At 34.0% G+C, this 72,089-nt stretch overlaps 1 protein-coding gene across 1 annotated transcript; it reads left to right on the top strand.

The window, feature by feature from the left end:
* Positions 1–25,733: 25,733 nt before the first annotated feature.
* Positions 25,734–54,050, top strand: LOC129233084 (uncharacterized). The gene is made up of 13 exons (XM_054867149.1): positions 25,734–25,751; positions 26,411–26,477; positions 28,764–28,841; positions 30,565–30,633; positions 31,683–31,724; positions 33,429–33,497; positions 34,899–34,967; positions 36,760–36,807; positions 39,659–39,751; positions 43,167–43,319; positions 46,850–46,903; positions 48,466–48,516; positions 53,650–54,050. The coding sequence occupies exons 1-13, from the start codon at positions 25,734–25,736 to the stop codon at positions 54,048–54,050; spliced, it is 1,212 nt and encodes a 403-aa protein (XP_054723124.1).
* Positions 54,051–72,089: the final 18,039 nt, after the last annotated feature.

Here is a 72,089-nt window from a genome sequence, read left to right as displayed (position 1 = left end):
ATGGCGTTTTCAAAACTATTCTATGTAATGTTAACAGTTATGTTGCTCGTAGAGCAAAGTTCTTTCTGTACAAACACAGTTTATGATGCAGGAAAGTGAAGTTTCAGTAGATATGTCTTTTTCTCTTTTTTTTTCCTTCATAAAAAAAAACAAGATTTTGAGGACAAGTGTTCATTACATTTGGTGCAAATAGTGAACACTTGTTACTTTTTGGCCGATTGGGGTCCGCTAGGGAATTTTTTCTCATCACTTCCTCTATCATTTATGTTAAAATTTATTTCAAGACCGGTTTGTTTTTTCCAATAACGATTTTAAGAAGGATGATACAAAAGAGCAGATTTCTGTCACTTCTCTTCCAGCAGAGGTGCGGCTTCTCTTTGTGGCTGGTTTGCAATTTCGTTAAAAAATGTCCCAACACATAAATTTGTGTGTATTGTTTTACATTACTGTTGTGTCCTTGGCTTGGATTCATTGAAGAGCAATTTGAATCTGGTGTCAAAATGAACCGCAACATAACGTAGTGCTCATGGCTTTTAATTGTTGAAGATTGCATCTCCAAATTTTGTCCAAGGGGCTTTTCCTGGCACAAGCATCAATATTGTCTGCAGATTTATCTAAACAATACTTTTATTTTTAATAACTTCAAACTGAATTTTCTACCATAGAAATATTGCTTGTAACCGCCATTTTGGTACATGTGTATAAGGATAGAGATTTATGAGATGCTGAATCATTTCAGCTAATTAAAATTATTTTTCTTATTCAGTTGAGAAGCTTTATGAAATAAGGCCAATAATGGAAAATGATTGCTATCTTTGAGCTAAGTATAGAACTTGGATCTGTAAAAACTGTTGCCGAGGAAATATCTTCCTTTTTTTGGTAATTTTTCGGTGGAATAGGGTCGGATAAGTTTAATAGCAACTAATTTTTAAAAATTTGCTCCAAATCCTTGTTACATTACACTTTTATAATGCATATTTGACTATTAACCACACAAAGCTGCTTTAAGTGCAACCTGTCTTTTCCTTTTTGACAAAAATAAAAATGATCGAAAATTCAGCAGCCGAATGGCCGAATATTCGGTATTCAGCCAAATCACTATTCGTTGCACCACTACCTCCTAGTCCATCCCATCTGGCATAACGGTTCCCCAATGATAACCCACAGCCTTAAGTTAAGTCGCGGAAAAATTTCAGGAGCAGCCCCAACTCCCTTGAGTCACCAAATTCACTTCAATTTTGAAAAAAAAAAAAGGAAAATTAAACATTTACAAGGGATCGCCCCTAAATTTCCGAAAGGTGCCTGAAAGTGTCATTTCTAATGTAAATTTTGAAAATTTCCTGAATCCTCCTGTCCCTATACACACTGCCCCTCTTCTCCTCGCTTCAACAAAGATTGATTACAACTGCGTTTTTAAGACTTCAATATAGTAAAATTTGGATTTAACACCCCCTCCATCTTTCCTTTGACGTCACTAAGGATTTTTTTTCCTTTAAAGCAAGAAATTGCACAAAAATTGCTCGTATTAAAATCATCTTATTTTTTATTAAGTTCACCTGATTTCTTTTTTTCTGTTGAAAACCTTGATAAAAAACTTGAGAAGATGGGAAACGGTGGCAGATTCAATGTTTACAAGTTTTAATCGTCCTATGAAACTTGCCACACACACGCACATTCGTTTCAGCTTTTAATTTTTAGTCCCCCCCCCCCCTTTTTTTTGGCTCGGGGCTTACCAGGCCTGTCATTTCAAAGGTTTCAGGGGGGAAGGGGTGGGGGTAATGGTACGTACTCAATACATATCACAAGAAAAAGGTACAAAATACATAAACGTATGTTCAACATGTTCTTGTAATCCGGGAGGGGGATAATTAGCTCCCTCTGATTCCTCCAATGAGGGAAGGCCCTGGGGCTAAGCCCCCCTAGAGACAAAAGTCTAACTCTGCCTATGACATGAAGGTTTGACGATCATTAAAAAAAAAAAAGGTAAACTTACCGGGAAACACTTTTTTGAAAAATGTTGCTTGAACTCGCAAAAAATACTTTTCTGTTTTTTTTTTTTTTGACTTAAGTTGTATGACCCAGAAAAAAATTCCACGAAACCCAAATGCAGTAGCCCCTCGTTATATCGCTCCTTGTTATATCGCTCGTTCGGATGTATCGCTCTTTTCTTCTGTCTACCGAAATATTTAAACTTAAAATAAGAAATAAACTTCACTTTAAGTTTGAAACTAGAGACGTACCGAGTAGCACTTTGACCGAGTACTCAGCCTTTCACTACTCGGCCGAGTTACCAAGTACCAATTATGTTTTAGGAAGAACCACCGACACACGTGTGATGAATTGTGAACTATTTGAACGCCTTGTTCAAATAATAGTTTTTAAAACTAAATTCCTACTGAAATTTAATTACGCATTATATAAACAATTTTGTTTGTATGAAAAATTTTACAAAAAAATTATTTTTAAAATTTAAAATAAATAAATAAAAGGTAAGGAATTAAAACAAAGTACAGTAAAATCCCTCTAATGCAGACACTAACAGAACATTTTTTTTTGTCTGCAGTAGAGAGGTGTCCGCAGGACAGGGGTTTAATAATGTTATTTGCATTGGAACTGGGGAATTAAAAATTGTCCGCATAAGAGGGGTGTCTGCATTTGAGGGGTGTCCATTAGGAGGAGTTTTACTGTATACCAATCAATTATAGTTCTAGTCCGCCAAACATAAATAATTCTTAAAAGCAGATAAAACAAATGTGCAGGAACGCTGCAGACACGTGTTTCTGCCCCCCCCCCCGTTACGAGGAACGTCTTTTTCAGTGCATAACATGTGAGCTAAAGAATGAAGACATTCGACAAAAAAATCCGACTTTTGTCCGATGCCTTTAAATCCACGAGCTCCCATTTTGTGCATTGAAAAAGGAATTCCTTGTAATGCCAAAACACGTGTCTGCAGTGTTCCTGCACTGTGCTTTTAACGTTGTTTTATTTCTTTTTATTTTTTAAGCAAAGGTATTTTTATGTTTTTTATAACTAATTTTTGTTTGTAGCAAAGATCCATTTTTAATATAAAAATTCCATTTTCTATACTTACCTTTTTTGCATAATTTTTAATAAATAAGTTTTATTAAATTTGGAGACATTAAAATAAAGATTTATTCCATTGAAGCATTACAAAATTCATTATTCTCAAAATTTAAATTTAACTTATAAATTTTAATTGTAAATGATTGCAGTATATAATGCTTGCTCTTCTGCTTTGGACAATATTCAATTTTTTGCAACTACTCGGTATTGACCGAATATCTGATTAGAATTTGGCCGAGTAGGCCGAATACCGAGATTTGATTATAAAAAAAATTCCATATTTTCTATACTTACCTTTTTTGCATAATTTTTAATAAATAAGTTTTACTAACTCTGAAGACATTAAAATAAAGATTTATTCCATTGAAGCATTACAAACTTCATTATTCTCAAAATTTAAGTTTGACTTATAAATTTTAATTGTAAATGATTGCAGAATATAATGCTTGCTCTTTTTTTTTTAAATAAATTTTAGTATCCGTCTTGGACATTATTCAATTTTTTGCAACTACTCGGTATTAGCCGAGTATCTGACCAGAATTTGGCCGAGTACCGAGTAGTTACCGAGTACTCGGTACTTCTGTATTTGAAACAAATTCTGAAAACATATGGTATTGCTCAGAGAAGGTATCTTTATTTTGCCAATGAACAAAAGGAAGCTATTCTTCTGAATTCGCTGGAAAAGCAGCAGTAATTCCTGTCATCCGAATGTACGTACCAGCGCAGTATATTTCACTTTCAAGTTCCTAAACTACTTACATCTTTTGTATTGATACATTGCCTTTACAATGGGTGACAGACATCAAGCAAGTGTCATAGTAGCCCATGTAGAAGAGAACATACGCCCTTCTTTTAGTACAGAAAAGATTTGTGCTTGGTTGCACAAACCGGGATTTGCATCGAAGAGAGGAAGAATGATCTGGACGGGCAAAATAGTTTTCTGTAAACAATGTGACAGCAAGTCAAACGGAGTAGAAAGTCTGTTGGGAATATGAGTGTATTGGAATGCTCATTCTTATCTCGCGGCAACTCAAAAAGATAGTCTTCATTCGCCATCTGATTTTAACTTTCTGACGGTGAAAATTTACTTAAATTTCAATCATGTTTAAATAGGGAACCGAACAAAACGTGCAGATCCATAACCAAAACATCCAACGGACATAACGTCCGACGGACAAAAGGTCCAAGGACAGAACGTCCACATTTTTGGACAGCTAGGACATAACGTCCAGTTTTCTGAGCAGGCTGGACAAAACGTCCGGATTTTAAAGTTTTTTCTTTGTCTCAACCAATTTTGTTGAATACATTTGTGTTTGTGAGATATGTGATGCAATACGTGATGCAATCACCAGAAAAAAAATACTAGTTTTTAATACAGAATGAGTCTGTATAGCCCCCCCCCCTTCCCCACACACTGACATGATGGAAAAACGAAGTTTATGTATTAGGTTCCCCCTTTTTTCGTGAACTACATAGAGACCATTAGAAAACCATTTCAAAAAGAACGAATGTTAATTTACTTGTGTATTGGACTTATGACTATTTTTAATGACCTCCGTTACATCGCGCTTTCGGATATATCGCTCTTTGTCTTTGTCCTCCGAAAAGCCCAAAATAACGAGGGGTTACTGTACGTGCAAAACCAATCACTGTGAGGAACTATGACTTGATCAGTGTAAAAAAAAGTATAAAAACCATATGCATATTTCCGTTTTAGGGGGATGACCCACTTCCCCTAACCAACTCTATTAAAAATTAAAAAAATAAATGTAATTTGGAAAGTATCAAATTATTATTACTTGTCTAAATTGGTTTAATTTCATCTTTAAAAGCTAGGGGGGGGGAGCACACCCCCTTGCAACCCATTGCCGGCACTCAAGTTTATAAACGTGAGATTAATATTTTCAGAGGTTGTATTTTCTAAATTTCAAGTATTTTGTAGTTGATCGTTGTCAAATTTTATTTTTAAAAACCAAAGAGGTTTAAGCCACATCATTGCAACCCCTTACCGGCGCTCGTCAATATAAGCATGGGATTAATAATTTCAGGGATGTATATTGCGAATGTCGGACCTAACGTCCAAAATGTGGTTCGAAATCCCGATCCCGCAGGATTCCCAATCCCGCGCATTTTTTTTTTTTTTTTTCATTCAAGCATTTTCCAGCTCTTACTGCTCATAAAACGATTACTTTCACAAGCATCATCTGAAGTTTGAACCTTCTTCCTCGAATATCTGCATGAAGAGCAAGTGAACACATTCTTAAACCCGCTGAGTAACCTAAATGCAATGTAGGAGCACTTTTGTAAGCTTTAATACAGCACTCAAAACATTTAAGTTACAAAAAGTTAAGTTGCCAAGGATGAAAGCAATGAAAATTCTGAGATTATTATTATATTCAGCACGACTTAAAAAGGGGCGACAGAAACTTGTATGAAGCACAGGATTGACTCTCATGACAGTGCACTAAGCTAAGCTGCTCATGTTTTTGAATTCCTGTTTTAAGTGAGCGGCAAAATTAGCGAAGTTATACAAACAACTTTTACTGTCTGACCACGGATTGTAAGGAAAGACAAACATCCGTTTTACAGCCGGAAATAGACGAATCTATTATTTTTAGCGATGTCAGCTTTTGCAGAAGCAGTCTCATTCAAATGTGCAGAATACGCACCTCAAATTTTTAAATTTCCCCCTCATTCAGGTAGATGTGTCTTATCTGGACGTTTGAAAATTCCATGCAATCCGTGGTTGGACAGCACTGAGACAAAGAACAACATTAATGAAGCAATAAAGGCATTACCAATGCAAGTTAAATTGGATACAGCAAAACACATATCCAACAGTCATCGTTTTGGTCCGAAATTTGCAGTTCTTGAGCAAAAACCCAGCATAAAAATAAAAAAAAATATATTTATTTCAGAAGGTGGTGAAGTTAATGCGGATCTTTGTCTAAATCTCCACAATTATATTTAATTTTAGTAATATCAATTGCAGTGGAGCCACAGCACGTGTTTTCATCGTGCACATTATTTTTAGAGTAAAAATCCATTACCATCCCATACGAACGGCACACTTATGCTTACCAAACGATAATTTTAAATCAGAATCTGACTTGTAGTGCTTTACAGTTGCTGTACGGAACTCAAGAAACTATTAATTCAAGTAATAGAAACTGTCCTTCTTAAAAAGCACAACTTTTTCTCTCAGTCATAAAAAAATAATTTTTAGAAGAATCTCGTCGATCCCTGCATCCCGCGGGATTGATTGGAAACCCTAGTCCAAAACGTCCACGGACAGAACGCCCACGTCCGAAAGGTCCAACGGACATAAGATCCGAGTGGCAGAAGGTCCGGCGGACATAACGTCCAGCCAAGGCCCGATTAAGATAACAGGGGGCCCTAGGCCATATCCTTTTTCGGGACCCCTGTGTAGTCAACCCTTACAATTTTAGCCATTGGCGAAAACATTTTTAGCTCTTGGTTTACAAAAATAGCCACTTGAAGGGCACTAAAAAGTGGGGGGGGGGGGGGGGGAGCTAGGCCATGGCCTAGTAGACCTATTCTGTAATCAGGCCATGCGTGCAGCAGACATAAGGTCCGACGGACAAGAGGTCCACGGACAAAAAGTCCACATTTTTAGACGGCTAGGACATAACGTCCAGTTTTGGAAGTTTATTTCTTAAACTCTTCGTGCTCAATTAATTACATGGTTTACCACTGAACAAAATGTTTTGCTGAAATAATATTCTTAGCGCAGGGGCGGACGCGGGCCAATGCACCCTCCCGCCTAAGCGCCCTCACGAGCCCGAACACCTTTTTTTTATTCAAAAAAAGTTTTTTTTTAAATTTATTTATTGTTTTAGTATTTTGGTGTAATTTCCTTTTTTTTCCGCTAACAAATTTGTGCGACTTGCCTTCGCTTTTTTCCTTTTCTTTAAACTCGTAAACCTGTGTACCATCGTTTTTTCTTTTTGTACCTTTTGTTGACGCCTTCTTGCGGATCCTAGTCGTGTGTGTGTGCGATGTGGGGAGCTGCTCCTAATCTTAAAGTGAGCTGATTAAAAATTGTCTAATAAAATCATAGCTTTGAAATAACTTTTCATTACATATCGGATGGTTATGATCTATATGAGTAGTTTATAAGCATCCTCCCCCCTCTTTTTTTTTTTTTTTTCAAATCGTCGAATTAACCTTGTACTACTTGTTTCGGTGTCTCAAACTCTCATTTCAACTTGCAGTTCTTGCAGCATTTTTAAGTTAGTCCTTTCTTAATTAACTAAATTTTATTTTAAAGGCCTGGACGTGAGAGCGCACCCTCATTCGTCTGTCATTGCTTAAAATAAAATAATTTTTCCGTTTATTTTTAAAAATTTATTTTTAATCTTTATTTTTTTATAGGTTTTTTTTTCAAAGCAAGGGGGTGCAAGTGCACCCACCATGGCAACTGATCCTTCCAACCACGGCTGTCTGCGATTGGGCTGCCCTACGCAGATAGCCATGTTCCAACAATCTCAAAAAACACGTTTAGCGGTAATTCTGGAGTTGCGACTTCAAATTAGGATTTGACACTTGTCAATGTCATACTAGTTCAGCTCAACGCTGGCATTGTCTGCGGAACTGGGTCACCAGTCCATCGAATCCAGCAAAATGCCCTCTAGAGAATGTGTGGGACCCTTTGCTGATTAACGTTTACTTTTTACAACCCAAAAAGCATAGAATCGCGCTTTCTCCCTTTCATTTACAGGCTGCCCTCTGGGATTTTCCGAAGAGCTCCCAGTGTGAGCTCATTCAAGCTGACCGTCTCTGGATTTCCGGCGCCAGCATTTGAAAAAGGAAAATCTCATTTACAATCCATCCCATTCAACCTATGATCAGCATGTCATGGAAGCGGTTGCATTTGTAGAGGACGGCGGTTTTGGCAACCACCTTGTTAGCACCGACTGACCAAGAAGGTGGCTTATTTTTTTTGTTATAGATTTGTTTTATGAAAGGAAAGAAAATTCTGTTTGGGGCAAATCTGTGGAGGAGTGAAATGTAAGGTGGTTTGGAATTGGAAAAGTAGTAATAATTTTCTGAGGATGAAATGGGATACGGAAGAGAAAGAAGAAATATTACTATTTTGTTTTCTTGTGTTTGAAATAATGTTTTTAAGAAAATAATAAAGGGGATCCAGATAGAAGGTCCAAACTTTTGTTTCGCAAAGTGCTAGGCGCATAAATACATCTGCTTAAGTTTCTTGGGGCGTATTTCCGATTCCCAATGCCTAAACTACACTGCTCACCAAAAGGAAAATGCCCCGTGTCACCCAACTCAAAACATCAGCATAGGCAGAAATGGAGGTGTGAAGCTTGCTTCAGAATCCTGACCTTTTGTCCGACCTGCAGAGATCTGCCTGTGGACCTCTTGACTATGGAATGAATGTCGGACATAACGTCCAGGGTCCTCCCCTAAAAACGTAGTCGCTTGCTGCCCGTTTTACCGACTTCTTTTGTAAAATATGCAGCTATTTTGAAAAAAAAAATGATTCTATAAGTCAATTTCAATCGTCAGCAAAATAAACGAGAAGGCATGAAATCCCACCTACACAATTTTAGTGGTATCTGTTAAGTTACATTTTCTTAGTTTACTTTTGCATTTCTTTCTGTTTTTCTAGTTTCATGTTTTCAATATTTAACACTTAGAGTACTTTCTAGAAAATTTCTCAGAATTCACTTTTTTTTCCTGCCGGGAAGCATCACGCGAATCTGCCGCAGTCCCCAAATTGCCGCCCAAGGCAAGAACCCCGGCTTGCCCCCCCCCCCCCCCCCCCCCCGCCGTAGATCCGGCTCTGGGTAAAAGGCAGTGATGTTCCCGTCCATTTTTCTGAGTGTATACTCTCAGTAATCCATCGTACACAATGTGTCCAGAAATTCTTGAGGATAGTTTCGGCTTTTCCAGGGAGAGGGAAAAAAAATGGAAAATGAAAGCTTCATATTTTCCTTATGTTTCGAAAATTAACTTAAGTACCGCTGTAACGACTCATAACAGTGCAGCCGTAAGGGTCCTCTGGTAAAAATTGTTATCGGTAGCTAAATCATTTCGTTGCTTCAAGAATTTTTTTTAAATGCGATGATAGAATCTGAAAATTTGTGAAGCTTGAGAATATACGCTACATGTCTTGTTGGGAATTCCAAATAATATTATCAATTATTCACGTTTATTTTGATATACTTGGGTTTAACTAAATCCCTATTTTCTTTTATCTTGCAAAGTCACAAATGCTAATTTCAATGTTTGTAACGTATTTCCCGATCTTAGACACGTGCGTGCCTTACGTCATGAAATGACGAAGTTCCTTTTCCATTTGATTGGCCGCCGTACTAACATCGGGAAATGCGCATTTCAAATGCATAACTTGAAATCCATGCAAATGACTCTGGTGACTATATATGTTGCTTCGGTAGCTCAGTTGCTCTCTTTTAAGGCGCCGTATTTTAGTTTCATGGTCAGCCAAGTCGGCTGTTTGCCGTCATGCTCTCGATAATCATTTTGTAGTTGTAAACTATGTCTGCAAACCTTGAGTTCAAATTACTGAAACCTGGATAACATAAATGATTCTATATTAGTCATATTAAATTTATCAATAATGGTTTTGCATGTTTCCCTAAATTATCTATGCTTCGAGAGAACTTATTTTGCAATTTCATATTTCATATGTAAATAGCTCGCCAAGGATATCACTGTATTATATCACCATGGAGGAAATAAAAAGAAATAATTTCTACAACAGGTACTGTTTTCTGAAAAGGACTCCAATTACACTCTGCAATTCAAAAGGGCACTAATTGAATGAGTCATCTGTGCGATAACTTTGTTGATAAAACCTCATCGCACAATATGTCTAAAGAATATTTGAGAGTATACGGCGCATGTGGAGGCAGAAAATGCGGGGACCCCCTTTGTGTTTACTTCATCTGCCGGCAATCGCTGATTGGATTTAGCAACCTTTTCCCGTACAACCCCCCAGTCAACATGTGTGGCATTCATTGCTTTCTTGTTTACAAGTCTGACAACTCAGAGCTATAACAAAAGATAAAAGCCATGCTGATGATTTGTGTTTGGTTATTCATCTTTCTTCTTTCGATCTCCGTTCTCGCAGTCACAGAAAGAGCGGCTCTTGAAAAGGAATTAGCTGTCCCATCAGCTAATGGCTGCACAGTTCCGCAAAACAGCGCTTTTAAAATGTTTTTTTAAACCTCTCTCGTTTATTGTTTGACTGCACAGGCACGCAATTAGCGAATTTTTTGGGCTCAGGGTCTTTAGTTCGCAAGTTCACGCAGCAATGGGGTTGTTACCTTCAGTCAAAAGTACTACTTTTTGTCACTGAAATTGATAGAACAAGCAAAAAAAAAAAATAAATAACATGGACCCAGAAAATACTTTCATTTTCCCAACAGTCATTTTATTAATTTTTTAATATGTCCGATTTTTCGAACAAGGCGTGGTCTCGATGGCGTCCCAAATGATGCATTTTGGCGCATCTCTCTGCAGCGATTCCACGTTACGATAATCAAGAAGCGAATTAAAATGGCGCTCTACGCTTGCAATCAACCCTATCGTTGCCAATACACGTGAGTAAAGATACGAATTAAATATTTTGCTCCGTGTATGGCAACACTCAATGGCATTTCATCATTTGTGATGTCACTGGCAGAAGCGTAAACAATGAAAGCGCACCGATTTAAGTAATTTTTTTAAAAAATATTAAACTCAAATGATTTGAAAAATGGTCAGATCCTATCTTTTTTAAGCATGCTCTTTCAGAGAAAAAAATAGTTTTAAAATTTTGAAACGACCCCCTTCTCTTTCAGGGTTAGGTACAAACCATTGATGAGCAAGTTCAAAACATGAGATCAGCTATGAGCATGTGGAATCATCAGTGCATCACGCGCTTGAACGCGTACTAGCATTTTCTACATATATTAATGAACTGAACAATCATCATAATACAAATTAAAACACAAGCAATGAATCTGTTTCTAATGTTTGTGAAACATGAATAACCCAAACACTTTTCGAAGAATAGAAATGTTAAAAATCAAAATATTTATCCGTAAAATGCCGAATGAGTTACTCATATGTATCAAACTAAGAACACGAACAAATAATTTGCTGATTATGAGTAGAAAACGTATTTATCAAAGTAAATGACATAAAAATTGAATGTACAAAAAATACATATGTTAAAAATCAAAATATTTATCCGTAAAATGCCGAATTAGTTACTCATATGTATCAAACTAAGAACACGAATGAATAATTTGCCGATTATGAGTAGAAAACGTATTTATCAAAGTAAATGACATAAAAATTGAATGTACAAAAAATCCATCGGGTGTCATTACAATTCTCTAGTAATCCAAAAAGTAATAGATTTGTACTAGTAATGAAATATGTAATAAAATTTGGCATTATTTGTAGCTTGAATTTTGTAATTTTTTAACTTAAATTTTTGGCTGCTAGGATAATCCAGTGATGGATAATGGGAAGTACGGTGTGCGGAAATGAGCCCTTTTTGAAATGCAATCGTTGGAGTGGCTTCGAGAAGGGACACTTCCGACTCGTTTTGCAAAATACATTTTTTAAATTATTATTTGGCTGTCTTATGTGAATATTGCACTTGTGACGGAATTTAGTTTTATGAAATGAGTTGATAATTTGATTTTATTCAAATAGATTCCAAGAAAGGGAAAGGCAAAGCTGATAAGAAGGAAGAGGTGAAAGTGAGTGCATCTTTTTTTAATACTAGTTAGTGTTGGTTGGGGGAACCCCCATAAAACTGAAATACGGATATTGTGCTTTCCAACCGCTTTTACAGTGATCACGTTAAATTTCATCACAGTCATTCATTTTGGTGAAACGTGGGTTTTTCTTTGTAGGTCATAGCATATATGCGTACAGTAAAACCTGTAAAGTTGACCACCTTTGTAAGTTGACCACCTGTCTATGTTGACCGCTTTTGTCAGGAACGGAATTTGTCCTATCTCATATAATGAAGGAAAACCTCTGTAACTTGACCACCTCTCTACCTTGACCACCTGTCTATCTTGACCACGAATGAACACCAAATTTGGTGTGGAGTATTGTAAAAAACCCTTTGTAAGTTGACCACTTGGTTTATTTTTTAAGTTTTATTTAGCAAATTTTTTTATTATTATTATTATTTTTTTATAGCTTTCCAAGAATATTTTTGATGTCAGACCAGCATTTTACCAACTAAATGAAACAGCACCATAACTAAACCTCCTTTTGAGTTTGAGTAGATCATCATGGGGTTATAAATGTATATGAGAAAAAAATAAAGCGGAAAATTTGTAATTTTTGATTAGGTATGAATTTTTAGGAACTATTAATATCAAATGAGTAACTTTTTATAAACAATGATTTTTTTTTAAAAGTCAATTTACTGAAATTTTAAATTTGCATGACACATTTATGTCATTCTGTGAAAATAATCTCTAAAAACATTTGAATAACATTTTAAATTATTGTTTCAAAGTAATATTAAGCAATGAAAGTGAGTTGAACAGAAAGAGTAAGTGTCAGTCAGTCAAAAAATGAATACATAGAGCAAGAAATGGCAAAAAAAAAAAAAAAAACAATACCCCCTTTATAAGTTGACCACCTGTCTAAGTTGACCACCAAAGTACTGCACCGCGAGTGGTCAACTTACACAGGTTTCACTGTATATGTATGTCGCATAACTCAAGAACGGTATGTCCTAGAAAGTTGAAATTTGGTACTTATACTCCTAGTGGGGTTTAGTTGTGCACCTCCCTTTTTGGTTACATTCGGATGCTCCAAAGGGGATCTTTTGCCCCTTTTTGGCGGGAAATCATTGTTCATTTCGATGTAAACTCAAGTGGTGTTATAATTTGGCGATATATTGCCAGTCTTTTAGTCGCCAACTTGACGACAAATTTGGCGATTTTTTTTTTAAACAGGGTGGCGACAGATCAGGGAAAAATCAGGGAACTTTATTAATCAGGGAAAAGTCAGGGAAATATCAGGGAATTTTGAAAAAATTACAAAAAATCAGGGAAAATTAATTTTAAGAAGAAAAAAAAATTTTTTTTTTGCTTTACAAAATTAAGTACTCTAATTCCCTACGTATTTCCCGCCAATTATATGTTCAAAAAAAAAAAAAAAAAGGTAAAATTAATGAGGAGCGATTATACACTGCCGCATATTTGTGCATCTTTTTTCCTCAACGTCAAAGTATTGAATCTTACTTATTAACCACAGGATGAACTTCCTAAGATTGCTTCTGTGTCTGTTAGGTTGTTTATTTTACCTAGCTTGAAATTTCCTTTTACGCTTTCAATGCTACATAAAATAAACAACCATACAGGCAAAGAGGAAGCCTTCATTAATGCCTGAGCTCCTTTGCCTTTATTCCATTCTCTCGAAGTAATTAGCGTATTGTAATCACGATTTCAAGAAGAAATCTTTGGTTTTTGAATTAATACTATAAAAGCTTAAAAGTTATTACTTCTTCGTGTTTTTAATTTAATTGCTAAAATTGAACTTTCAATATAAAAAAAAAAACTTTGTATTTTTGCTGTTATACTATTTGTTGTCACCGCAGATTATAAAGGTTTTTTTTTCTTCAGACTTAAGTGATTCTTTAATTTTATAACCGAGTTGTATTCTTCTTTTATATATTTTGAAATTAACTAATTGCTTTTTTTCTTTTATCCCCCCTGCATTTCAAAGTTGTTTGTTACAAAAGCTATCTAAGATTTTTTTTCCGTTTCATACTGAAATCATTTGAAATAGAGTTAACTTGTGAACTTAAATATTTTAATATTTTTATTGTTAAAATGCTGTATTCATTCATTAAAACCTATATTCTTGATTAGAGAAAAGCTCCCTATGAATGGATGTCAAATGGTTTCATCTATTTTGCATAAATATGTCAATTAGTTATATAAGAATAACTACATTATTTCTATTCTTTCACTATTACTTGTTATTCTTGCAACAATTATTATACTGTTTGAAAACTTCAAAATAATTTCAATTACTTTTTAGTTCTATCATAAATACGCATATGTTTTTAAGATTAATTTTAATAGTTTCTTAAAATTCTTATGCTAAGTGGTTTCTGGAAGTAAAGTTTTTTTTTTAAATTTTCTCTAATCTTTTCATATAGAAAAACTTAATATACTGTTTTGTAGGGATTTTTTCCCAAAAAAATTGACTTGATATGTTTTTTTAACCATTTTATTAAAAAAGTAGCATCTTTTTAAAATATATCTTTAGTTCAACAACTTTACACAACTTAAAACGTTTAAAATACTGCATTTTATACAAACATACAATGGATTTAAAGTGGAGCTAAGAAAGAAAACCATTATCATTGGTAACGTAAATCAGGGAAATTTGAACTTAATCAGGGAAAAGTCAGGGAACTTTTTTTCACAATTCCTGTCGCCACCCTGGTTAATTTTTAAATCTGGTTTTAATTTGTCTACTGTTGGTGATATTTGGAAAGTAAACTATTGAAGCACATTAAAAGTGATAATAATGAGAAAATGACATTAAATTGGAGTAAAATTAAGTCATGTGAACTCGTTTCCTATAGATGTGCACTAGCAAATAACTTTGTTTTCCTGGACGTAATCTTTTTTTCCTACTTTGAAGTTTAATTTCTTGTCAAAACTGGTTCTTGTCAAATGTGCATGGTTAGATAGATATTTTTACTTTGTAACAACTACGCAAATAACTTGAAAATGCTAAAATCGCTTTTACCCCAAGAGCTATGGGATTTTTCTAGCTCGAGTATTCGAACATAGATGGCAGTACTACGAAACAGCTCCTCTGCCGAGTCTCGTGATAATCACTTCACTCATGTTACGGTGCCTAGTAGCAGAGCCGTGTCCAAGGGGAGGGTTTTAGGGGTTAAACCCCTCCCATTGAAAAAAATAAGTATGTCAAATGAAGAAAACGATCGACTTAAATTAACTTTAATGTGAAAGCTTGGTTTAACGTTGACCCCCTCTCCCTTTCTCTCTGAAGTTTTTCTGTAATTTTAACTCAGTAATTCTGTATTTTCTTCCCTCTAATTCAACTCAGTTGGACCTAAACGCTTGCATTTCTTTCTCTTATAACTTAAAAATTTTTTGCATAACATTCAAATGTTATGTAATTTACAACTGTTAAAGCTTTGCCGACTGAAATAATATTTTGGAAAAACTGTGGTGGTAGAACTGTTGAATTATCTACCGATACAAAGCATTAATATTGCTTATTGTAAGGAGGTAATGATGAATTTGGCATGTGTTGCAGCTATGAAGGTGTATTAGTGATGGTGTTTAGTAATGTATTTTGCATCTACAATAAGCTTGTTCTGCGCATTATTTCAGAACATAAAATCTGATATGCATTCTCTTAAATAAAAAGAATTCGTGGAGAGTTTTAAACACTTGTTGCAATAAACCGCATAGTTAACAGATTTAATTAAAAAGAAACAAGCAAGGTTTGATAAAAGTGAACCTGTAAAATGAAGGAATACTTTGGTCACGTGAGCAGCCAGAATTATTCTTCTAGGGGAAGAGAGGGGGTACAGCAGTACTTACAGGTGCATAGCCATACTGGGATCTATAATTTGTAGTAAAACTATAAAGGTTGAGAGGGATTGAATCCCCCCCCCCCCAGGTAAGATTAAAACCCCTCCCTTTCTGAAAATCTGAACATGGGCCTGCCTAGTAGTAATTATCACGATTATCACATCTCGAAAATCACTTTCCGAGTCCTCGGACGATCAACTGCTCCAGTTTTCGCTTCTAATGATGTTGAGTTCTCGATGTCTATCACTCGAGTGGTGTATTTCCCTGGGGCCTGGGGTTCTCACCTGGGGGGGGGGGACATGGAGAAAACATGTTTGGGGAGGGGGGGTTGATGAGCACTTTCCCATTTTTAGCAGGGCTCTTTTGTTTTTTCTGGGGGGGGGGGGGTGTCTTCGCGATATTGAGACATGTTTTCACCCTTGCTCTTAGGGGGTGGGTGGGCAGTTCTGTATTTCTCGATCGATTTCATAATCGAATAAATGTTTCAATACTTGACTTCTGAAGCAGAGTTTGTTGATTTAAATAAGCTTGATTAAAGTCATGATTTAAATCAAGTGATTTTTTAAAAAAATCATTGATTTAAATCAATTGTCTTGAAGTAAGTGATTTATTTAACAAAATCATTAGTTAAAATCAGTTGATTATTTCTTTTATAAATTAATTGGCATTTTTAGCATGTGTTGCTCCAAAATTAATTTAGAACAAAATAAAAATTTGGAGTTTTATACACCCCCTTATGAAAATGGTCTATAGAATTCTATAAAAAAATTCTTTAGAAATACCTATATAGAGTCTTATAGAATTATGGCCCAATTTTCTATAGGCCGCTTTCTATAGAATTCTATAGTGAAAAATTCTATAGGTTTCTATAAAATTAGTGTTATAGAATTTCTATATACTTATAGAATTCTATAGTTATTTTTATAGAATCCTATAGAAATGTCCTATATAAAATTGGGCCATAATTCTATAAAACTCTATACAGGTATTTCTTATAGATCCTCTATAGATCTTCCTATACAGCCTCTAGATCTTATTAAGAGTCTCATAAAACACAATAACAATGCTTTACATAATTAATATACGTTTGACAAAACCAAATCATGCCTAAAAATATTAGGTGCAGCAATTTATTACAACGATTACACATTATTGTTAGATAAAGACACTTTATAACACTGAACAGCGGTACCATTTGGGAGTGCTAATTAAATATTAAAACCCCTATCAGTATAAAAAACAATGTTAACGCGTCCAAACTTTTGGTTATTGTTAATTACATATAAATTTACAATGCAAAAATCACTAGTAAATTAATGACATCACTCAGTCATGAGTTTTATTTATTTAGTAAAATCAAATGCTATTTCCGATGCATAATAAAGTTCATTTTGGATTTAAAATTCAAGTTTTGTTTTATAACTATACTCTTGGAATTTTGATTATTTTATTTACTAAACAATGACAAATATTTATACGATCTCTCACTCACTTAGAATTAATTTCAATGTTTAGAAGTTTTATCTTTACTATGAAATAACTTAAACATTGTAAATAATTTTTATCTTTTATGAGTATATTTTTTTATTTAATTAAATTTACTACATACTACAATCCGCCATTGTAATAAAAAATATGACCTTAACAAATAATTAATTGTTTAAATAATTATTCTTAAAATTAAATAGATTAATTAGGAAACCTCATCTTTAAGCAAAGCATGAAACAAAATCAGATCTTATCTCAGCATTATAATGAATTTATAAATCTTAAAGTATTATTGTGAATAGTTAAGAGAACTTATCTTAATTTTAAAAGTAAGTTGAATGGATTCATCTATTGTATGAAATATATTATGTTTATAAATGTAAAGTAATTTATATCAACAAAATGTTTGAACATTTTAATAAAGTCAAAAATCTGATTTAAATTAAAAAAAATCAGACTTATTTGATTAAAAAAAAATTAAAAAAAAAAATCACCAACCCTATTCTGAAGTGGATTAGTTGCAGGGGCCGGTCTGTCGATTTAGGGGGTTACAGCACTCGCTTTGAAAAAAAAATGTTTTTACATACGAATGGGCGTGGTTTTTGTTGTCCCCCCCCGAAAAAATTTGCATTCTTCGACTCCTCCCTCAGAAAAATTTGAACTGACAGGCTGCGATGAGGGCCCACAGGGAAAGGGGGTCATGATGCAGCGTAAAATTAAGAATTTCTACCCCTTTCACGTAAACTAAGCAGGGTTGCCAGGGGTTGAAAGATGCCTGAAAATAAGTAATTTGCCTTCATCTAGTTTCCAAAAATTGATATCATAATTGAAGAGTAAAAAAAATGAAACGCTCGGGTAAGGTTACCTACCTTTTTCGATCAGAGTTGTCGGGGGCTAAAAGGTGCCCAAAGAGGGAAGTAATTCACCCTTCTTCGAGTTTCGGGAGATTGTTGCCATAAATGAAGAGTAAGAACTAGAAATAAAAACGCTAAAGCTAGGTTGTCTACCTTTTTCTGGTTCCTACTGCCTAATAAAGTTTGCCAGAGGCTAAAGAGTGACCAAAAATGAGTCATTTAACAATTTTGTAAATTTAATGAAGGTATCTTTATGAAGGTGACGGTGTTTCTTTCTTTGTTTCACTGTACCTGACAGACAGTAGGCCCCATAGCTCCTACAGCCCTGAAACTTAGCATAAAATTCAATCGTGCCCCGGGGTCTGCACCCCAAAGCCCAAATTCTAAGTTTCGAACCAGTTTTTATTCAATCAACTAATTAAGTTAAAATTTAACATATTTTCCTTGATTGTGAGGGGGGATCCTCCCACCCCCTAGCATTCGACGTCAAACATGTTCATTAACTAATTCGAGGTAATAGTAAAGCGGGAATTGAAATTGAATGGTTCTAAAGACGCGTCGGGTTAAAAATCAATCAACTGGTTACTGATTAATGTACCGCCTCGGGCAGCAGGAAGGGGGGTGGGGAAGTACATTGCCATAGGCGGGTTGCACTAGCCGTTGTAGGTGGCTAGACTCAAATTAATAAATATTGCAGTGTATGACTATCTCTGTCATGGCTAGTCCTGATGAACGACAGAAAATTGAGCATCGAACTAGGCATCCATAGATTCGTTATTTTCCTGGCTACATGTCTAGTTATGTGGCATATCTGTTAATTAGCGGTGATATCAATTAAAAACCTAACATTCTCTATCAGTTCTATGTTCGGAAGTTTCCATTTCTTTTCCTCATGGCCACGACATTCTGAGCTCATAGTTATGCTCATAGTTAATCGATCAGAATGGAATGATTCTAGAGCTCCGCGAAAACAAAATAACACAAAAAAATAACAATTAACACAGCAGTATCAATTGGTGTACTGACCCTGGCAATGTGTCTGGCATACTTTTTACATTAATATTGTAATGACTTATAAAAATGTCGAACGAACTACAGCCAGAAAATTTTATTGATTTCAAAAGAAGTCCTCCTCCCGTCGTTGAAAAAAAAAAGAAAATGTAAAAGTTTTCTTCCCTTATTGACCACTTTTGGGTTAGGAATGAGACTCATAGACTCTCCAATCCATTTTTTGAAAAACAGATAGAAATATGAACCCCCTCCCCTCCCCACCTCTAACTTCTCATAATTGAAGTTTCAAAAATGCTACGGAGGACAATTTTTGATGCTAGTACCGGACGGGGTGATCTGGAGCTCTCCCCTGGAAAATTTTCGAAATTGAAGGCATAGGCGGATTTACGGGGGTGCCAGGGGGTGCGCCGCACCCCCAAAATTATTGGCGGTGTTTTGAAAAAAATTAGTTTAGTATATTTCACTCAGAAACGCAGTTGAGGAAAAAAAATCATAGCTGATTATACTAGTAAATTTACTTGAATCCACTGTATCACCACACGTCGCTAGTGCAAGAAAAACATAACTGTGCTCATGTTAAGAATTAAAATAATTTTATCCTTTTGCAAAAAAAACCTAATAAATAATTTCATGCAAATAAAGAAACTTCTCAAACAATTTATTGTTCAGTGCTGTGTTATTTATAAACTAATTACTGTACATTCGTGATTAATTACTGTACATTCGTATAGTAATTGCATGTTCTGTAATTGGGTATTTATTCGTATACCAATACCAATTCTTCAATTTTAAAACAACAATGGCTAATAAAGTGAAAAAAAAAAAAAAAAAACATGGCTATTGCGAGAAACTTTATCAATAAAATCTACACCGAAATCAACCGAAAACCAACATTTTTAAGATGAATTTTCAAAAATTTTTGAAGGAGGACTCCCGGACATTTTGCTGCAGTGGTGCATCCAGGGGGAAGGGGACACAAGACTGGTGACCCTCCCCACAAAATGCTGAGTAGATGTTTGAAAAATATATTCTTTATTTTTGAAGAGAAGAAAAGATCTCATTTTGGGAAAACGCTGTTATTTTACGAAAAAAAAAGAATGTTGGGAAAAAATCTTAATTTATCTTTCAAAAAGAAATATTGACATTTAAATTTTTCAACAGCTTCAGATTATTGGCGGCGAATCGTGTGCCTCCCCCCCCTCCTGGTACAATCCTCTTTCTTTCATATCTCCCCCCTCCCTTTTTTTTCATTTTTTCTATCTCGTTTTCATTTTTCTATTAGTCCTAAAAAATTTTCTTCTCCAAAGCCCTTTCTTCAGCCAAAATTGTTACAAAGTACCTCAAATTTCGTTTCTTGGGCTTCACTTTCGCAAAATTTCCAAGAAAGATCTTCTAACCACCTAAATGCATCGAAAATCGTTTAAAATTGCGTTTTTGGAGCTTCAGTTTTGAAAAACTGCAGTGGGCCCTAACGTTACCAAATATGGTCTCACACTCATGTGTTTAAGACTTCAATTTTGGAAAATATTCGAACAAGGGCCTCCGACCCCCTTTCTCTAATATCATTGAAGAGTGTTAATACTTTGGTTTTGAAAACTACTATTTCGAAATATTTAAGTGGAAGAATCCTTTTTCTTTAATACCATGGAGTATTGCAGAAGGACTTCATTTTTAGGACTTCAATTTCGAAAATTTTACAGGGGAGAGCTCCAGAACACCCCGTCCGGTAACAGCAGCAAAAATTGTCCTCCGTAGTATTTTTGGAACTTCAATTATGAAAAGTTAAAGAGGTAGCGTGGGGAAGGGGTTACGTATTTCTATCTGCTTTTCAAAAAATCGATTGGAGACAATCTGTGAGTCTCATTCCTAACCCAAACTATAAATATGGACTATAATCACATTTATAAGACTAAAATTTCTAAAAATAGCTTTAGAGCCACACGTACCTTTCTTGCCCTTAAAATATCACCAAGAACTGTAAAACTGCGTTTCCAAAACTACTATTTCAAATTTTTTCTGGGGGCGTGAATCCCATTCCAAACCAGTAGCCTGATTCATCCATTGCTTCTAATATCAACTTTCGTTTAAGACTTTTTCTGCAGTTTGAAATGTTAAGAATTGCCCATCCCCTAATCTTACCAAATATGGTTTACATTGCGTTTTTTAGATTTAAAAGTGTGTCCCGCCCTAAAATTATTTCCTGATTTCGCCACTGCCTTGTTATTCCGGGAATACCCCCCCCCTTCCCCAGATCCTTGTTATTGTTGCACCCCCAAATATTTCGACCTAAATCCGCCTATGATTGAAGGCCTAAAAATGAAGTTCTTCTGCAATAATCCATGGTATTAAAAAAAAGGATTCTCCGGCTTAAATATTTCGAAGAAGATGGTTTGCCTTGTACATGGCCATCTCCAAAAACAGAACTTATGTTTTATGAATTTCAATTATAGCGTTGGCAAACTTTTTTCAGCATTTAATCATGGGTAAGGATGATGTTTATAGTTCTGAATTCTTGTACACGTGTCAAGTTATTAGATAAGTCTTCCAGGCAGCTAATCTAACCGCCTTGGAGACTAGTAAATGAGTGTTAAGTATTTAATTCTGTTTATTTAAATCAAAAGTTCTTAAAAATTTGAGAAAACTAAAACGGGAGAAACAATGGGGTTTTTGAATGGCTTTTTTTGTAAAAACCCATTGGGTTAAAAAGAGTCAACATTTCTCTTGTTCGCTCAAATTCTGATCATTCATGCATTTTACTTTCAGGATTTATTTGACGATGGCTGGAGAAAAAAGAGAGAGGATCAATGGAAAAGGTTTTTTGCCAAGGTAAGATGTTTTTATTTTCATCTGAAATTCTTTGATAAAACTTGGGGCTGTGGTGTCAATCCAATCCGCAGACTCATAGCAGGGTATTGTTGATCTAAGGTCTTGACTTCCATGGCAGGTCACTCCCAAAAATTTTCACGGGGAAGTGGCTAGTAGCCTACTCAGGGGTCTGTCCAGGATTTTTCACAGGGTCCGTTTTTTGTGAAAAATCAAATAATTTTGTGAAAAATCAAATAATTTTGTGAAAAATCAAATAATTTTGTGAAAAATCAAATAATTTTGTGAAAAATCGAATAATTTTGTGAAAAATCGAATAATTTTGCAAAAAAAAATTTTTTTTTTGTTGCAAAAATGAAAGTTTAGACTCTTGAGATGGTGGAAACTGCATCATTGACACTTAAAGTTGAGTGTTTTCCCTCTTTTCTGCTGAGAATATCATTCTTTAGTGCTTTTCTAGTATTTGGGGGGGGGGGGAGGCATCGCTCACTGGGGGAGATGGGCACCCCTCAAGTATCAATATTTATCTACCATTCTACATCATGTTAAATTATACTAGAAATGTTATTTGTATAGTATTTAAAACAACTGTAAGAAAAAAAAATCAGTCAGGGGTTCAGCATTTAAATTTTTAACCCAAGACACTGTTTAAGAGCACAAAGTTTCGTTTAAAACTTATAAATTCTGTGATTTTTACAAAAATAAAAAAATATTTTTTATTTGATTACTTCTTAACATCAGATTCCCATAGCGGATGCAAAGAGATTGCAATCCTCAAAGTGAAGGCATCAAAAGTATAAAAACGGCTTTTAAAATAAATATTTTGGATAAAATTATTTTAGAATTGCATTTTAGAGCCCTATGATAAACATATCATTAATATCTGGACACAGTTGAAGCAAAAAAAAAAAAAATAAATAAATAAAATAAAAAATAAACGATCGATTCAGCATTTTAATTATTGACTCATAAAAGAAAATGGAATTCTGCTTTAAAAACCTGAAATAAGCTTTGTTACAAAAATAAAGAACCCTTTTCATTTACTTGCTTCCTAATAAAGCGAAGTTAGCTTGAAAAAAGAATGAAATATGATTCTCATATTGGATGTAAAAGATTTCGTTTTTCAAAATGTAGGCATCTATAGAAAAAAAAGGTAAATAAAAGAGTTTATTTTAAGTTAATAATCCTTTTTAGCATCGAAAAATCAAACCCAAAATAAGTTAAACATCGCACTGCCAGACGCTGACGCTAAGTGGTGATTAATTTGAATTTGGTAACTCTATCTGAAGCGATCACATCCCCCCCCTACTACCCTTTGCAGTTCTTCATTTCGCTGTTTATTATTGACTAGACCCCACTAGAAGTCTACGTACCAAATTTCAACTTTCTAGGACATTTCGTTCTTGAGTTATGCGACATACATACGCACATACATACGTACATACAGACGTCACGAAAAAAGTCCTTGTAATTAACTCTGGGATCGTCAAAATGGATATTTCGGGTATCTGTACGTTCCTAGGCACATATCCACGTGTGTTCGGGTTGAAAAATAAACTCAACATTCATTCCGGGGTGAGCAAAGTGGAAATGAAGGCCGATTTTTGAGCGAAATTTTTTTCGCGAATATAATACTTTTTTTTTTGTAAAAGGAAGCTAAAAAAAAAAAACATGGAGCGAAAAAAACTTTTATTTTCCTAACGCTTACTTTTAAATTAATTTTTGAAGCGTCCGATTTTGAAAATAAGGCGTGGTCCTTATGACATCACAAATGATGTACTTCAGCGCATCCGTGTACCACGTTTCAAATTATTTAAAAAATGGTCAGATCCTAAGTTTTTAAGCGTGCTCTTTCAGAAAGAAATACTTTTAAAGTTTCAGAAACACGACCCCATCCTTCACTTTTTATAAAAAAGACTAGATTTTACATATTTGCACAAAAAAATGTACACTATATAATTCGCAACCATTGGGGCGAAAAGAACATTCGCTATTCTCTTCATTTTCATTGAACTATTCAAAAAAGAAAAAAATCATGATTTTTTTTGTTATAAGATTTTGGAAGATAAGTTGTTACTATATGGATTCCTCTCAAAATGGGGAGCATTGCACTTTTTGCCTCCCCCCTATAAATCCACCCATGCTCTTCTGAACTATTCAAAAACAAAAAAATAATGATTTTTTTAAAAAAATTTTTGGAAGATGTGTTGTTACTACATTAAGTCCTCCCAAAACTGGGGGGGGGGGCATTGCCCCCCCTCTGCCCCCCATAAATCCGCCCATGATAAGTCCATCTGGGTGATACCCCCCTCCTCCCCTCCCAGTGAAGTTTCATGAATTAAATATAATGAAAAACATTGCGGGGGGGGGGGGGTTGGAATTGAACTATTAATAATTTTTTATCAACTCTTAGATCCATATCATCATCAAAAGAGTGTCGCCCGGCACTAACACTCCGTAGTGATGTTACTGCGTTTGTTAAGTTAAATATTGTTAAAAATAATAGAAATTTTTCAAAAGTGAAGTATGTGTACTTTCCATTAAAACTCGAAAATTCATTTTGTGTGTCACCCTAGAAGTGCGCTGTCTCCCCCAGGGCCAATTTTGATACATTAATTTTTAAGGAAAATTGCAAAAATAATTTTTTTCATCAACTTTTAAATACATTTTGGGTGTCACCCAGGGCGAACTGCCCCCCCCCCCCCATTAGCGGATGCCACTGCTGTAAAGATATTATTTATATAATCTCATTTTTAAAATTCTACTTACAAAGCTTTCTCGGGGGGGGGGGGTGCACAAGTTTTTCAGTTAATGTCTTTAGTGTAAAACGATTAGATACCAATTTATATGGGTTACATAGAAACCTTTATACGCCTTACTACGCCTAACTGTATTCAGGGGCAAATCCAGGATTTTTTTCTCGCTATCTATTTTTGTGAAAGTATTGTATCAATATTCTATTTTTGTGAAAGTTTTTTTTTATCAGCATTGATTTTGTGATCTTTTAAAGGCGCATTCTAATTTTTGTCTCAGAAAATTAGAGCAGTTTAAACGTTAGTTTGAAAAGTGCAAATGTCATTAACTAATATTTCGAACTTTTTTTTTTTGGGGGGGGGGGGGGGGGGGGGCGTAAGAGATAGGAAAAATATCATTGTATCTTAGCTCAATAAGCTTTGTACTGTGTACAATTCAGGAGATCACCATCCCCTAAAACTGATGCTAAATTGCTTAAAAGCAATTGGGCGAAAAACAGTGAAACTTGAGTTTAATACTATGAAAAAGTTGTTACCTAAGCGATTGTTCATATAAACCATCTTAGCATTTTACTTTATGAGTAAACTATGTTTTAAATGGAAAAAACATGTTTTCTATTTTAAAACACCGGTTTTTGTGAAACTTTCGTTTTTTTTAATTATTGTTTCTAGAATGTGTCGATTTTCAAAGTTAGTTTTGTAAAGCTGCTGATTTTATAACTTGATTTTTGTGAAAGTACTGATCTTAAAATAAGATTTTTGTGAAAGTACCGAAAAGGTGTAGTAAAATCAATCTGTATTGGGCCCTGGTATTAATCTCCTAATGCTGAAAACGTGTAGAGCAGGGATTCTCAAACTTTTAGATATTGTGACCCCCCTTTTCAGACTTGAGTATTTTGGCACCCCCGAAGTTTTAATTCTGTCTAAATTCTAAAACAATAACTAAAAACTAAACAAACGGTTAAGTTTTATCCTTAGAAACACAAGAAGCTAGTATAAGTTTGGATTTAAATAAGATTTTTAGGATGGTGAAACGGATGTTGCCGTAGTCCATGAATACCGTGCAACCAACTAGTGTTATCAGAGTGAATTTCATGAGCCAACTGATATTCATGAGGCAGTGGTGGAAGGTTATGAACAGCCACCACAAGGTCAGCCGGTGTTGCATGTCCATAAGGGTTCAGATGCCAAAATAAAGAACGTTTGCATACTTTGAAGAGAAAAAGGGAATTTTGTCATCCTTCCCTCACCCTACCTGTTGCTGGATGTCATCAGAATTGTCGGTGTCTGTTACTGGGGTCGGACCTTTTTTCGAAATTGAACAACTAAAAATCAAATTAACTCATTCAGAGGATCCAGAAGCAGCCAAATGTTAGATGAGATGTAGTTGCATGAGACCCCGAGTTAGATCGATGTCTTAAGCATGTCTGTTACCTTAGCAGACTTAACTAATTTTAAAATGTTGCAGTAGTTTTATGAGAGTTATTGACCTTGAGCTCCTTCAAGTTCTATCATTGCAGGCAGGTACGAAAAACACAGAAACATATTAATTTTCTTTAAACTTTTCTTCCACATCTCGCAACCCCCCTGAACATCTCCCCCCCCGGGGTTGCAACCCACCATTTAAGAAGCCCTGATGTGGAGGAATGAAATACATTTTGTGTGTGTGTGTTTGTATGAGGCAGCTGTACTGTACTATCAATTGTTGATGCTAGATATATTTTTTCTAGCATCAACAATTGATCTAATAAACAACAACCTAAAAATGGTTGTATTTTTCATGTTCTAGTATGGCCGCAAGTTCAAGAAGGACGATGTCATTGACCTTGAGACCATGACCATCGTCGAGGACCATGGTGAGAAAATTTTCCTTTTCATTACTTAAAATATTTAAAAATGTACATTACTTAAAAAGCTCAATGCCTTATTTGAAAGTACAAATTTCTCATTTTTAAAAGTACCTTCTGTTTTTTTTTTTACTTTTCTGAAAGTAGATTTAGAAGCGTCTTTTTAGCACTTATACTCAGATTAATTTAGGGATACTTTATTTATACAAATGTGACGACCAGCAAATGGGTCTGGGCCCAGCTAGGCTGGTCCTAGTCAAGTTATTAGTCCCCAATGGTCAACAATGCCCGCCACCTACTGGAGTAAGGGTTAAAATTTTTGACCATCAAAATATCACCTAACAGGTAATTGATTCGTTAAAATGTGGAAGAATAGAAGCAATTTTCACCTGTCAAATCGAACCTTGATGGGCGACTTCCTAGTCCAATAATAGTCCATATTTCACAAATATTTTTTATTATAAATTAAGAATAATTATTGGTGTAAAAATATAAAGTAATATTTTTTGCCGACAACATTCATATTTCATCAAAACGTTTCCACTATTCTTTAGTTTCTTTTATCTTTGCCATTACAAAAAAAATAGCGCAGTCGGTAATTGAATTAACACAAAGAAATATACACATTTTAAACGATAAGTTGATAAATATTTATTGTAAAACACAGCAGACGAGGAGGGGGGGGGGCAGAAATATATTCCGAAAAGAACTTGAGCAAGCAACCCACTGTAATAGAATTTTTCAAAAAATAATATGCTGAAGAAAGGTGCTAAAACTAAGATTTCATAACTCAAGTTGAAAGTTACTTATTATGATTTTATACACACTTGTAATATATATATTAATTATAAACTATCTTGTTGACTTAGCTTATTTTAGGAACTTTTTGCCAATAACATTAATTCATTTATATAGCTATTGCTTTATTATTATTACGAAGATAAATGTTGTCATTTTAGAAAGGTGAAGAAAATTTCCCCGCTTAATTGAATAATATTTCTTGGAACAGACAATATTCGATTAAAATGGAGGCGGACAGTATTTTCAAGGATTTAGAGCACTTGAAAAATAAAATTGTTTTCAAGCGTGTTTTTTTTTTATTCAAAGGAGGGAATCATGCATTTTTTTGGGAGTTGATGGCCCTTAACAAAGCTAGGACCATTGCTTGTTTAGCTTTTAGGTAAATCCAACACTAAACATCTCATAAGGAAATTCAATTTTTATTAAAAAAAAAGTGCCTTTTAATAGCAGGGTTGGCAAGAGTTTTTACACTACGGTAAGAACCACGGTAATTACCATGGTTTTTACCACCCTGTCCGAAAGTGTAAAAAGCTACATTTTCAGAGGAACTGTATTTTTTGAGAAAATATCAAAAACAGAACAAATTGTGTATGTGTTATGTTAAATATTGGTGAACATTCAAGAATAAATATATATGACTCATTTGTACAGGTGATTCTAATCTAGTTACATAGAAGTTGAATTCTTCCTTAAAAATTTCAATTGTATGCATGAATTTTTTTTTCTATAGTAGTAGTAATTTTTCTATAAAATTTTCGACTTTTATGCATGTGTGCAAATGAAAGTGTTTAAAATATAGTGCAATCATTGACTTAAATGTAATAAATGACAGTTTTTGAACTGAAGGAAAAAATACAAATGAGGCAAAATTAAATATGCTTAAAAATATTAGTATTTGAGACACTTGTGAAAGGAATAATAAATATATACTTTTAATTAAACAAGTTATTAAGCAGCATACAGTCACACAAGGTGTGTGACATGCCATGGAGGTGAGAATTCACATGTTGTCAACCAAAAGTGTACTAAAATAAAAATTATTATTAAAAAACTGTTGGCATTTTTAATAGATATATTTTTGATGAAATTAAAAAGCATTGTTATCCGATATATATATCAAAATATCGGATATTTTCGACATTTTCAAAAATATATCATAGTTTTGAACCCTGTGTAGCATTGAGAGGACACAAATTTGATTTTTAAAAACACGAATAATGCAATGATTGTGGGGAAAGGTAATGCCCATTAAGACGAAGTATTGTTGAACTTAATGATACATTAATCTTGTCGGCCAAGATTTATAAAAAGATGAAGCTCCGTACCGCCATGCTTGCTTTCTCTCTCTCGGATAGTGCATGTTTTCTTTTTTGAGCGTAAAAGTGCAAATGCCTTGCTTGATTTTCGTAATTTAGATGTTTACCAGAAATGTGACTGTAGCAGAAACTATGTATTTCAAACTGTTTGTCACTCAACCTTACATCTTTCTTTTAGGCCATATTCGAAGTAAGAAGCCGCGGGCCTTTGGAGCAGACCCGCCATCCTCACGAAGAGGAAAAAGGCCATCTTCTGGTAAGTTTTTTAATGATCTTTTTTTTTTTTTTTTTGGAGAAAAAATATCCAATGAAATGATAAATACTGACGTCCCTAGTATAACACGGTTAATTTGTTTCATGTATTATCGAAACCGTGATACATGAGCCTTTCTTAAAAATGGTTTAACTTATTTTGAACACTAATTAATCATTTGTATGGTAAAAATCTTGTCGATATGTATCGTTTTGTATCGAAACGGTGTTATACGAAATAATGTAAATCAAGGAATGTGTACCGTGTGATATTGAAACTGAGTTTCATAAAAACAAAGTAAAAACTTACTCGAGTTATAAAACATTAACAGAATGTTTTAAACAAATAAAATTCCATCTTTTTCAGAGATAACATTTGTGTTATATCAAAGGCATGAAGTATTAAATTCAAGTTTCGTACCGTGAAAAAGTGAAAATGTGCTGTAATAATCGCGTATTTGGTACTGTGTAATATCAAAACCATTTTGTACGAGAACCGTGTTATGCAAGGGACGCCTGTATAACAATGGTATGAAGTTGTCTAAGCAAAACTGGGCAAATCATACAGTTTTCACCATTGTTTCAGTTTCAATAATTGTGTGAAAGCTTGTGGTGTTAGTGTAATGAAAATGCCTATGTTCGTTTCTCTTTTGTCTAAAGTCATAAGCTATTCCTGAGGGGGGGGGGGGTAATATTGAATTTATTTCTTTGAGAGGGAGGGGGGATGGGTCGCGTCTCAGTCCTTAAGTACGCCCTTGACCAATCTCCAAACGCTTAAAGTGCCCTGTCTCCTTAAAAATGCCCTTGCCCCCTCAAACTTTTAAAGTGCCCCCCCTTCCCTGAGCAAAAAGCTTGAAAGAAACACTGCCTTTTAGCCCCTGACAACCCTGATTAGGAAGGCAAAACAGGTAGAGACCCCTGCTTTGGTGTTTTATTTGCAACTCTTACTCTTCATTAATGATGGCAATTTTTGAAAACTCAATGAAGATCAAGTTGGATCTTAGACTACTAGTTGAATTGGTTAATGATCTCTGCTTATGGACTACCATTGAGTGTGGTTCTCTCATTTACAACAAACATTTAATGACAATCATTATCTAGGAGCATAACTAACTAGCATCGTACCTAACAAAGTTTTTAAAACTATTGTTCATTACTTTTGTGCATTAACTTCAACATTATTAAAAATATTTGAAATTTGCTCTTTAAATTTTCATTTGTAGTAATTAATATGAAAACATACATTAATTTTTTTTCTTTATCTCCTTTCTCATTAAAATCTATTTTATATCAATAGTGCACCTTACAGAAGAAAAATTAAGCAATGTTTTAGTAGTGCAAAGCCTGTCTTTTAAAAACTAATTGCTAATGTTAATCATGTGTTCTCCTTTGTAAATCAACACTTGTTTTTTTCTTTTTCTTGGATTCTCTTTCTTTTTTGTTAATAAAAGTAGATTAATTGCTGGTTAAGTTTTGAGAATATTGTAATGCTTGAAATTGTAATGGTTTGTTGTATGTTAGTTTAAATAGTACAGCTACGGCATGCATTATGAAATTTTCAAAGTTTACATGCCGGCAGGTATAGTTTTGCCATAACCTATAATGCACGAGAGCTTGTACTTTGACATGGAAAAGCTTTCATCTCGAATTTGCCAATATGCATTGCTTAATTTCTGAACAACTGTCCCTGCTGTGACTTACAATTCTTTTCTTTTATTTGCTTTCAGCTGCTGGCTCGAAGAAGCCAAAAACTGGTGGAAAAAGGAAGGCATCGGGGAGCAATGCGGGCGTATCAGGTATGTAAATAGCTAATTTGTTTAGCTATTGAGCACACTGTATGTGTACACATACTGCATAGCTAAGAATTGGTAGTGTTGTGAAAAGGAATTCACCTAATTAAAGGAATCATTTAAGGCCCTGAAACTGTACTGCATGTAATGTACAATCATGGAGGTGGACGTTTTTAAGTTTGGCGTGAAACGTCTTCAAAGTGCAGATAATATTGTAGGCTTTCACCAGCGTTCAAAAATATCATGATATTTTCGAAAATATTCGATATTTTGATATGTATGATGTTTTCAATCAAAGCACTGTAATGATATATCATATTATTCTTATAATATAATGTCATCTCAGAGCAACATTTGGTCATCTTAGTGTTATTTCTGGGATTAGATATCTTACTGTTCTGAGGCGACGATGTATGATAATTTCTTTCATTTTTTATATCTAAATTTATGTTTCATGTAAAAATTTGTGTACTTTAAATAGTATTTTTATTTAAATGATATTAGCAATTTTTTGCAAAATCCGATAGTTTAATGTTAAAAAATAGATTTTTAAGTATAACTTATATTAGTTTTTGATGTTGGGATTTTTATTCATATGCCCTGTAAAACTAATTGCACAAGTACTATATCAATAGTGCACCTTAGAGGGAGAATGTTAACAATGTTTTAGCAGTGCACAGCCTGTCTTTTAAACACTTATTGCAATCTTATGTTTTTCTTTTGTAAATCAACACTGCTATTGTTTTTTTTTCTTTTTCATTTTCTTCGACTCTCTTTCCGATAAAAAGTAGATTAATGGCAGGTTAAAGTTTGAGAATATTATGATGCTTTTAATTTTAACGGTTTGTCGTGTGTTGGTTTAAAACGTACAGCCACGGAATGCATTGTGAAATTTTCAATGGTCGGCAGATGTTGTTTTGCGATAACCTATAATGGTCGGGAGCTTGTATTTTGACACGGTGAAGCTTAAAACTCTAATTTGCCAATGTACGTTGCTTAATTTCTAAACAACTCTAATAAAATATTTATATGTTATAATTCTTTTTTTCTTTCAGGCCCTGCCCCCAAAAGAAGGCAGATGGAGGAGGAAGCTCCAGGTATGTAAATATTTTCTTTTTTAAATGTATAGCCATTAGACGAGGTCTGCCAGTGTTTCATGTTAATTTGAATTAGATTGAAATTGAATTGAAATTGAATTAGAATTGAATTAGAACCTTATTAAAGGTTCTAGATCTACAAAAAAAGAACTTTTGCATACCGTAAAAGCGAGGGACTTTGGTACAGTTTACATCCTGTTTGTAACAGTTTTCTCTGCATTTTTGCATGTTACTTTCACCTTCATATATAGATATAGATGCAGTATTCCAATGAGGGAAAATTATTTATTTTTATGCGCCATTCAACCCCTGGCAATCCAGGTTAAGGTATATTCTGAAAAAGGAACACCTTTACTATACCGTTTTATGTATGACTTTTACTCTTAATTTGACATTATTTATGGAAAATTTGATGGGGATAAATTACTCATTTTTGGGCACCTTTTACAACCTGGCAACCTTGATTAGGAATGCGAAACAGTTAGACACTCCTGCCTAACTGTTTTATTTGCAACTTTTGCACGATGCTTGTCCGTTCAACTTTGGTTTGTTTTAAACTGCGACAGAGAACATCTTAAATAAAATAATTCTTTTATTTACATTATTTACAATGCTGCTTCTTGGCCAGCAAACAACTGAAGAGAATAATTGAATCTTTGACTAAATATATAATTGCCTGAAGTTAAAGTTTAAATACAGAAGCATAGTCCTTTGATATTATCAACAATGAAAAGTTACTTTCCTGGTGTCTTCCCAGTCCATTGAACGAAGTATTATGTTGACTCGCTCCTAAACTAGACGTAGAATGGGCAATTGTGATCCAGCTAAAGGAATTGTGTGCTTGTAGCAGCTAAAATGGAATTCCTCGAAGCAGTCGACTCCACTTAGATTAGACTGATGCATGAACGAACTGGCAACAACCTTACTCATAGCGAAACTCGTGCTTTTAACCAGTCTTTCCATTAATGATAGCAATTTTTAAAAACTTGATGCGGATCGAGTTAGACTACTAGTTTAATAGGTTAACCATCTCTGCTTATGGACAATGATTAAGTAATTCTCTCATGTACAACATTAAATGACAATCATATTATCTAGGAGCATAACTAATTAACTAGCATTATACCTAGCGAAGTTGACCGATTGATTGACTTGCTGTCGGCAAAAAGATGTTTAGACACTTAGGGGATTTTCGCTCGCCGAATACCTGTTACATTTAAAACGGGAATCCATTTCTAGGATAGTTTGAATCAACAAGTAAGTTTAAACATTTTGAAAACTTTCTAGCTTTTTATGAAATTGCTCCAAGAAAATGAAAAAAATAGTCTTATGCTAACAATTTTTTATTCTTTATTTCTCACTCAGACCATGTAAAATCATAGCCTACTTACTTCTTTAGCGTATGCTTCAAAGGGATGGACTAAAATCGGGAAAATGTCTACGCTTTCGAGTGTTTTTTCCAAGAAAAGTATCGGCGAAATTTTTCAGAAATTCTGATCCGCTTTTAAGTCGACCCCCTAACTTTAAACATCATTTTTTGTAATAAACTGCTCTACTTATATGTGAGTATATAGGGTAATGGACAGGAGCTTGTATTTTGAAATGGCAAAAGCTTTAAACTCGAATTTGCCAATGTACGTTGCTTAACTTTTGAATTAATCTACCTGTTATGACTTATTCTTATTTTCTTTTATTTGCTTTCAGCCCCTGGCTCCAAGAAGCCAAAATCTGGTGGGAATAGGAAGGTATCAGAGAGCAATGGAGGTGCACCAGGTATGTAAATAGCAGATTTTTTTTTTCAATGTGCAGCACATAGTTATTGGACACACTGTGTGTGTACTCATACTGCATAGCTAAGAATTTGTAGCGTTGTGAAATGGAATTCACCTAACTAAAGGAATCAATTAAGGCCCTGAAACTGTACTGTATGTAATGTACAGATATGGAAGTCTATGTTTTTTTAAGTTTGGCATAAAACATCTTCAGAGTGCAGATCCAATGGTGGGCTTTCAACAGGGTTCAAAAAAATCATATTTTCGAAAATATCCGATATTTTGATGTATTAGATATTAAGGTTAGAATTAGAAATTATTTTGACACATGCTATATCAGAATAGCAAGGTTACCAACTGCTCCGCATTTTGCGGAGTTGCTCCTCAAAAATAGCAAAACTCCGCAGCTCCACAAAGGAGTTATTTTGCACTGCATTTCCCGTTTGGTCTTAATTCTGACCAGGCTAACCACATAATTTTAATAAAATTAATTTTTTTTAAATTATATTTTGCTAGTTTATTTTGACAGGCATGCAAACATAAAAAATTAAAAATTCTAATATTCAAAGCGTGTCAGTGCTTAAAGCTGTTTTATTAATTTAAAAATAATTATTTTTATTCCCTTATGCCAGCGCTTAAAATGATTATTAAAGCTCAAAAACAATTTCGGATAAAAGGTTAAAATTTTTAATATCAATATGCAAATTACTGAACTGGTCCGCAAAATTTCACAATGCTCCTCAAAATCACCACAAATGCTCCTCAAGTAGTTCCTAGAAGGTTGGCGACGATGGAATAGCTTGTTTGATATTATTTTTTTAATAACTAAAAATTTAATTACTTTTGCTTTGTTTAATTACATTATGCTTAATTTTGCAGTTTTGATTTTAATTATAATTTGCTAATTTTCAGTTATTAGATATTTTTTGAAAAGAAATTAAATTCAAGCAATTGAGCATCTAACATTTTAACTTAAAGTTTGTATTTTAAAAGTTGAATTACATATATTTATAAGGTTTAATTTATAAGTGCATAATTTCCTTTCCTGCTGAAATAATTAAGGATGATTATGTTTTTGTTTTTCACTGGAAATCCAGTACTATTTATTATGCTTTCACTAGAATCGGGAAAATGTTTGAACGTTTTCGAGTGTTTTTGCTAAGCAAAATTTGGGCAAAAATTTTCGGAAATTCTGCCCCGTTTTTAAGTCCACCCTGTAATTTTAAACATTTTTTGTAATAAATTTCGTGACTTATATGCGTTTATATAGGATAATGGTCGGGAGATAGTATTTCGACATGGCAAAGCTTTAAACTCAGAATTTGCCAATAATGTTGCTTAATTTCTGAGCATCTCTACCTGCTATGCCTTACAATTCTTATTTTCTTTTATCTGCTTTCAGCTCCTGGCCCCAGAAAGCCCAAGTCTGGTGGGAAGAGGAAGACAGTGGAGAGCAGTGGGGGTGCACAAGGTATGTAAATAGCTGATTTTTTTTTTTCAATGTGCAGCGCATAGTTATTGGACACACTGTAGGTGTACAGGTACTGCATAGCTAAGAATGGGTATTGTTTCAAAGTCCTAGGGTAGGCTTTCATCAGGGTTCAAAAAGATATTTTCGAAAGGCGACGATATATAATAATTCCTTTATTTATGTCTATATTTCATGTAAAAATTTATTAATGTTAAAAAATAGATTGTAATGCATAACTTATATTGGCATTAGATGTTGGGATTTTTATTCATATGCTCTGTAAAACTAATTACATACTACTAACATTTATATTAAAAATATCTATTTACAAAGAAATACGGAAAATTTAAGGATATCATGGTGTTTTCAAAATAAGTATTGGATATATACTGTGATATATATCAGCGAACCGCATCATCAGCAGTGTTAGTAGCACAAAATATAGCCCAGAAACAGAAGTTCTCTTAAAAGTATAGTTATCTCCCATTTTTTAATTTTAGCATTTCCATCCCTTTGCCACTGACTATCACCAAAGTTGATCGTACCGTTTTGGGCATTTACTAATGTGGTAGAACCTCAAAAATCCAAGGAAAGTAAAATACAGTGAAGCACCGTTTATACGTCACTTTTATACGTTTTTATCAATTATACGTTTTTAAAAATTGGTCCCTGCAAAGTCTAATACACATTAACCTATACCTGTTATACGTTTTTTCGCTTTTTTCATACAGTCTCTTCAAAAACGTATAAACGATGCTTCACTGTACTTGTTTTGAAAGATGGTTTCAGCATAAGCATATCGCTATATTAATTTGCAAAATAAGAAATAGGGGTACAACAAGCTAGTAGGTTCCCCCAAAAAGATATTAATGATGTTTTACATCAATTGTGCACCATTGAGAAAAATATTAAACAATGTTTTAGCAGTGCACAGCCTGTCTTTTTAAAACTTATTGCTAATTGTAATTCTATGTTTTTCTTTATTAAATCAACACGGCTAGTGTTTTTTTTTTCATTTTTCTTGGACAATCTTTCTTTTGCTGATAAAATTAGATTAATGGCAGGTTAAGGTTTGAGAATATTGTAATGCTTTAAACTTTAATGATTTGTTGTGTGTTGGTTTAAAAAGTACAGCCACGGAATGCATTGTGAAATTTTCAATGTTCGAGTGTCGGCAGATGTGGTTTTGCGATAACCTGTAATGAATGGGAGCTTGTATTTTGACATGGCAAAGCTGTAAACTCTAATTTGCCAATATAAGTTGCTTGATTTCTAAACAATTCTAATCTTTACTAATAATAAAGCAGTAAGTCTCTCTGTCCGGAGGATGTCTGGAGGATGTCTGGAGGATGTCTGTAGGATGTCTGTAGGATGTCCGTAGGATGTCCGTAGGATGTCTGTGACGCGCATAGCGCTTAAACCGTTCGGCCGATTTTCATGAAATTTGGCACAAAGTTAGTATGTAGCATGGGGGTGTGCACCTCGAAGCGATTTTTCGAAAATTCGATGTGGTTCTTTTTTTATTCCAATTTTAAGAAAAAAAAACTATCATAAATTACGAAATTATCGTAACGTGGAACCGTAACATGGACACAAGCCAATTGGCGAGATACGAAATTATCATAACGTGGAACTGTAACGTCGGTACAAGCCAATTGGCGAGAAAATTCACCATACATTATTTGTAAATATACAAGCGAACCAAAAGACCTTTAATTTTTGTATTACGGGCGAAGTCGTGCGGGTGCCACTAGTATAATATAATCCCATAATTCTGATTTTCTTCTTTCAGGCCCCGCCCCCAAAAGGAGGCATGTGGATGCGGAGGAGAACGCTCCAGGTATGTAAACAGTTATTTTATTTTTTAATGTGCAGCCATTAGATGAGGTCTGCTAGTGTTTCCTGCTCGCTTGAGTTTAATGAGGCTTTAGATCTAAAAATAAAGGCTCAGAAAATAGAGCTAATCTGAGAGCGATATCTCAAGCATGTCTGTTACTGGTGACAAAACCAGCTTTAAATTTTATTTTTAGTTAAGAGGCATAGAAGCACTTTGTCATGTTTCCAAACCAGAGCAAAACTTTACCCTCACACATACTGGGGGGAACAAAAGATGTAATAGTTAATAATTTAGTAGCCAATAACAAAGCCAACACTTTCACACTGCGATTCCGTTTATGAAAATTTTCGTGTTGCGGGCGAGGAGTTAGTGTTAGGTCTAAAATTATTTATTGGGAGGAAAATAGCGTTATGGCCTTTTCCAGTAAGTCGGATCGCGCTTTTGCTCATGTTGACTGTAGTAGGGATCTTGTTACTTCATTTAAGAGAGCAAAGTGGCTGATTAGTTCTTAAAAGAAAATGAGACTGCAGTTTCCTTCTCAGTTAGGACATTTGCCGCCAGCTTGGTTTTCCACTATTCACAAGTTCGAAAATATCCAATATTTTGATATCTCTCCGATATTTTCAATCAGCACAAACTAAAGTCTTTCAAAGTAGTAAATGCATCCTCAAATCACACTTTATTTTCTTATATTATTATTACAATTTGCAGACTTAAAATTGAGGTTTCTTTCATTATTTATATCTAATATACTTCATTTTACATTTGTATCAATTTTAAAGGAGTTAAATTTAGCATTAGCTGTTTTACTCATTTTTCTTACGTTAAGTACTTTTTACAGAGTCATATGATTCAGAAATAAAAAATATACATGATGCAGCCATAAAACATTTTCTTTTATTCTGACCGACGTTTAATATTTAATGAGGCACTTTTAATATGAATCAAATTCAAAGTTGTTACATTACTAATAGTTTTATAAAGATAAAATAAAAGAGAAACATTACATAACTTTGTTATATTAATGGTGTATTAATTTACATCACAAAAAGAAAGTACATAGCTTTTTGGCTAATTTTCATAATAAACAAACAATATCACTATGATTGATATAATTTTTATATTGAAAATACCGTAGAAAGAATAAATATGGAAAGTATTGTGATATTTTCAAAATAAATATCGGATATATATCGGCGAACTCTGGCTATTCGTGACATGGAAGCTCTAATAAGAAGGAAACTGCAGTCTCAGGATTTAATAACCGGTCTGTCTGGTATATTGTATGTAGTTCTAGGGGCCTTAGCACTGGTTTAGGGGTGGTAACTTACTACTAAAAATACCCAATCTTTGCCTTCAACGTAAAAGTCGAAGCAGTTTCAAGCTTCTCTTCAAGCGACGAAGTTGAATTTGGTGGTCTAATCCACTTGATTTTTTTTTTTAATTTCAAGGTAAACAATTTAAATTTAAAAACACCCTACCCATGCAACTAGAAAAAAATAACACACAGCATTAATCAAGCTACTGTTACACTCTTGATAAATTGTGAATTAAAAAATTTTTTTTTTGTGAAAAATCAAATCGTTTTGTGAAATTTCAAAATGTTGCGTACTCATTAACGATTTAGTTCATGAAAAGTCCGATTTGGTCAATCGAAATTTTGTGAGGGGTCCTTTTGGTTAATCAGAATTTGCGAAGGGTCCCTTTGGTTAATCAGAATTTTGTGAAGGGTCCCTTTGGTTAATCAGAATTTTGTAAAGGGTCCTTTTTAACCAATCAGAATTTTGTGAAGGGTCCTTAAAAGGGCCTACACTTCTTCTGACCTGACCCTTGGTTGATCACGCAGCAGCATTCATTTTGATTAGCCATGCTTCCTTGCATCGGATTACGAAATTGGCAACAATGTTTTTTTTCTCGAAACGTAAACAGTTTCCTTAATTGCCAGTACACTCCTCTTCTTCAAAATTACAAAATAAAGTATAAAATCTTACAAAATTGAGATGTTTATGACTTTTCAAGTACCTAGCTGGGAATGCAATATGTTATCAATTTTTCTCCCAGTAGCTTGGGAAAAAAAAAAAAATTATTTCATACTTAAAAATGTTAGCATGATTTTTTTTTGTTCTTGCTTCAGAAATTGAGGTTACCAAAAAATAAATGTATTTGAAGGAGAAAAGAACGTTTTATGTAATTTGTTTTTTAACTATTATTTCTGGCCCTATATAGGTCTCGTTTGTACTGAACCAATTGTAAATTTGGATGGTAATTTTTATTTAGGTATTAGCAATTTCGTATAATTACTTATGAATGATTAATAACTATCCTAATTTTTTCCTGTTTATATTTATCTTTAACTATTTACCATTTGAGATTCATGTAGATGTAACTAATAGCATAAATTGTATCAACTATTTTTTGCATAAATACAAAGTTATAGCACCATAAAGCGTAATCCATTAATTGCCATAGTAAAAAAAAGCTTCCAAAATACGAGGAAAAAAAATTGTGGAAAATTTCTTTAATTGTTTAAAGGGATCTTATTTTTTATGAGGTAACTTCTTTTTTATGTCTGAATCATAGAGCGGCGGCGGCGTTTAAGGGATTAAAACTGCATGGGACTCCATTTGGACTTTTAATTGTTTAAATGGATGTCTATTAATCTTAGTTTTATGAGGTGACTTCTTTTATGTCTGAATCATAGAGCGGCGTTTAAAGGATTAAAACTGCATGGGACTCCATTCAGACTTTAGGTGCTTTGGATTTTTCGCGTTCAGATCTACTGTGTGTAGATCTGACACCACCCTATTTGGTGGTTGTTTGGAAATGTTTTGAATCCTTTCCTTTTGACTTTCAGTGGAGGAGGAAACGCTCCTACCCAGGAGCAAACTGGAGGCAATCAGGGCTGAACTGAAACAGCTCCAGCGAGGCATAGCCTCCAACGACCAAGGTAAGTTGATCTCTCTCTCTCTCAAAGGCTAAATGCTTCATCTTCCTTTCTTTTTGGATCAACTGATGCATTAAACCTCGTTTATACGTCTCTTATTTGTGTCTTTTTCATAGTCCTGAATCATTCATTCATTTTAATGCATAGAACAGGCAGGCTGGTAACACAACCTGGAAATTCTCAGGGAAATTTTAATTTTTGGAGAAAATCAGGGAATTATCAGGGTATTTTAAGTTTTCTTAAAATATCAGGGGAAAATATAATTTTTGACCGCCAAACCTCTGAAGTTTTCCTCCCTGATGTTTCTTTACATTTTGATACGGAACACTTTTTTTTTTCGCCGCACTCGAAAGTTCTGATGGTAGTGTCTGTCATTTTTAGTACTATTTTGATATTTTGTTTCATATACCTGATCTCAATATTTTTTCATCTGTATTTGGAGTTTTTTTTTTTATTAATTTCCGATTATTAAGTTTTGTTAGAAGGCTTGTAAATAAAATGAGTTTATAACCTTTTGCTGAACCTCAATTCGGAAGTGTTTAATTGAAATTCTCTAACCATTTTGAGTGCGCGTTTTCAAATATCGCAAGTTAAGTGTTAAACTGGACAAAATTGAATTGAAAAAGCTTAGGTTCAGGTATTTTAATGTTAATCTTACAGTTTTCTGATTTAAAAATCTTGTTTTCCCTCATATTTTTCAAACTAAAATCTACTGCTTGCCACGATTGTAAAATCAGGGAAAATCGGAGAATTTTTTTCCAGGATTTTGTTGCCACCATGACAAATGCTCCAAAACTTTTTCGATAATTTTCTCGTGATTAAAGAAAAAGAAATTGATGATAAACACTAACATTATAAAACTTGTGCTATTCTTTTTTTGATTTTTTTAAAAAAAATTTATTACATTCTGTAACTAAAAAAAAAATTGTAATTTATTGCAATAAGTCAATTATTGCACTGTGTTTTGAACACTTTCTTTTGCACACATGCATAAACGTCGAAAAATTTAGTTAATGGAAAAAAAAAAACTCGTGCATGCAAATTTAAATTTGTAATGAAGGATTTCATTTTTATGTAACGAATTAACATCAGCCACATAAATTAATTACATAATATGATTTATACTTGAATGTTCACATTGAATAAATATATAAAAAAAAATTGACCGATTTGTTCTGTTTTCGATATTTTCTCACAAAATATAGTTTCTCAAAAAATAGTTTTGGACACTTTCGAACACGAGAGTTTTGAACAGGATGGTAAAAACCTTGCCATCCCTGCTACTATTATCAAAGAATAAAAAATAAATTAAACTCATGCAAGTTGCATACAAGTTAAAATTTTAATCAAGAATTCAACTTCTATGTAAATAAATTAAAATCAGCTGCATAAATAAGTTGAATGTTCTCATTAAATAAATGTTTAATATAAAACAGTACTTTGATACATTTTATTCTGTTTTTAATGTTTACTCTTAAAATACAATATTTCCATAAAATATAGCTTTGGACACTTTCAGACAGTTCTGGACACAAGGGTTTTAGACAGGATGGTCAAAACCAGGATTTTACCGTTGTTTTTACCGTAGTGTCCAAAAGCTTGCCAGCCCTGCTGCCAACTAGTACTATTTAGCCCTACATTGTAAAATTTTCGAACGTTTTGTACGGTCTTATGGCAAATTTGTAAGATTTTGTGTGATTTGTGGGAGAACTGCACACTTCTTTATCGGATAACAGCCATGGAAGACATTTTTAATCTGTAAGAGCTTACAGAAAAACTTGTTTTGAACAAGGTTTTGATAGACAATTTTTGAAAGCTGCAAAGTCTCAACTTTTCAAAGTTTAAAAATAAGTAAATAAATTAATTTATATTTCTTTAAATTTATTTTTTGCTAAAAAAAGCACAAATCAAGTAAAGGTGAGGGCTTGAAAATATTATAAATTTTTAAATTTTACTACCTTGCTTTATAATTGTCAAAAAAAAAAAAAAAAAAATCAATAGAAATGGAGCCACCACGTACCTTGCAAGATTTTTCAAGTTGGCAGCTATGCATGCAGAAACAAAACTTATTGCAAAATAAGATCAGCTGGTTATGACATCACTCTTCTGCAACAACTGCCTGGTGGTTAAAAATGGCTTGTTAATAACGCTTTATCATCAGTACTGTAAAATCCTATTTTACGGTAGGAAAAAAAAGAGCGTTGTGACTAGTAAAGAGTATTAGATATTCACAGCCTCAAGTCACAGTGTGTATAAATCAGAATTGCAATTGCTTACTTTTCCGGTAAGGAGAGTTTTTGAGTATCATGGCATAAAATAAAATATGCATTTATTTTTGAATAGCAATGAAAAATTTGAATAGTACTTTGTTTCTTTTTACTTGGACAACCTGACATTCTTCTGAAAGGGCGATAACTACCAATCTCATCTTCTGTATGGCCCCTTGAAACTTTCAATATCTCCTCAAGTTTTGGTTGCACAAATGTAAAGTTCTTAGTGTTAGTAATATCTTTCAATGGAGATAATTTCCCTAAATATAAGTTAGGGGTCTTAGGGCCCGTATAAAAAGTTAAATTTTGCATTTTTTGACCCATTTTTATTTTTACGTCAAGCTTTAAATATCCTAAGTCTGCACCTCATTTCGAGCATTTTTGTAGTTGGAAGTAAGCGTTTTGGGCCGAAGAGTAGCGAAAAGGAAGGTCTTAAAGGTTGATCAGGAATGACTTGTGTATCACAATTCAAAAACAAAAGTTACGATACGTATGAGGGTTCGCAAATATATATCAGTCGATATATATCATGATATATATCACAATATATATCAGATATTTATTTTGAAAATATGATATTTTGATATTTTCAATATTTATTTTTTCAACTATGGTATTTTCAATGTAAACATTATATTAATCATACTAATGTTGTTCATTTATTATTAAAAATAACCAAAAGTTATGTACTGGGTCCTTGGTCAGAAAAAAGAAAATGTCTTATGACTATGCAGTGACAGATGCATGTCTTTTATTTTTGAATCATATAACTGTGTAAAAGCAGCTATTAGAAGAAAAAGGAGTAAAACAGCTAATGCTAAATGAACTCCATTAAAATTGATAGAAATGTAAAATGAAATATGGAATTTAAATAATGAAAGAAACCTTAATTTTAAGTCTAAATATTGTAATAATAATTAAATAGTGATTTTTGGATGCATTTACTATTTTAAAGACTTAAATTTGTGCTGATTGAAAATATCGGATATTTTGGAAAATATCATGATATTTTCGAACCCTGCGTACAAGCATGCTCCCTGTGCATAAGTGGATGTAACTTGACCTGAATATGTGAAAAATATTATGTACGTTTTCCGGGGTCTGAAAACTTTCTTTCTTCTCGACAGTTCTCGCAGAACTGAATGCAGAGAGGGATGCTCTTCGGGCTCAGCTCGAAGAGCAAGAAAGGCACGAAGAAGAACGTCGAGAAAGACGAGAAAAAAGGGAACAAGAAAGGAAAGAAAGGCGGGAGGAAAAACTTAGAAACAGGCGGGAACACGAAAGGCAGGAGCCTGAACCTGGTAAGTTGCGACTAAAGCTTGACCGCAGATAGATGGCGGATGACCTTGAAGCAAGACATCATTTGTACCATTTGTAATAGGTAGAAGCTGGCAGAAAGTATCGAATAGTAAGCGTTATGGTCTCTCTAATCCTATCTATTCCAAAATTTTATCAAAAAACCTATTACAAATGATACGAATGTTTTTGCTTCAAGGTCATCCTCCTTTTCGTGGGCAAGCTATAACTCTTTGTTTTCATTAACATGTGAATGTACTCTGGTTTTTGTTTTGATGTTTATTTTTTATGCTTAATTTATTTTCCATGTATATATATATATCAGGGTTGAGTTAAATCATGATATCAGTAATTGTAACAAAAGGTAAATAGATGTCACATTGTTCAAATTTTGTTTAAAAATATTTTTCTCACATAAGTAAAGTTTTTTCCGGAACAGGAAACTTATTCTAGATATGTTATAATTTTTATTTGAGTTTAACTGTAAGCTGTACGATTAATTGAAGTAATTAGTACAATAATTATTAGATAATATAAACTATGTGGTTTTTTTTATTTTGTCATAGCAAAGTTATTCACAAAATGTGTGCTAAATTTACCTTGGAAAACGTCCCATACATAACTAGGTTCAAGTTGAAACTGAACAATATTCAACAACTTTTTGTTGGTGCCAAGTTCAACATTAAATAAATTATAGTCTTGTTTTCCGGAGAGTTTTTTGAAGTGGACCTGTTTGCTTTTGCACGGCACCTCCTCAATTGTCCTTTTTTCTTTGATGTTCGCTAAATGACATTTGTGTAGATGAACGTAGGGTAGCTCGATGCATGGGCCCCACTAGATGGAGCCGACTCTTTACGGGCCTTGACAATTTGACTTTTCTGTGCCAAACCGATCTTTCTTGTGATATGATCTGCTCTCGAAATTCTCGAAAAATGCAAACTTTCGGATGTCGCCCATTTTGACCGCAAGAGTAGCTGAACCCAATCCTGTGCATCCGCCAATCAATGACAACATAATGGAAAACAGGGATTGCAAGGAACCCTTTTGTTGCCACAGAGATGAGATTTTTCCTACCTTTTCTGTAGGCGTTTAAAGCTTTTCCATTTTTTTTTTGAACCTTTCAGGCCTCATAATGATCCTGATCTGAAAAGATTCCGATTTTTCCCAAATAATAGTTTTCAATAGAGATTTTTTCTCTAAATACAAGTCAGGGGACCTAGCGCCCCTATAAAAAGTTAAATTTTGTATTTTCTGACTCATTTCTGTTTTTGCTTGAAATTTTCAATATCTTAACTCTGCATCTGATTTTGAACATTTTTGCAATTGGAAGTATGCATCTATGACTACGAAAATAAAGGTCTTGCAGGTTAAAACAGAACACCCTGTATATCAGGATATATATCAGTAGATAATATTTAATTTTGAAAATATCATGATATTTTGATATTTTTAATTATTTTTTTTAACTATGGTATAAAAAGTATATTAATCATAGTAATGTTGTTCATTTATTATTAAAAATAACCAAAAAAGTGATGTACTAAGTTTTTATGATGTATCATACATCATCAATATAACAAAGTAACATAATATATGTTCCATTTTTACTCGTATTTTATATTCATAAAATTATTAGAAATGTAACAATTTTAATTCATATTAAAAGTGCCGAATTAAATGTTAAACATTGCTCAGGAAATACAATATACTTAATATTATAAGATTAGTACAATCATAAATAAAATTTCTTATAACTAAAAAAGCACATAAATAAATAATAGAAATGAAGTATAATTTTTTTTCTTTTAAACTTATGAACAGTTTTTTAAAGAATTTTTGAAAGCTATTAAGACAGCAACTTAAGAAAGCTTAATTTCCAGTCAGTCGTTTCAGCAAAAGCAGAAAGTATTAATTTGCAAAATAAAAAGTACAACAAGCTAGTGGGTTGGTTCTCCCAAAAGAATATGTTTTATATCAATAGTGCACCTTTGAGAAAAATATTAACAATGTTTTTACTAATGCACAACCTGTCTTTTTAAAACGAATTGCTAATTGTAATCCTTTGATTTTTCTATTGTAAATCAACACTGTTGCTTTTCCTTGGATTCCAGGGTTCGTATGGGTCATAGAAATCCTGGAAAGTCACGGAAAAAATAAAGAAATTTCAGACCTGGAAAAGTCATGGAAAATTAATATTTTCATTATAAGTCATGGGAATTTATTTTAAGTCATGGAAAAATGTCTTGGGTAGTAAAAAAGTAATACTAGCTAAAAGAGAGCTAGAAATATTGAGTGATTTAGTAATATTGCATATAAATTGAACGAACTCAAAAACAAATCTTGAGTTTTGGAATCCAATTTCATCTGCTTCTGTAACAGCCGCTCGCCTCATTTTGTAATGTGATTTTACTACTGGGGCGTCCCTTATTTTGATTTCACCATTATTTTCAGCACTTCTTATGTTTTGTATTCTGTAGTAGTGGACTTGCACATTCTTGATTTTGCCACGCCCCCTCAAAAAGTGTAATTCAATTACATCCGAGTTAGTTTCAACTACTTGTAAAAAATTCAGTCTTAAATTTACCAGAGTTTATCTTAATATCTTGGAGGCTTCAGAAAATGAAGACTTTAGTCAGGCAATAGAACATAGAAATAGGGAATTCTAATACTCTAAAACAGTTGTGCCCTACATACAGCTCGCAAAACTGATACTCGTGGCCAACTGAAATATCTGGTTTAGAAAAAGGAATTTACTGAAAAACGTGGCTTTATTTTAATGAACGCATATACTGTCAAGTTACATGGATGATTCAAAGCACTATTGACACCAAAGGAAAAAGGTATTCTGAATTAAATTTATTATTGGAAACTTAGTAATGACTCGCTCAATTTTTATCCCATGCATTGCTATTCGGCCCTATTTATTAAATATTTGTTAGACATTTAAACATCAATGTATTGCATTCTCTATATTTTTATTTTGCTTGACTTTGTATGATAAAGGAAATAAGAATAATTTATTAGTTTCCAGTGTGCACTGATATTTTTTCAGTCACAAGTAAATGCTCTAATGAGGTAGTGGCACTCGCGTAACAATTTTTCTAATGCCCGTTTCCGGAAATTGTCCAGTTTTACATTAAATAGTACTATTCTCTTCATGTAACATGGTCATGGAAAATTTTATGAAGTCCTGAAAAAGTCTTGAAAAAGTCATGGAATTTTTTTTATCCAAATTGAGTATGAACCCTGGATTCTCTTTCTTTTTTTGCTGATAGAAGTAGAGTAATTGCTGGTTAAGGTTTGAAAATATTGTAATGGTTTGTTGAGTGTTGGTACAGCCACAGCATAAATTGTGAAATTTTCAAAGTTCACGTGTCTTCAGGTATGGTTTTGCGATAACCTATATTGGACGGGAGCTTGTATTTTGACGTGGTCAAAGCTCTAATTTCTAATTTGCCAATATACGTTGCTTAATTTCTGAACAACTGTGCCTGCTTGTGCCTTATGATGTTGATTTTCTTTTATCTGCTTTTAGCTCCCGTTTTGGAAAAGCTGCCCCGCAGTTTGAAGAGGTTGCTTTGGTACACAGGTATGTAAATAGCTAATTTTTTAAAAAATGTATAGCACATAGTACAGGGTGGTGACACATTGGGGAATTCAGGGAAATGTCAAGGAGCTTTATTTATCCGGGATAAATCAGGGAAATATCTGGGAATTTTGAAAAAATAACCAAAATTAAATATGATTAAATGAAGATTTTTTTTTTTTTGCAAAATTAAGAACCTGAATTTCCTACCCATTTTTAACGCTGGCACACAAAGCAAGGGGGGTATAAGTTGGAGGTGTGCAGTGCAAAACGTTAGACACGAAGCTTAAGGCACTGAAATAATATTTCATGTTTAAAGAATTTCGTGTTAAAAGATATGTATTATATTACACAGTTTATACTGTCCAGACCTTTGTGTGACTTCGCGTTAACAGATTTTTCCTGCTGAGCGTTTTCGTGTTAAAAGTGTTTCTCTGGTTTATCTGTCTGTGTCCCTCCACCTCCTAAATGAATGGACAGATTTTGGAAAAAAAAAATTTTGTTTGAAAAGAGAGTTGATGAAGAGTCTTCTTAGCTATGTTGTGTCTTCGGATGACATTAATTAAAAAAGATATTTATTTAAAATCTCAAAAGTTTTTTCTATTTTTGTGGTGAAAACTAATACCGAAATAAAGTTTTTTCTGCATCTGAAAGAATGTGTTTGGAACTTTCATGTTACATAGAATTAAAATTATAACGTTTTTTAAAATCAGGGTTTTAAATACAGCTAAGCCTTCATTCACGCAGAACGAAATTCTCTACTGGTGGACATGGAAATGAAAATTTTTTGGGATGGGGGGGGATTTAAAATTTTTATCTGTTACCAGTTTTTATTAGTTAAAAAAACATAAAATTAATGAGGTGTGAATATACTGTCACATATTTGTGACATTATCTTTTTTCCTCAACATAAAAATATTGAATATTAACTTATTAACCACAGGATGAACTTCCTAAGAATGCTTCTGTGTCTGTTAGGTTTTTTTTTAAAATGTATTTCCTTGTGTTTTCCTCCATGCTACATAAAACAAACAACCCTACACGCATAGAGGAAGGTGTTATTAATGCCTTAGTTTCCTTGCCTTTACTCTTTGTCTTGAAGTAATTACAGTACTGCAATCACAATTTCAAGAAGGATTATTTGTTTTTTAAATTATTACTGATAAAAACTTTTCTAATCAGTTGTTTTTAATAGTACATAAATATGTTTATTATTTATGTAAGTAAAACTACATTACCTCTATACTTTCGCTATTGGGGGCATTCTTCAAAAAGTGTAATTTTCAGTCACACGCCTTTTGCAGTAAATACTTTAAAGGACAGTTCATTTATAATGTTTTTAAGTTCATCAAAAATATATCTATTTAAACATGCTAGCAATTTTTTAAGCAATGCATTGCGAGGTTTTCAATGTCGGCAGGCAGGGTTTTGAGATAACCTATTTTGGACCGGAGCGTATGTTTTGACATGGCAAAGCTTTCAACTCTTTATTTGCCAATATAAGTTGCTTGATTTCTCTACCTGTTTGCGACTTATAATTCTTATTTTCTTTTTTCTGCTTTCAGGTCCAGCTCCACAAAAGAAGCAGCGTACTGAAGAGGTTAAGATCCTTGCACGTATGTAAATATTTATTTTCTTAAATGTATAGTCAGGGTTCGAAAATATCATGATATTTTCGAAAATATCAGATATTTTGATGTGCATAGGACATTTTGATATTCATCCAATATATTCATTCAGCACAAACTAAAGTCTTCAAAATAGTAAATACAACCTCAAATCACTCCTTAATTATTATTGCAATATGTACTACTTTTACATTTATATGATTCGGAAGTAAACCTAGTTGGTAGACAGCCATAAGGCATTTTTTTTCTACCAACTATTAATGTTTAAATAGGCACTTTAAATATGAGTTAAAATTGTTACCTTTCTCATAATTTTATGAATATAAAATTAAAAAGAAATATCACATTACTTTGTTATATTAATGATACAGAAATACATCATAAAAATACAGTACATACATTTTTGATTATATTTAATAATGAATTAACAATATTACTATGATTTATATAAAATCGATATTGCAAATACCATAGTTGGAAAAATAAATATCGAAAATATCATGATATTTTCAAAATAATAAATATTGGATATATATCATGATATATATCATTGAATATATATCGTGATATATATATATATATCGGCGAACCCTGTAGGTCACTGTCCCTTTTCTCAGCTTTTGCACTTATTCAGCAGAATTTTTCCGAAATAAATAAAAGATGGAATATTTGTCGGAAATATTTTCATCGACAGACAAATTTCTAATGTTCAGCTCAGTTCGGAACAAAAGGACCTATGGGAGTGTCTTCAATCTGTGGAATGCATTCCTAGTTCTCAGTTACGGAAAGATTCCGATTCAAACAAACTATTGCTGAATTTCGTTTTTAGATATTAGAATTAAATCAAATGCTAAAAATATGTGCTTGACATACAGTCTCAGTCCCAAAGCAGAATGCTACTGAATCATCGCAGAACAGATGCCTGAGCTGCAGAACAATTCTGTTCAAATGTGAGAGGAAAACTCTGAAGTTTTCTGTAGATTTCTGTGAAATATCTGCAGAAAAACTGCAGGTTTTTTGCAAATATCTTCCAACTTCAGACAGAAGTTTGCACAAATTCTGCAGATTGCTTCTTTAAATTAGAATTAAATCTAAAATTCTTGGAAATTACGATAATTTGGCAGGTAGCTCAGGAAAAATGTTGAATTTGATAAGCCGTTTGCAGGAACTTTAGATTTGCTTTAAACTTTGAGAAATCTGCGGAATTTGTGCAAAATTCGATCTTGGGTTGGAAGATATTTGTAGCAGATCGGAAGTTTCTGCAGAAATTTCATATTCTAAATCTGAAAAGATTCTGATTTTTCTAGAGTTTTTAGTTCCCACTTATCATTATTTTTCCGAATCGATCTTCATCCACTGCTATTTCCTCCATTATTTTTGAAACATGACAACATTGGAACACGTCCATTGTCGGAAATTGCGTGTCTTGTTCAATCCTTTTGCATCCTGAAAATATTTTAATTATTCCGAAGCTTTTGAAGTGTTTTGTTATACGCTACCGTAACTCGACTCATTTTATTTATTATTTTAGTCATTTATTTATTTATTAACATTATTTTAATTGCTCCTTCATGCCATGTAAAATTAACCAAAAAAATGTAGTTTGACACCTATGTTTGTATTTTTATAAAATTTTGTATCTTTACTCTTTCTATGCCTTTTAGAAAATGTATAAAATATTTTTGGAGAATCTCGATCGGTTTAGGTTCCACAGAAATACGTAGCAACAATGAAGCTTTAAGGACCCCCCCCCCTCCTGTATGAAACAATTTTGATTTAGGGCTCCCGATTTGTGCAAAAGGTCATGATGGTAAATCAAAAGCATGCACACTAGGGTGCCCCATAAAAAAAATGAAAGTCGATTTTTCAAGTCAAAAACCCTCCGATATTTTTCCTCTTATGTCGAAGCAATTGCGAAAAAAAAGTTTCATACAATTTGAACGATGGCAACTTGTGTGCCGACCTGCGCCTGAAAGTGTAAGCAAGCACTTGTATGACGGGCCACATCAAAAAAAAAAAAAAAAAAACCTTTTTAGTACAGGGTTCATACGCATCTTTATAAGTCCTTACTTTTATATTTTGCCTTAGAAGTGCTTAAAAGTCCTTCTTTTAATGCCCCAAATCCTTGTTTTTACCCTGCATTATTTAAAAAATATCAGATTCTCGTTTTTCTAACGTAGCACTTTCGACTCACGTTATCACCCAAACTGTGGAGGACAAGCAGCGGTATTTTAACGAACTTAATTTCCCCTCAGAGTCGATCTCCGGAGCTGCAGGGCAAGATTGCAGTTGCTGGTGGAATGTCAAGTGGTTGCAAGTGCTCTATTTTATTAACCCCGAACCACGTTCAGGGAACTCTTGCTGAATGAAGGGGGGGGGGGGCAATGTGACCCCCATTGCCCCCCCTAGGAATCCACAACTACCAAATCTGATACGATGGGTCTGTTTAAAAAAAAGCTGATACGAAAACTGAACTGCAATAGCAGATCAATCGCTGTTAAAACCTGAATTTCTCGGTGCATCCTTGATGAATTTATTAAATTGTCTGTCCCAGTTAATGACGTACAAATGACCAAAGAAATGAGGAAGGCGATACATCCGTCAAGGCAAAATACACCCAGTATTTAGAAAATGAAAAATCAAAGGAAAAGATTAAAACAAAATAATAAAAGATTTTAGAGGAGGAAGTAAGTTTTTAAAAAGGAAGAAAATGTTTCTCCAAAAAGACGTAAAGGAAACCGATGCAAAAGCAAATCGTTTGGCAGATGAGGCTCAAAAATCAAAGGACATTAACTTGCTCATTGAATCACGTGAACTATGGAAAACACTAACTCAAAAAGAAAAGAAATAAATTCCTTGGATGTATAATTAAAGGAAAAATGTTCAGAATTAGGGATATTTAATCTGATTGCTAGTTTTTGATTTTTTCCCCCCTTTGATTTTATTATGTCACATTTTTAGGGATTTTTGTTATTTTTATTGTATCTTTTATGTTCTATATTGTTCATTATCGTCTAATAGATTGAATTTAACAATATGTGCACCAATTTACTGAATTTTATTCAGAGATCCTTATGTTTTGGTCTATACAAGTCCTTATAAGGCCTTACTTTTGTTTTAAAAAGTGTGTATGAACCCTGTATTAATTACTACCCAATCACTTCAGAAATAATTAATATGGAAAGATATTCCTATTAGCTTTAAAACTACCACCACCTTTCATTTAAATAGCAACTCACAGGGGTAACGCCCCCCCCCCCTGCAAGTTCAATAGCGTAAAATCAGCCCCCTGCTTAAATTTTCCTCAACCCTCTTTTCCTTTCTTATTTTTTAGCTCCACTTTTGTATTTTATGTTTTTAAATTTTTATTTATTTTTTAACTTATTTTATTAGAAAAGTTTGGTTGCCAGTTGCATACACACATTTACACATACAAAATAAATGAATTGTAGACGGAATTAAATTAAAAAATACAAATGTGTTTTATGTGTATTTTTCTACATTAATCTCACTGACAAACTTTACGAACGATGGTTCACTCCGGCATTAGACTATCCATTTATACTGGTGTCGTATTTTTAGAACTGAAATCAAGGGAAATGTAATAATTTGAATTTTGACATGTTGAATTCAAATTATGTTTTTCGCAATCACGAGTGTGTGTATGTAGGCGTGTGTGTGTTTGTGTGTGTGGGGGGGTATGTGTGTTGTGTGTAGGGGTATGTGTATGTGTGTGTAGGCATGTGTGTTTGTGTCTGTGTGCAGGCATGAGTGTGTTGGTAGTTGTGTGTATGTTTTTGTGTGTATGTGTAGGTGTCTGTATGTATGCATGTATGTGTGTATGTTTTTATGTGTGTATGTGTGCAGGCATGAGTGGGTGGGTAGTTGTCTGTATGTGTATGTGTGTGTTTATGTGTAATTGTCTGTGTGTATGTGTGTGTATGTGTGTATACGTGTGTGTGTAGTTGTGTACAGTCTTGCATAATATAGACGAACACGGCGAACGGCGTTCGCAGAAAATTTTTGGCTCTGCAGAAATTTATTTTTCACTACTAACGTTAATTTAAAAAAAAAAATGATTTTTTTTTTTTAAACCTCACATTTTATTTCTGTTTTTTCTAAATCTTATGCAAAATTAATCTAAAAAATTATTACTTATTCTTGAAATCGCGATTATAGTACGCTAATTACTTAAAAGACAAAGGAGTCAACAGTTGCAAATCAAGTCGAGACCGCTCCTACTATGACTGTATAGTTTTTTATTTTACACAGCCTGGATCGCGTAAGGGGAAAATTCAAGTACATAAAATAAACAACTTTACAGACTACGGAACGATCACTCCCGCTGTAAATTGAGTTCAAATGTGTTGGCGTAGAAAGAGGGGGGGAGCACTAATTTAAAACTTTTTTAACAGATAACATGCAGAAAAAACAGTATTTATTTTTGCAGAAATACTTAATTTCAAACAAATAAGTAGTTTTGTTGATTTGTGTACAAAATCAAATATCTTCATATAATTTTCAAGTAAAAAGCAGGTAGCTCATGTTTTATCAGATCTACATGAACTTTTTCACTGTAAAAATGAAAGTAATGATCATGTGATTGATATTGAGCAAAAAATAATAGTTTAAGCAGTTTTCTTCAGTTAGTGAAAAGTAAGCATAAACTATATGCTATTTTAAAATAAATAAATAAATAAATAAAAATACAGTCCCCCCCCTTTTTATATTTTTGTATAAAAGCGTGAATAAGGCAAAATAGTTATTTGCAGAAAATTTTCCAGTTAGGATTTGTGTTCGCAGAAAGCTTTTCATTTTATCTAAGTCTGGTTGTGTATGTATGCGCTTGTGTGTAGAAAATGGAGGCAACCCGGAGACGGCTTTCGCAAGAGGAGCAGCATCGGGAGGAGCCGGTCGACGGTGATGGTGCGGCGGGAGGCGGTGGGAAAATAAAATGATGGGCACCAAAACAGTCAAGTGAGAACAATAAGCAATCGTGATTGCTCAATAATTTGAGTTAAAAATAACACCAGTGACCACCAAATTCCCCCCCCCCCCCCAGCCTGACAGCTCAGCTGTCGTGGAAACTGAATTTCTGATGATTTTCTTTCTCTCCCACAGGTGATGCCCTGGATGCCCCCTCCTCATCAGCAATCCCCCAGACGGCACACCGCGGACGGCGGCCCTCTTCCTCATCCTCCTCCACCTCCTCCTTGGAGCCACAGGAGGACATCAACATGGATGCCGTCGACATAGACTTCACCGCCCAGGAGAACGCACGCCCCTCGGACGTCATCCCCCCGCCTGCCGCGAGTCGTCCTGTTGCGGCGAGTGATGGGGACGTGGCAGCGAAGCGGCGGCGCCGCATTGTATTGCCGCCGGCGCCCTGCTTGCCTCCCCGGCGAGCGGTGCACCCGGTCGAGCGGTACGAGGCGCCGACCAATTCGCTGCCTCGCCCCCGTCGCCTGGCGCCCCCAAGCAGGCGTCCGCGACAGCGGGCTGCCACCTACCGCCGCCGCTGAGCAGGTGAGTGACGTTCGCCCCGCCTCACGGGGGATCCCTTCGATCGATCCGGTGACTCTTCCAGCATTTGGTCCGGACGGGGGAAAGGGGGTTCATTTGGTCTGATTGTGGGGACATTCGGTCCGGACGGGGGGGATGGGCTTTCCGGATCGACCCGGATCAAAAAATGTTGGCACACGCGCTAACGGTAGCATACGGATACTTTAGCACGCTATTGCAACTAAGGATTCCAATTTCGTACTTTAAAAAAATACATAGACATTCTCTCGATTTTCCGCCACGGGCTTGTTTTGTTTTGCAACGTGCTTTTGGAGGAGTGGCTTTTTAGACTCTCGCCGTTTGACTTTTTTTTAAGTGGTAAACTCTGTTATTTCTAACTCACTGCATTGCAGACCGTGGAGTTGCTCGCTATTCTGCCTGATTTTTCGAAATAATCGTCTCCAATTGAAATTTTAGCCTTTTCTCTTGCTATTTTTGATTATCCTTTCGTTTTTTTTTTTCATTAGCAGTTTTTTTTTTTTTTGCAAACTTTACACGCCTAAGTGAAAATTATCTACGCTCTTAAAATGTCTTCAAGTTGAGTCTGAATCATTGATTTAAAGTGATTGCTGATGAGATGAAATGTTTACACCACAACAGAGGGCATGAAAAGGGAATTTTAGAAAGAATAGGGGTGAAATTTCAAGCTGGTTTGAAACATCGATGGGCAACCGTTCCTGCAGTTTTAACAATAGACTTGAGGAATTACAAAATTCCAATGTCATTCAATACAACATTCGCTAGAATGGAAATGGGGGGGGGGGAGAGAAAGTAAACGAGAAAAATAACGGCAGCACGAGTTTGCGAAAAATCCTGCTCGTGCAAAGAGGGTAAGTTCGCAAATTAACCCACGATATTTGAGGTCTTAAAACGTTTATATCTTGGACAATCTAAGAGGGGGGGGGGCTACTCAAGGGCTGCAGTATAAAATATTGAAAAACTGAATTGAAAACCATTTTTGAAGCTAGGAGTGCTTCAAGATTTCTCCTCCGCAAACTCTTAAAAATTTAAAAGTCAAATGTTTAGGCTGTCTTTAATGATGTAAAAGTGGGAAGGGGAAGGTTTAAAAAAAATAGAAAACTGGAGTATTAAAAATACTAATTTAAGCAATTTTTGGTGAATTTATGAGAGATGGTTTTGGTGTTATAACATGAAAATTTTGTGGCTGATGTGTTATAAACTCTTTGAGACTATACTTAAATGGACCTAAGAGAAAGGGAATTTGGGACCCTCTCCCGAAAAGTGTTTGTAATTGAAACCATAAAACTTTCAGGTTGTCTTTAGTAATGTCAAGAGGGGGGGGGGGAGGCTCTCTTTAGGCGAAATTCTGAAAGTGGAGTCTTAAAAGTGCAACTTTAGACCGTCTTGAGGTTCGGGGTCCCCCTTCCCCGAAAATTATTCAAAGCTGAAGTATTCAGAACCATGGGCGCCCATATGCAAAATTTAAAGGGCTTCTCAGATATTTTACCCATGGTTTAGCAGGATATTTTCCCCGTTATTAAAATTTGATATTTTTAATAACCTATTCATTATAGGCTGGAGAAGAAATGTTTTTCAGTTTTACAAAGAAAAAAGTACTAAAAGCAAGAAAGTTCTAATTTTAAAGGGGGGGGGGATTTGAGCCCCCACTTGCCCCCTGTTTGGGTGCCCTTGTTCAGAATTCAGCTTTAGGTCATCTTTGGAAGCCTTAATAAGGGGGAATTCGAAGGCTTTCTCTGAATAAATTTTGGAACTTAAATTCTTAAAACTTCGGTGATGAAAAGGGGGAACCGCAGATTTAAGTCAAATTTAGTGAACTTAGGGGAAAGAGTTCGGGTGCTCTCTCCCCCGAAAATTTCACCATGCTGAAGTATTGAAAGACTATTTTGGCTATTTTTGAGTGAGTTAAGAGTTAGGGAATTCAGAGGGGGGGGGGGTCTTTCTCGAAACATTTTCGAAATTGAAGTCTTAAAATTTTGGGGAGTTGCTCTTTCAATAGAAAAATAATTCTCAAACACAAACTTACATTGCCTTTATTAAACACAATGAGAGGAGGAGGGGGGGGGGGTATTCCGTCGCCGAGCCCGAAATATTTCCGTTTCTAAAATTTTAAGAACTCTGTTTTGGGCTATCTTTGGATGATTTAAGGGGGAAGGGTGTAGGAAGGTTCTTTCAAAAAGTTTCCAAAATTAAAGTATTACAACTTTTAGGCTGTCATAAGTCATGTTTATAGGTAAGAGGGGTACTATTCCTACAAAACAATTTAGAAACTGAAGCCTTAAAAATTGAAATTTAGGACATTTGTGGTGAACTCAGAGGAAGGGTTTCGGGAGTTCTCTTCCGAAAATGTTTTGATGCTGAAAATTTAAAGCGCTACTTTAGGCTATATTTGAGTGCCTGAAGAGGGATGTGATTCGGGAACCCTGCCTGGGGTTAGGATTCAATTCCCCTATTTCTTTTTTTAATTAATGAATATTGGAAAGGATACCTTGTTTAAAAAATATATCAACTTCACTGAAGGGATTTTTTATTGCTGATTTTACCACCTGCTATCTTATGAAAGAATTCTTTTTCAAATAAAGACTGAGTGGGGGAATATCATTAGTCGGCCATACCCTTCCCCCCCACCTTTCCTTCATTTCTGGTTTGTTGGCTTTACTTTATGTAGACATTCAGATCAGAACTGATTTATGTTGCAAAATAACTACCTTATGTCCTAAGCGATTTTATTGCTACAATAAAAATGTTTACGATCGGCAAAAACTAATGGTGCGGCGCTGCCAACGCTTTTACCCCTAACATTATCCAACATCGTCTAAAATTGCGTTTCTGGAACTTCAATTTCGAAATATGTTTGAAGACTGGAGGAGGGTTCCTGAACTCCATCCCTTCCATAGTGCATTCAAAAAGTGTATAAACGTTATGAAAGATGGAGTACAATTTCATTTTTAAAACTTTGGTTTCTGGGAGGGCCCAGAGCACCGTCTCCCCTTTCTCTAATATTTTTGAAGGCTGCTCAATATTGTTATTTTGGAACTAACAGTTTGAAATAATTGATGAAAGAGTCCCTGAACCCCTCCTTTCCCAAAACTTTACAGAAATGGCATACCATGGCGTTTTTTGAACTTCAATTTCAAAAAATTTCTGAGGAGTCCCCCCCAGACCCCCCCTCCACTCATTGCCGGATTTTAGATTTTTTGGAATTATGATGTCAAAACGCTTAAATATTACAATTTAAAGGCTTAAAATTTAAATCAAACACAGATTCCAAAACTGGCATTGTTAAAATCTACAACATTAATACACATAAATTTTTCCTTAAGCCTGCATGCGGGCGGGGGGGGGGGGGGAGCTGAAAATGTTTTCCGTCTTGAACACATCACCAAACTTGCACCCATGCTTATAACTTTTTAAGTATGTTTAACTTTATACAATTCTGTGAATCTAATTTATTTATTTTTTTTTTTACATTGTGTTGTAAAACACAATTTTCAGTTTCATAATTTGTTATGCTGCAATAGCTTAGTAATTAATTTGATATTTATGAATGCGTCTCTATTATGATTCAACTTTTCAATTTGTCTGATAATCTGCCTTTCTGTTAGTATTTGCTAAGCAAGATTATTTAACAACAAATAACGTATAAAAATGACATTTTGGTATTTTGTTTAGTTTCAAAGATATTTTATATATTTTCTTTGCTTCTATTTGCAAGAAATAACACTGCATTTCTTATACAATAATAGGTATAGGAAATATATTTTCTACTTTTCGATATTCCAATAGTTTTATCTGAATTATGTGATTAATATTTATAAAAGATACTCGAAATCGTATTTCCCCCTGGAATATGTATATTCTGTATCTCAAACAAAATCATTTTCTTTTACTCAAGGTCAATGGTTATTTTTCTCAGTTGCAGATGAAGATATATTATACAATTTTTAACATAATAATGATAATAATGTATCAATGCAAAGTAATTAACAATTTTGTAAAATTTTTGCTTTCAGGAGTTGAGGAGTTTTTATTATATGCTCAACAAAAATTTGTCAGAGGTGTTACACTGAATCCAGTATCTAATGGTTTCACTGATGCTATGATTCCTATAGTCAGCAAAAGTGCCAGATTTGTGGGTCTTGACTATGATGCCGAACAAGGTTTAATTTATTATTCTGATGTCATCTTGGATGTCATTTATCGAATCAAAGTTGATGGAACTGGTAAGCATGAAAAAATCTTACTTCATATCCTGTTTACATTTTTTGTATTGTTGGAGCTGTCAGTTACAATTTTAGATTTCTTGCTTTTAAGTGTTGTATTGTTTTGACTACTAGGACTCTTTAGTTTTTTAGGTAGGAATAGGTAGAATCTGCCAGAAAGCACCAAATAGTAAGAGGCATGGTCTCACTAATCCTATCTATTCCAAAATGATAACAAACAACCTATTACAAATGATAGTTTTGCTTCAAGATCAACCGCCTTCTTTTCGTGGTCAAGCTTTGATTATAATATAATTAAGACTGAAAATGGAATGTTTATAACCTGATAAAGCTTTTCAAATTAGCATTAGCCCTTAATTTAATAAGCATTAATGAAACACTATATTGTACAGTCAAAAAAAATTTTTTTAGCAGAAAATAAATAAATAAATAAAATAAGAATTGATTAATTTAAAGGTGTTTATTGATTTTCAAATGTTTCTAAAATAAATTTTCCTCAATAACTCTAAATTTAATGATTGTTATTTTTGCATTACACATTCACTGCTTTATAAATTCTTATAAAATTTATTCGTATAAAATAAATGCTGCTGATTTTGTTTGAAAATTTTTTTGAATTAAAATAAAACGTTTTTGTTATTTTGCAAAAATTAAATGATATACTGCTAACAATAAATAACAAACAAAATCAAGAAACCTCTTTTTTTTCTCTCACTTCATGTCCTTAAAATTCATTTTTATATTTATTTTTTGTTGAATGTAGGTCAAACCAATGTGTTGGCATCACAGAATGAAGGTGTTGAAGGCTTGGCCTTGAACTGGGTGTCAAAAAATTTGTATTACATTGACAGCAGAAAAGGAACTTTAAATGTTATTAATACCAACAACTTCCAGTACCTAGGAAAATTATCATAGGACAAAAAAAAAAGAAAAAATTTTTAATTTATTTTAAACCCTGTTCAGGAATTTGACAGGTGGGGGATTTATAGTATTTCCTGTCAGTGTGGATAGGTATACATAGGACAGACTAGATGTGCTCTCAATTTCTGTATTAAATACAAAGAACATGAAAATTGTGTCAGAAAACAGGATTTTAAACATTCCTCCATCGCCCAACATTGTTGGTCCTGCAATCATAATTTCGATTTTTCTTCCACCAAATTTATCCATGGTTCCACATAAGATTTAAATTTTTGGGAATCTTACTGCATCTGGAAAAATTCCACTTTATTAGTGAATGATTTGTCGAACACGCCACCTTTCCCTACAGTTTGGAAACCTTTTTTTTTTGTGTAATTAAAGAAAAAAATATATAAAATATTTCCTTTAAATTGATTTTATTTCTACGTTTATACATGTTGTCATATATTTTTAATTATTTAATCATAAGATTAAAGTATTTAAAGTCAGATTTTTTTGGGGAGGAGGAGAGAGGTTGCAAAATAAAAAGAAGATAGAAAGTGAATTTTGAACAGCTCTGTTTTTAAAACTAGAAAAAGATAGGAACTACAGTAGAAACTTTTTATAAGTTTGAAATTGAGAAACATGTTGTGTACCTGTGTTACAACAAATCGTGGGAAATTTAAAATTTTCAAAACCAAATGTAATTTTAACGACAACATTACGGTGAAATACAAATAGACAGTACATTAATATTTGCACTAATTTTATTAAACTGACATAGTGTAAAACTGAACATAGAACATTTCAATAAATTGCATCTAAATACACTACTGAAATGTAAGTATAGCCTAAAGAAAGTAGGACATTTTATTTTTGTAAAGGTAGTGTTAGTTTTCTTGTAACATAATGAGCTTGGAATATAAAATAAAATGATTGCATTGTGATAAAACTACATAGATTTCTCATATGAAAGAAGAAAAGGTTTTTAAATATAATTCTTAGATTGCTATGAAATATATTCAATATGCCACCATATCTTACAAAGACATGATGACTTCAGTGATATACCAAGGCATAGAAAAACCAGGATTATATAATTTATTAAAACTTGAAGCAGATTTAAATGCTAACTAGATCTGCATTGCAAAAAGACCCTTGTTTAATGTATGTTGTTGGTTGTCTTTTTATTTGTTTGCTACAATTTTTCGACTCCCCTTTTTGTTTGTGTAACCTAAAACTAAATAATCGGCACAGTTCAAGAAATGTTCTTTGTAATTGCAATAAAAGCAAAGTGTTTGTAAGTTAAAATTAAATTAATTTAAAGAATTGAAATTGTAATAGTAGAAAATACCTTCAATTATTTAGTAATTTTCACCAAGTAATTTATTTTCTTAAAAATATTTTAATATCTTTCTTCTTTTTCTTTTAAAGTTAGTGTCATGTTTATATATTTATCAATTTTTTAACTTTCTATATATTTGTTACTTAAATGTAAACAAATGCAGTGATTGTCTTCTGTATTTTTAGAAGGTATGGATACATCAATTCCATTATCCTTTTTTCTTCCTATTTTTAGATATGTGTTTTATTCTGAATGGGACAGACCAGCCAACATCAGCAGGGCCTACTTAGATGGATCAAATCTCATGGTTTTCCGAGGCGTCTTGCTCGGCTGGCCGAATGGTTTAGCCATCGACTACCAAAAAGACCGGCTTTACTGGTGTGATGCACTTCTTGATCACATCCAACATGCTAATCTGGATGGGACTGATGTTCAAACAATCAGCTCTCCTCGAATTAAACATCCATTTTCTCTCGTGATTCACAATGGTAAGAAAATTTGCAAATAGTTTTTTGTCATGCCTTTTACTTTACATAAAATTTAAAAGTAGGACAAATTTCTGCCTTTTTCTTCTTTTTTTAATTTGTACCATTGCTTCAGTGACAGGTTTCATGTTATGCCATTATGGTATCTGATCCAAATTTTTCATACTCAACTTTTGACGTTCAGAAATGCAGTTAGTTCTCTGTTTAACGACGCTCTATTTAATGACTCTCTATTTAAAGACAGCTTTTCAAGGTTCAGGATGCTCCACTGTAGTTTTAGAGGCATCCAAATTTAAATACACATTCTACTTAAGACAATTTTTTGTAGTTTATTGAAAGTTGTTAAATCAAGAATCAAAGTTCCTTTGATTAGTTTAATGTGTTTGTTTCAATATTTACTTTTCGAAGTGCATCAAATATGTAAATAACATTGTATAGTTTCATATTGTAAAAATGATTTAAGTTTGATTTTTGGGAATGCTCTGAAATGTAATGAACACAAAATACTAAAAAAAAATTTTTTTTATTTTATTTTTCTTCATTCTTTACAGAATTTTTATATGTGACTGACTGGAGGCCTGATGCAATTCTCAGAATGGATAAAGAGAGCGGCGCTCTAGAAATAATTGTTGCAAGTGTTGAAGAAGGCAGCAGGCTGTATGGAATAAAAGTATTTAGCCGAGATAATCAAAAAATTGACAGTAAGTTTCAAGTTTTCTACTTTTGTAGAAAACTTGACAGTAAGTTTTTTGTACTTTGACTGTAAAAAGTACTTTCTGTACTTTGACAGTACGTTTTAGTATTCTACTTTTGAATGTAATTAAAAAAGAGCTTTTCAGAAAATTCCTATTAAAATAAAAGGAATGCTTGTGAGATGAAATGAATTTGTTTGCTAGAGACTATTTTTTATGCTTCTATACCTTAACATTTTTTAAATGTTTTTTTTTAAAGGAGATTTGTTTAAATTGTGACAGAATGTAGTTATATTGTAATTAAGTACTATTTCAGGATTTTTGTTCATGCTGAATTGATTAATTAATCAGTTCTAACCAATTAATAATTTGCACTTGCAGATCGTCATCCTTGCCGGAATAACAATGGCTATTGCCAAAAGTTTTGCTTCCCTGTTCCATCCAACAACAGCCAAGGACCGGATCTCGCTGTCAAATGTGGTTGTCCATACGGTGAGCGTCTTGCCAGTGATAATCGAACCTGTCAGTTAGATCCACATGCTGAACCACCTGTTCAAGCCTGTCCTAATTCTTGGGATTTCACCTGTGACAATCAAAGGTGCATACCTAAGACATGGGTTTGTGATGGAGACTATGATTGCCTGGATAATTCTGATGAAATGCAAAATTGCACAAGTAAGTGTGATTGTTAAGTACTTTATTTGTTGAAGTAGAAGAGAAATGGTCTATGCATTTTAAAATTTGTTTATTTACCTATTCATTTAAATATATCCCCCCCCCCTTTTTGGTTAGGCCTTATTTTTGATGCTACTATTGCAACTGTTGTAGAAAAAAAAAATTCTTTTTTGCCACTATGAGCTTCTGAAGTTGCATGTCTTGGTTTTCTTCTGCTGGTACAATAAATATTGTGGAAACAATATTATTTCAATAAAACTTAGCAAAAATCAATACATTACCTAGTTTGGAATGAATTATATCATAAGTAGAAATAATTGTTCAATCAATGTGATGAATTGTTAGTCATTACTAAAAACCTGTTATTATTAATACTAATCAGACCACAAAGTTAACTGGAGCAGTAAGTACCTTAGATTTATTATCTTTCACATGTACCTTGAAAAGTTTCAGTTGCCCTCTGAGCTACTTATCCACTTAGTGAAAGATATTTTGTCTAATTTTCAAGTGTTACAAAATTTTGACCTGTTTTTTTATTTATTTATTTATTTATTTTTCAATAAAAACATTTAGGAAAATATAAATCTTTTAGAAAATGCCTGGATCTGGCAAATTTTTAGAATTTTTTTTTTTTTTTCCCACAACATGATTCTATTAGCTGTGTGTCATTTAGAGTAAGCATATGGACATCTTCCTTTTAGCCTCTCTTCCCTTCTGTTTTAACCTTTTCCTGGCTGGTGATTGTTGGTGGAAGCTCCTGATCGCCATGCTACTGATTGTTGTTTTTGAGTTTTGGGCTTTGTCTTAGATAATTGGAAGTATTAATTCATGTTAGTAAACTTATCAAATCAGTATACTCATAAGTATTAGAAATAGCATAAAATTTTACAAAATATGCTATCCTGATCGACTGCAAAATAAATTTTCAAGCTACATTGATTTGTTGCTCCATGACATTAAGAATTTACTCCATAGAAATGCGTAAAATAAAATCACTTAATTTTTATAAAACAATTTGCATTTAAATGTAATGTTCAAAAGTTTGCAATGTATTTCAAAAAATATTGTTCAGTAATTGAACTTTAATTTTTTAACAGAGACAACGTGCGGACCTCGTGAATTCAGCTGTGGTAGTGAGCGATGTATACCACTGTCCTTTAGATGTGACTCCGACAATGATTGTGGAGACCATTCTGATGAAATGGGATGTGGTATGTTACCAATTGATGTTGGGTGGTTTATTATTTTCATATGAAAATGTTTATTTGCCTAGGCAGGAAATGAACTATAATTGTGTGATTTAGCATTTGGAAACGTCTGTATTTTCTCTAAAAACCAGTTATTTGCTTTCAAAACAGCTTGAAACACTTAGTATAGATTTAATAGAGTTATCACTATTTTTTAAAATTATTTCATGAGCAGTACTGATAAATTATAATGTTATGTAATAATTTCTGAGATTGTTATTTCATCTATTGCATCTCTTTTTATTTGTACAAAAGAAAGAGTTTTATTCTATTTATTTATTTATTTATTGAATTTTCCCCATTTTTGAAATAGTTGAATAAAAAAAAATAGTTAAACTGAAAATTTTTGTCATAATGCTTATATTTTATGCTTGTATTGATAATCACAATCTTGTACAAACGGAAAAGGTGTACAGAATCTACTTATCAAATTGTTTGCACTAAAAAATCTTTTATATTTATAGATAAAATAAAAATTATATTTCTAAAATTGCAAGAGTATGTAAATGTTTTAGTATGCCTCTTTTTATTCTTAAAAGAAAGTGTTTCTGGTAACTGATATTAAAATGTGAAAATTATATGCAGAATTTGTCTTACTTGAAAAGTCATACAAGCTAGACTTGAAAGAAATACCATAATGTCCTAAAGGGCTGTCTGTTTTTCAATTTCAAAATTCCATAAACCATTTTGTTTCTTATTTAATAACTAGCATAACTGCATTTTTGTTATTTTACAATAAGGTGAAAACTTTATTTTTAAGGAATTTATATTTGTATTATGTAGTAAATGTGACTAGTGAGATATTTTTGCTTTTTAGTTAATGTTACATGTAAAATATTTTCTCTTTGTAGTTACTAACATGTGAAATATTTGCTCTTTGTAGTTAATGTGACTTGCGAAGCTGCTGAATTCCCATGTGAGAATGGGAGGTGTATTCCTAAGTCTTGGAAGTGCGACTCTGAAAATGATTGTGGTGATGGATCTGATGAAGGAGATTTTTGTAGTAAGTGTTCCTTTAATTTATTAGTCTCTAAATCAGTCTGGTTATTTAGATTTTTTTTTCTTTTTAATGTTAAATTTGAGAAAAAAGATTATCTTTAAAATGTATTTTTTCCTCCTACAAAATGTAAAAGTCACAAGCAGAAATTTGTAATTATTATTATGTTTAGCTTTTTTAAAACCAGCCTGTTTTTTAGCCTTTTTATTTTTTTCTTTAAATATATTCTATATTTTCTTTATATGTTCTTCATGAAACACCAGTTGAAAAATAGCATGATATTCTGCATGATATTTATGACATTAAATATACCTAATTTTATTGTTTGCAATACATTAAAGCTATTTTAAATTATATGCACGGAAAATTATCTCTTGATTTTTTTTTTATTTGAGCTGTTTCAATATATTTTTTTTTCAAATTCGTTCTTTTTGCAAAAAAATTAGAATCTTTATCCCCTGAAAATGTTTAATAAGATACCCTAATTATTTAATAATGTTTTGGTTTACTTATAGACCCTTACTAAACTTCTGGATAAAAAAGTTAATTAAATAAATTCAAAAAGTGTTTGTGTTTCATTTTTTCCCATTAGGATCTCACTTTAACCTGCCATTAAAAGATAAGTTTGAAGCATAAATTAATGAGAGCAAAAAGCATTATAAGTAAAAAGCATTTTCAAAATTTCATTATTATTATTATTATTATTATTATTATTTTAATTCTATTTCATAAAATAAGAAATATCTAAAAATTGAGTGATTTGATTTAGAGATGCATAAGTATCAATAATAAGTAACCAAGACATATAAACTTTATATTGTTTCTATTTTATGTTGTATAATAAAAATTACAGAGTTGAGAAACAAGGTTTATGCAACTTTTATTATATTTTGATATGGAATTATTCATAAAATCTTTGCTTACATGGCAAGCATAAGAGGCTTTAAAAAGAAAAGAAAATGAAAAAAACTAACTTTATTAAAAGTAAAGTATTTAGATTGTCTGTAAAAGAAATATTTTGAGAAATGGTGAAATGTTCAGCTTTTTGCTTAATCGTCTATTTTTATTGCTTGATCATTATTTATATGATATTTTAATTTCAAAGCTTAGCCAAGTTTATTTCTCATGACATTGTCCTGTGCGTTGACCTAATAATGTGTGAAAACATTCCAAATTTCTTTGTTATGACTATGTGTTTTATGTTTCAGCTGAAAAAACTTGTGCTTACTATCAGTTTACTTGTCCTGGGTCTGGTCACTGCATACCTCAAAGCTGGGTTTGCGATGGAGACAACGATTGTTTCGATCAAGCTGATGAGCAGAGTTGTCCCCCAATATCTTGTACATCTACTCAGTTTCAGTGTGCAAACCAAAAGCAGTGTATATATGAGAGTTATCATTGCGATGGTGTATCAGACTGCCAAGATGCTTCAGATGAGCAGAATTGCCGTAAGCATGTTTTAATATTTTTTACTAATATCTTTTCTTTTTTTCCTTTTTTTTAAAGTTATTCTAATATTATCTTGGATGTATTGGATTCCTGCTGAAGTTTTTCAGGGTATTTTTTGAGAGTGCTTACCTTGGTTGCCTTACTGAATCTGTCCATTTTAAGAAAGTAAATACATAAATAAAATTAAAGTAAACATCTTAGTGATGGGCATAATCGAGTTCTCATAATCGAATCACTCGATTATTCAAGATCATTCGAGAACTCGATTATCGTATCTCGAGTTCTCGATTTCCACTTCTCGAGTTCTCGAGCGATGAACTTCTCGAGTTCTCGATTACCACTTTTCGAGTTCTCGAGCGATGAACTTCTCGAGTTCTCGATTATCATTTTCCGAGTTCTCGAGCGATGGACTGCTCGAGTTCTCGAATATCACTTTCCGAGTAATCGAGCGATCAACTCTCGAGTTCACGATTGCCACTTTCCGAGTGCTCGAGCGATCAACTGCTCGAGTTCTCGCTTTGAACTTCTCGAGATCTTGAGTTCTCGAGATGTTGAGTTTTCGAGATGTTGAGTTCTCGAGATGTCAATCACTCGAGCAATGTATTTTTCGACCAATTTGATAATCGAATGAACCTCTCAATATAGTTGACTTCTGATAGGGGTGCCCACCTAGAAAGGGAGGGGGGGGGGAGGTCATGGCGTAGCCTGTGCCATTGACATTTTTAGGGGCGGTGTTTTAAGGGGTATTTTTCATTTTTTGGGGGGCTCTGCGATATTGAGGGGGGGTGTCTTTGACCTCAAAGAGGTACCCCTGCTTCTGAAGTGATTCAGTGGCAGGGGCGAATCCATCATTTAGGGGGTCAGAGGGCTGGCTTTGAAAAGTTAATGATTTTACTTATGAATGGGCATGGTTTTTGTAAGCTTCCGAAAAAATTTGCATTGTACCCTTCCCCCAGAAAAATTTGGAGTGACTGACGGGCTGCGCTAAGGTGCCCACAGGGAAGGTGGTTCATAGCGCTGACTGCGTCACTGAAATTCTTAATGGATGTTAGCCTTTTTTAGGGAATATCCTTCTTGAGGGGAGAGGGTGTTTTGAGGGGTATTTTTCTCTTTTTTTGGGGGGGGGAAGGAGGTCTCCGTGATATTGAGGGGAGGGGGTACCCTTGACCTCAGGGCGGGTGGGTACCCCTGCTTTTGAAGTGTTTCAGTTGCAGGGGCGTATCCGCCATTTAGGGGGTCAGAGGGCTGGCTTTGAAAAGTTAATGATTTTACTTATGAATGCGCATGGTTTTTGTTGTCTTCCGAAAAAATTTGCATTGAACCCTTCCCCCAGAAAAATTTGGAGTGATTGACGGGCTGCGCTGCGGTGCCCACAGGGGAGGTGGGTCATGGCACAGACTACGCCATTGAAATTCTTAGTGGATGTTAGTCTTTTTTAGGGAGTATCTTTCTTGAGGGGGGGGGGTCCTGATTTTAAAAGGTGTGCCAGCACACTTGAGGAATAGATACCCTTGCGATCTAAATGGTGTTATTATCAAATAATTCTCTCGAATGTTTCATTCGAATATTGTTATAATTGAATGTATGCTGTCGAATGCTTGTTTATTAAAAGATCCTTTGGGATGCTTTGGTAGTCTAATGATATGTTTGTTGGAAGTGAAGGTTGGGGGCGCTAATAAGGTTCTAACATGAGAGGCATTAAAATTAAAATTATATTTCAGGTAAAAAGCGGAATACTTAAGTTGAAAACCTGAGGGGACGTCTTCCCCCTTACGTCCACCTTCGACTATACCATTGGGTAATGATACAAGTGTAACAGGTGTTAACAAACGTTTTAGAGTCCAACTATACACATTATTGCAGACACGTGTTTCGGGGTTCCAAGGAACCCTTTTTTTTTCAACGCAAAATGAGATTGTTGATGTAGGGACATTACTGGATGTCTTTAGGGACCATTCATTAATTACGTAAGGGTCTTGAGGGGGAGGGGATTGGAAAAATGTCTATATTTGGGGGGGGCGGCGGTTCAAACCCATTCTTTTGCAATATTTTCCATGTCGATGTTTTACATTTGAAATTGCGCGGTCAAGTGATTTGACAGGGATATATTTCATTTGCGTCTGGAAAATAAATAACGTATTAGGACAAGCTGTTTTTAATTTGTTTTACAAAGAATGAATAATGTTAAACATAATAAAAGAATCGCACTATGCATGGCATGTTTTATTTTTAATTAGTATCGCATCATATACAAAAAAATGTCGAAAAAACATTCAGTCTAAATTCCTACTTTCTAGTAAATATTTAATTACACAAAAAAGTTTAATTTAGTAATAGTAAATTTAATTTCGATTCCAGTGATGTTAGATTCGTTATTTTATTATTTTGAAAAACGAAATGGAATCTTACGAAGGAATAGGGGGAGGGGTTTGAAAAATCTTCCGCACCCTTACATGGGGGGAGGAGGGTCAAAAATTGCCAAAATCATCCTTACGTAACTAATGAATGGCCCCTTACATGCAAAAGCTTACTATTTTGTTGAAAAAAGAGCACCTTAAAACTCCAAAACAATGTTTCTGCAGTACTCTGTATATTTGGGATACAAAACGTTTGTTATTTCATGTTACTTCTCGGCACAAAGGTATTTATTTATTTCTTAATAAAACAAGTTTTACTTCTGTAGTTTCTAACTGTAATTCCTTCTTATGGGTGCAAATAAGTTTTGACACAAACAGTGGGATTGTAATTTTTAGGAGATTTTGTCTCTTTTGGGGGTATTGCTCTTGGGGAAGAGCTTCATAGGTGTTGCGCCTTCGCTCTTGGGATGGATAGATTTGGAATGATTTGAAAATCGAATGATTGCTTTTCGCTTGCTTTATTCGAATGGGGTTATAGTTGAATGTTTGGCGTCGAATTTTCGATAATTGAGAGATTTCATAATAATCGAACGATATTTTTCGAACGAAAATTGTTAATTATCATATGAGCGGATTTATGGAGGGGCATGCGTTATATGAGTGGCGGATACAACGGGAGGGTCATGGGGGTCATGACCCCCTCCCTCCCACCCTAAACCTACAGTATCCGTACGCATTGTGTTCAAACACTTCATGCATAAAATGCAAACGATGACAGTATCTTTTCATTTCATTAATTATTTTTTAAAGTAAATATTTGAACTACTACTTCGTTTCATTGCTCATGAAATTAATTTGCAACGTTTATCTCCAATTAGGTGCCTTATTCCTAATCGATTTGATGCTTTTTATTGACTCCCAAACACGTTCAGACATTTTTCGTATCAAAAACGGGAATTTCGTTCATGGGGGTGGGGGGGGGGGGGAGCTTTCTTCAACACGACCCCCCATAATGGTTTTCTGTATCTGCCCCTGGTGTGATTCGGCGGTGAAATCTTGAAACAAAGGGTAGATAAACGCTTTCCATACTGTTTTGAACTTGACAGTTCTTAAGATTAAATATGTACAATTTTTATTAAAAAGTGAGTGATAATGATAATATGGGCGGGTCTTTGGGCGACACTAGCAGGTTTAAACTTGAGAGTTGTTAAACTTAAAAATATATTGAACTAGTATTGCACAAACTGTGTAACTGAGAATTTAAGGTGGTCTTAGCTCGTTTTCGGATCATTGTTTCTTAGGGGGAGGGGGAGGTGGAATTGTCATAAGAGGCGCGCCATTGCTCACAGGAACAGACGAACACCTCTGTCATTCTATAAGGTTTCAGAATCAAATAATTGCTTCTGAAGTGCTTTTTTTTTCGGATGGGGTTACTCAGAGAGCACACTTCGTTGAGATAAAGGTTTTAAAACGATTGTTAACGCTGTGACAACCATGTCAAAACGTTTGTGAAACGTTTTAACGCAATGTGTTTATAATGCAGTGGTGCCTATCCCCCCCCCCACCTGGCGATGACAATCATCCCTCAAATGCGACGAAGAACCCCCAGAACGAGAACCCCCTAAAATAAGACGAAAAGCCCTCTTATAAGTTACCCTCTCTCTTCAAAACTTCAATGGCGCGGTCTGCGCCATGGCTCTTCCCCCCCCCCCCCCCCGCCCTCTCTCTCGTTGGAACCCTTGTATAATATATTGCTTGTTGTCGAATGTTCGGTTATCGAGCGTCTCGGATAATTTGAAAATCCAATACGTAATCTGCTTTTCAAAGAAACTTGGTAATTAATTTGTCCTTTTTGAGGACCAGCGCACGGAAAATGAAGCGCAGCTACGAAACCTTAAATTCCAAAATGGACCGTCGCGAACCAAAGCATTTTCAGCAGTTTTGCCTCAACACACTTTACAAAAAAAAAAAACTCATAAAATCAGCTCATCAATTGACTCCAAATTTTTAAGTTGAGTAAATAATATACTAATCAACATTTATGAAAATATAAGGAATATGACATTAAAAATATAAGGAATATGACATAACCAGAAGCGAGTAAAACAAGAAAAACATTTAAATTCAACTATGCACGCAAAAATAAATGCTACGCACACAAGACGTCACAAATATCATGCGCATGGAATTAAAAAAAAAAAAAAACAATAATCTGTATAAAATTTAATTTGTATTAAAGAAGGGTCAAAGAGTGGAAGCTAAAACTAATCCCACACGACAATCTTCAATATTTCTTTTTAATGCATTCAGAAACTTTTCAACTTCACTCCCTGCGCTTTTAATTACATATTTAAGTCAGCGAATGAAAAAGAAAAATAAAAAAGAGAGAATCAAAAAAGAAAAAAAAATCATGAACTTCAATGTACTTCAAGCCACACTTGTAACTTTCAATGCGCCGGGAATCCCAATCTTCTGGAAAACGCAGCCAGAAATATTTTACCCTCCCACCTCATGTATCAGTCAGATTAATATAATTCTACTAACAAGAACACACAAAAAAAAAAAAGCAAAAGCAATAAACAAGAATAAATGAGTCCTTTTGCGCAGAGCAACTATTCCCCTACTTGTTTACATAATTAACTTCATGTTTGAGAGATCGAAACCGCGCGTTCGAAATAATCTTGTGATATCTGAGAATCATTACTTTAAATGCATAGCCGTTCGAATTGTAAAAAAATAAAAATCGAGAAATCAACCCGTTACACAAATTGAGATCGAAGGGAGAGGGGGTGATAGCGTATCATTTCAATCACTCCGGGGAATCCCCCTGAGGGCCACCAAGAGTCAAGGGACCGTTGCCAGGTTTTTAGCCGCCACCCATAAACTTATAAAAGTTTATACTACTCCAAGCCGGGTCGTCCAAATGTCGGGCTCCTAGTTTCTGATAAGCTAACAGTAGTGTTGATAATATGGTTAATGGCACATTCCTATTTTGAGCGTACCCCAGCCAAAACAACTCGGGAATTCAACTGTTCCAAAAGTTAAGGGTATCCCCCCACCCCCTTTCGCTGGGCGATATGGCGCACCCTATCAAATGTTACGGGGCATCCGTCTAGAAAGAGCTCCCCCCAACTTCCAAAATGAGATTTAAAAATCTCTCAAAAAATCACTTCTAAAAATTTCAGTTTCGCAGGCTGCGCTATGGACCCCTCCCCCCTCCCGAAAATGAGATTTAAAGAACCCTCTCAAAAAACTAGACCTCAAAATTTTAGTGGCACTGGCTGCGCCATGCCCCCACCCCTTCCGAAAATGAAATAAAAAAAACTCTGAAAAAACCGGCCAATGGCGCAAGTTGCACCATGCCCCCTCCCCCTTTTTAGTAAGCACCCCTGAAGCAGTAAACTCAATTCTGGAAAAGCTCAGAAAATGAACAACTTGAGTACTCGATTCAAACGTCTCGAGATCTCGATTTGAAACATCTCGAGATCTCGATTACAAACATCTCGACATCTCGATTCAAAAGATCTCGAGAAGTCAATCGCTCGAGTACTCGATTATAAAGATCTCGAGAAGTCAATCGCTCGAGAACTCGATTCCAAAGATCTCGAGAAGCAAATCGCTCGAGTTCTCGATATCAAAAGATCTCGATT

Source organism: Uloborus diversus, unplaced genomic scaffold (genome assembly GCF_026930045.1).
Source record: "Uloborus diversus isolate 005 unplaced genomic scaffold, Udiv.v.3.1 scaffold_16, whole genome shotgun sequence".
NCBI classification, from domain to species: domain Eukaryota; kingdom Metazoa; phylum Arthropoda; class Arachnida; order Araneae; family Uloboridae; genus Uloborus; species Uloborus diversus.
The sequence above is the reverse complement of the archived record's forward strand: the minus strand, read 5'-3'. Positions and strand labels throughout refer to the sequence as shown.

What these genes read in the sequence shown, in the direction of transcription:
- LOC129233084 (XM_054867149.1), top strand. An exon ending in GACCATCGTCGAGGACCATG is followed by an intron (nt 26,478 to 28,763) that starts GTGAGAAAATTT and finishes TCTTTCTTTTAG; the next exon opens with GCCATATTCGAAGTAAGAAG. An exon ending in GAGGTTGCTTTGGTACACAG is followed by an intron (nt 46,904 to 48,465) that starts GTATGTAAATAG and finishes TTCTGCTTTCAG; the next exon opens with GTCCAGCTCCACAAAAGAAG.